Source organism: Xylocopa sonorina, chromosome 12 (genome assembly GCF_050948175.1).
Source record: "Xylocopa sonorina isolate GNS202 chromosome 12, iyXylSono1_principal, whole genome shotgun sequence".
Taxonomy (NCBI): Eukaryota; Metazoa; Arthropoda; class Insecta; order Hymenoptera; family Apidae; genus Xylocopa; species Xylocopa sonorina.
Window position 1 is genome coordinate 10,453,337 of NC_135204.1, and position 70,936 is coordinate 10,524,272.

General features: G+C 54.8%; 2 protein-coding genes across 4 annotated transcripts; both read right to left on the reverse strand.

Moving 5' to 3' along the window:
- Positions 1–215: 215 nt before the first annotated feature.
- On the reverse strand, positions 216–2,504 carry LOC143429962 (uncharacterized). The gene has a single exon (XM_076905854.1). The coding sequence runs from the start codon at positions 2,457–2,459 to the stop codon at positions 2,196–2,198; it is 264 nt and encodes an 87-aa protein (XP_076761969.1). The 5' UTR covers positions 2,460–2,504; the 3' UTR covers positions 216–2,195.
- Positions 2,505–2,683: 179 nt separating this feature from the next.
- LOC143429948 (uncharacterized) lies at positions 2,684–49,388 on the reverse strand. 3 transcript variants are annotated; one of them, XM_076905829.1, is made up of 9 exons: positions 48,433–49,388; positions 19,529–19,604; positions 7,238–7,340; positions 6,418–6,590; positions 5,990–6,193; positions 4,788–4,920; positions 3,634–3,758; positions 3,161–3,403; positions 2,684–2,822 (listed from the first exon to the last, which is right to left on the reverse strand). In XM_076905829.1, exons 1-9 carry the CDS (start codon positions 49,296–49,298, stop codon positions 2,721–2,723), a joined length of 2,025 nt encoding a protein of 674 aa, XP_076761944.1. In that variant the 5' UTR covers positions 49,299–49,388; the 3' UTR covers positions 2,684–2,720. The 3 variants fall into 3 exon arrangements, with proteins under 3 accessions (XP_076761944.1, XP_076761943.1, XP_076761942.1); XM_076905828.1 differs by having other exon boundaries at positions 4,797–4,920; positions 19,529–19,622; XM_076905827.1 differs by having other exon boundaries at positions 19,529–19,622.
- Positions 49,389–70,936: the final 21,548 nt, after the last annotated feature.

Here is a 70,936-nt window from a genome sequence, read left to right on the forward strand (position 1 = left end):
AGGGACCGAGAGCAGCGGCGAACCTCGAGGGGGCGAACGTGGATCGCGAGGGCGAAGCTCGTACCAACGTCACGGTCCAGTGGAAAACGAAAGATACATGAGACAGAGAAGGAAACTAATAAATACAGTTGGTTACGAGTCGCGATGTTCCTTTCTTACGATTAACCGTGCCGTTCAGCGACGAACGCGCCAAGTTATTTTCTTTTCAATCTATCCTTTTTCTGCTCTCCATCCGCGTATATCCGTGTTTGAACGCTACGAGATGATCGGGACGGGGTAAGAAAGCTGTCGCGTGAATGGGTCCGCTCGCCAAGAGCAGCTGAAAAGGAGAATGAAAGGAGAAAGAGAGAGAGAGAAAGAGAGAGAAATCGTTGAAAAAAGTTGAATCGTGCTGAGAAAAAGGAGATATCGTCGATATAATGCCCCGTTATGCTTGACTCGAGCTTAACAGCGAAGGAAGAGAACACAACGAACCACGAAGATTAATACAAAAATAGGAACAAACGTATAAGCATATAATGAGGAACATATATATCATGTACAAACGTAACGCGCAAGGAACTTTATACTAGAATGATTCATGGTGTACGCAAATCGTTTGCCGTGCAGACGCCTCGCTCCTCTATTCCTCTGTTCGATGGTGCGTACCGGGTAGCCGCGCGGCGATTAAGTAACGATTGTTCTCGCGGGGTTCCCTGAAAAAACGCCGCGACGCAACGAACCGAGAAACATTCGTCTCTGAACGCACGTTGCGCCGCTCTCCGTCGGAGAAGGCGCGTACGATCGGACGTGGGTACGCGCTGTGCCGACGCGTGCCTGATGCGAGAGCACGGATCGCGAGACAACGGACAGCTACGAAATACGATCGTCCGTTCGTTTCGTTCGCCGTGGGCCCTCGAACTGGTCCTCTCGTCCGCGATATCGGTGATCGGCCAAGATGAACGAAGGGGGATGAAACGCGTTCGGAATCGGTCGCGCGCGCGCGTACGCAGGGTGAAATGGGGTCGGGGATCGGGGCGATCAGGGCCTGTGCGTTGGCGTTCGATCGGGCTGCTCCGCGCTTAAAAATCGTCTTGAGTCTCTGAAGAGATGTATACCCCGGGTCTCTCTCTTCCAACACACCCGCGTCCTCTCTCATCCTCCGCGATTCTTATATATCACACCACGCTCTCTCCTGTCTCGCATACGCTTGCACAATTACGTACTTACGATATACCTCTTACAATATTTTTTTTTTTTATATTCATTTATTCTATTAATTATATCAATACTGTTGACGGATAGAGATTCATTCACAGCTCGCACCAGAGCGAACGATCGTCTCTGCCGTGCGCGGCGTAACCGTTTCTTTAATTTGCTTTTTTATTTCGTTCAACTTAATCGGTTCTTGTTCTGTTCTGTTTGTTTTTTATTTTTTACTTTTTTACTTCATTCTCGTCGTCCTCTTCTGCTGCTGCTTCTTCTGCTTCTTCTTTCTCATCGTCATCATCATCATCTTCTTCTTCTTCCCCTCTTCTATCTTCTTCTTCCGCTTCTGCTTCTCCTTCTGCTGCGTTCTTCGTCGTTTCACCGACAGTCGAATCGACGGTTCCATTTCGTTTTTATTAATTATACATTGTTTCGTTTGACATACGTAATGTTCTATCACACGCTAAGCGGCCGGCCCCTAGTCCCGAGAGGCCGTCGCGCGATTCTCTGAACGGCGTTTCGGACCGTTCTCACATGTTAAACGCGATTCATCGGTTGCCTCCTCAATAACTCGACGAACTATGGAAGCAACCGTGCGCCTCCCCAATCTCCGTTCGAGGATCGAACAACGCGCCGTGTCTCGGATGTGTCGATACGTATGTGTATGTATGTCTGTATGTACGTACGTATATGTATGCGTGTATGTATGTATATACCCGTGTATCTGTGCGTGCGCGCGTGTACAGATGGGAGAAACCTCGAACAGAAACGCTTGTCCATCCTCGGCCCCGAACAACAGCGTATCTCTCAACGGGTTGATCGCACAAGACATCGTCGTAGGGAGGGAACGTGAAAACGCGACCACTTTATTCAATTAATCATCTTTTTAATTTCCTCTCTCTCGTACCGAGTCTCTCGAGTTCTCAGAAGGTCGCCGCGCCCGTTGCCCCGACGAGCCTTCGCGACGACGCGATGACACAACGATGGGGGGGGGGGGACGATCGTCATCACTTGTGGCCACGCTGAGCGAGAAAGTACTCGATCTGCTGCAGGCAGATCAGCTGTTGCATCAGGCTCTGCAGCGGGTCCTGGCCCTGGACTTGCGGTTGCTGCGGTTGCTGGAGCGGCTGCGTCAAGCCTCCACCAGTAGACTGAGGAGCCGGCGGCGGCAGCATCGTGCCCGGGCCCGACTGCTCGGCGAGCAGTTGCCGTTGTAGCTGCTGCGCCTGGTAGTGGGCGACCGCGACCAGCTCCGAGGATTCCATCCCCATCGAGGCTGCCGCCGCGGCCGCCGCCGCTGCGTGGCCAAGCTGCACCTGCTGCTCCGTGTGATGATGCCCGGACAGGCCAGCCGCCGCCGCTTGGTGGCAGGCCAGCGGGTGGACGCCGACGTGCGACAGCCTGCCGGGCGCGCAGCCGGCCGAGGCCAAGTAGGCGCTGGGGAGGTTCGGGTTCTCGCCCCGCTAGGGAGCCATGTTCTTGGGCCTGCGCCCCCGTCGCCCCCTGGTGGGGGGGCGCGGGGACTCCTGGCCTCACTGGCTCACCGCGGGGCTCTTCTTGTCTTGTTGCTGCTGACTGGCGTCCTGCGATCCCTGTACACCCGCCGACGCGCCTCCTTGTCCGCCTTGCACTCCCTGTAACCCATCGCGGACCGCGCCGCGTTTCTTACACTATCTCGACACAGAGAGAGAGAGGGGGGGAGTCTTCGGTCAGTCACGAGACAGTCTCTACGTACACTTCTCACATTTGACATACTAAAAGAGAAAAAAAAAAACAAAAAAACAAAAAAGAAAAGAACACGGATGCTTGCTTTTTCCTCGCCTCGTTGTAAAAAAAACACACGCACGCGCACACGCACACGGTGGAGAAAAATCTGAACGGGTGTACTATGTATGTGGATCATCTTTCGTGACTGACCGTATACATGCTCGCGGATCGTAGGGGAGAGCGATGAGAAGCGAGAGACAGTTACCTGACTGCCGGGTCCACCTTGTGGCGGGCCAGGGCCACGGTCTGGGGGCCAGGAGTTGCCCGGGGTCGGTTCCGAATGGAATTGGTGAGGATGCGGTGGTGGTCCGCCGGGCGTGTCGTGACTGTGCGGGTCCAGGCTGTTCGTCGCGTCGTACTGCGTGTTCTCCAACCTCGTGATCAACCGTTCGTCCTCCTCGCCGAAGTCGCCGCCCATCAGCGACGGTTCACCCACAACCATCACGTCCTGGATCGACAGGAAAGCAGGGGAACGTTAAACGGTCCGATCGTAGCTGTCCTGCGTCGTTAAACGGACAGCCTTACCGGTTACGATTAGAATAGCAGCGTTTCGTCGCCGTTTAGAGGCGAAAGTTACACTACTAGAGAACGTGGTCTCTGGCCACGGGCAAAAGGGAAACGCGCGCACGCTTCGATAGTTAAGAACGAACCAGTTAAGAACTGGGGTGGCACGCTCACCTGCGACGCTAGAGAAAAATTAGGCCCGGGCGATCTCTTTTTGCTGGGCGCTGGAGGCGCGTTGTTCCCAGGACCCGAGGTGCTGCCCTTCCGCTTTCTTCGCTTGCTGATCGGCCTCTGGGACTCTGTAAGAACGTTCGAGGGGTAACGTCGGGGGTTCGAAGAGGCGCGGAGGACGCTAGCCATGTAGCAGCGCGCTAAGAAACTTCAGACCGCTACCCAGCTGTGGACCTTTCTTCGGTAATCAAAGGTCTCTGACACACAGAAGCATGCATGCATCGGTGGACAGACAGACAGACAGACAGATGATCGGCAGATCGCGTCTCTATTGTCTTTCTCCATCATCGAAAGAGAAGCTACGTAGAAAATGTTTGCCACTCACGTAGAATTGTACATCTTTACAGAGAAACACGCATCGTCTCGAAGGGAAAAGAGATCCGACGTGCAACTTACGGCTGTCTTAAACGCGCGCTCGGTTCCACGATTTCGTCGACCTTGAACACAGGGGCTGCGGGAGGGTGGATGTCGGCGGGTAATTGACAAGACGGCGAAGAGGGTAAGGGAGGGAGGGAGGGAGGGAGGGACAGGAAACGCGGTGCAGCGCGTACACGCATGATAAAAACGGTCGATAAGCACGGGGAAAGGAGAAGCAGCGCCTGGATCGCTCCGAGACGCACGCAACCGGCCACCGCCGGATCGGAGAGGAATCAACCACCCATCGTTATCCGCGGGGATATCGCGCCATTCCGCGCGTAGCGCCATGGCGTTTCGCACCCGGAACGACGACTCGCCTCGAGACTACTGTTCCTTCCTCTCCACGCGTTCATCGCACGGACTCGAGTTTATTTTACGCCCGATAGGAATTTGCAACGATCAGACTCGAGGTTATTTTCCAGAACTTCCGAATCGTACGCAACGATCGAGAAAACGTAATCGATTGGCGTATATAGACAAGGGACCGGAACTTGGAACGGAGTAGGAGAGCGCTACTGGTCGTTGAAAAGCTCGGCTGGAACCGAGAGGTACCTAACGCGGCAACAAGTCGACGTGAAATTTCCGTCGTTGATCGATCGAAAAACAAATCCTGCGGTAGACTGGTCGGCCGTTTGGCTCCACTGGCTGGTGGTTCTCATGTAAAGCAACTGTTCGTCTACCTCTCTTACCCGGCGGGCCAACCATCCTCTGCCATTTCTGGAACAAGGTCGTCTTCAAGCAGTCCCGCGGTGACGACGCGTACACCTTGTGCTTCGACATCAACTCCTGCATCGGCTCCAAGATCACGCATAACTGAAACAACCAATCGAGAGACGCGTTCTGTGAGACTGTTAGGTGGTGTAACAGCCGCAGGCTGAGCGGTGGAACGCGTTCCACGCGAGACGGTCGTCGAACGGCCGCGTTCCACAAATAAATGTCCCGTGTTACCGGCGGTATCGAACTGCGCACCGGTGCATTCGCGCTTGGTGGCGAAAAATCGGCAAACGCGGCGATGGTCCGGCGTCGGAAACGCGGGCAAAAATAGCCGGGCGCGGCGGCAGTGAAACAAAATAAATGTGACTGTTATTTAATCCGACGCGACTTCGACAGGGAACTTACGCCCGGCTATTAATATGAAAATTATCGTATACGGCGTGTACCGGTTGAAAATAAACTTCCTAAAATATATTCGCGCGGTGTGCGTAACGAGCGCGAGTGCGCGCGCGGCGGTGTCCGCGCCTGCGACGGAAGCGCAGCGAATTAAATTTGGTTTATGTTTGCCGTAATAAAACTGAAATTCATTTTACATTATTATCGTAAGCACGTAATTTCCCGGCAGCCTTTATATTATAATGATGACAATTAAAATAATCGATAGCGCCGGATTGCATAGAGGCGAGACAGCCTGGACTCGCCACACATAGAGTGAGAGAGAGAGAGAGAGAGAGAAGGAGGAAAGGGTCGAAATTTTGCGAAACTTTAACTTGATTTTAATTAATATTCGCATTAATATGGTTTCCGATCGATCCGCGCGCTCGTTCGAAACGTGCCGTCGCGTTTTTCCCTTTCCCTTCCCCCTGTTTTCCCTCGCGCGCTCGTCGTTCAATTATAATGGACCGTGGATGTAATGGTATTAAATTGAATAATGAATTTTTCTCGCCTAGAATTCGTCGCTCGAACAGAGCCGCGATCCTCGACAGCTTTCGATTAACAACACGGCAGCGATACGCGCGAGTGAAAGCGTTCCCGAGCGTGCAAAAGAAGGCGGATGATCGTAACCCGGATACCCGGACGACGACACTTTCGCGAGCCGATCGTACAACAAGTGTTCCCGGCTCGACTTGCCGCCTCTTCCTTTCAAAGGGTCGACGTGTATACATACCCTAAGGTAGTTCAGGGTGGAATTGGTGATGCCCTGCCTGGTGATGTTCTTGCTAAGCTGCTCGAGCATCGTCGGGTCCTGTTGCATACCGACGACAGTCCTAGGCACGAGCTCCTTGTGCGCCCTCACCGACATGTGCCACGACTTTATCCTCATAAGATCGTCGAACGTGAATTCCAATATTAATCTACCCTCCGTGCATACCTGCGAAGCAAACACAGCCGGTTTTAGTCGGGCGTCGGTGCTCGAACGAGGAAAGTATCGTGGGGGCGGAAAAAAAAAAAAGAAGGTAAAGGAAACGACGGACATGGTTTAAGAACCGTGCTATTCGAACCATGATTCCTTTCGTTTACACTGTTAAACCGCGATGAATCGATAACGCGGTGGACGATAACAACAGTCTCGATCGACCGTACTCTCCCTCTTACCTTCGTGAACATCGGCTTCCCGTGATGCGTGACCATAACGCAGTTATCACAGTCGAGGGTTATGCTGGTATTGTGAAATGACTCCTTCGGGTGCTTCAAATTGTAGTAAAGTTCCGTCACTCCGCCCTCGAATATTGAACGGAAGTACCTAGGTATTAACGTCCTGCCTATCGCTGCAAGCATAAGCGAGGCGAATCGTTGGTACTCGATCGTTATCGTCGTTGTTGCTGTTATTCATTTATCGAGCAGGTTTACTCGAATCGCGAACCGAGCAGTGCGTGACCGAACGTAGAAGTAATAGATTCCGAGCGCGCCCTTTGCTCTCGATTACGTCGCGCCGCGCGCGTCGACAACGGGTGCAGAGGGGGCAGAAAATTCTAAGGGAGGGCGCGCTCCGTTGCATCTTATTGCATCTGTAACGCGCGTCGTCGGGGCTGTCGTTCGCGCCACGACGACGAGGACGCGACGTGACGTGTAATCACGTTGTTACCCGTGCACACGGCGAGGATCGTAGGGGCGGAGGAAGACATTAAAACCTACCGGCTGCGAAATCGCTCCGCGGTGGCGCATAATTATTTGGAGCGTGTGCGCGACGCGTGAACGCGTCTCGTCTGCCCGTGCGTGCCGCGACTCGGACCGCTGCCGGGGACAATGGGCCGTGAAGAAGAACGCGCGCGCCGCGGCGACGTCCCCGAAGAAAAATGGCGGTCGCTGGCGAACGGTTCGCGTCCTCGCCACGGATTTTTCACGGCTGCGTAGCTCGGATCGCGAAGACGGAAAATCGAGCGGAAAGTGTTCGCGACAAACCGGCACCACTTACTGTATCTCTTGGGACCGTCCTCCAGGCAGAACGTCAGAGTTAAGGTCGCGTCGTCCTCGAAGAATTCAGTCGCGAACGCGTCCCACCAGAGATTGTCGCTCTCCTGTAACACACACAACAAGTATATAACAGATAGCTGGTAATTTCGTCCGCTTCCGGGCAAATCGCGCGCAACCAACGAGCCGACTCTCGTCGCGGAGGGGTCTGGGGTGCTCCTCCTGGCGAGAGCCAGGCATCGAGCCTCGATACTGCATCGTCGCATCTGCCGACGGCGCGAAACGGAATCTGTAACGCGAGTACCACGCGATACAGAGGAACGATCCGTAAATAACGGAAGAGAGAATACAAGCGCGTCTATCTTCCAGCAGCCTTCGACGAGGCCTCCGTGGTGAAACGCGCGTCTCGCATCCAGCCTCCTACGGGAGTTTACGCTGCTGCCGGTGTGCAGCTACTCGTAACTTTCGCCGCGAGCGTTCCACGCCAGCGTGCAGAATTTTCCGTGACGGCGAGGCTGCTCGTAACGAGAGGTCGCGATGCTCGTGTCTGAATTACATACCTAATCTGTAATTGTACCGCGTCGTGATCGTTCGCGACGAGGTTACAAGGGGCCTGGAGAATCGCACGGTGTCGGCGATCGCCGATGTAACGCGCAACTTTTCCACACGCCCCCCTCATCCCTCTCCCGCTGGTACTACAACTATGTCCCGTTTCGACGTTATTCCTGTTACTCTACATATATATTGGCGTTTCGTCGTCGCATGAATATTTATAGGCGGCGATACGGGGCCGGGTGAAAAATTTTTACGTCGTAACCGTAGCTCGTCACCTCGTGAAAAACCGATCGACTATGGAACACACGCGGCGCGGGCCTTTGAATTATTACACCGGCGCCAATAAACACGCGTAAATACGTCACAACAGGGACGGCTGCTCGAGGAGAGCGAGTTTATAGGCCCGCGGCCACCGTAGGACGTTTTCGGAACACGTGTAAAGTCGTGTAGCTCGTCGCGGGTAAGAATCGCCGCCGCTGACTCGCGGAGTAGCGAAGTGCGCTCTGCTACCCCGGAGAACGCCGCCTGCTTCTCGTTCGTACAAACCTCCATGAATATAAAGACGAGAAACTGAGAAGAATCTTACCGGAAACTCTTTTCCCTTTCTCTCGCGTTTTTTTTTTCCCCTTCTTTTTCCATCTTTTCTTTTCCAAACAACACCAGGTTAGGTTGGGCTAGGTTAGTTCGTCGCTAGTTCCGCTCTGTCGCCGGGTTTCGAGCCGCGGAGAACGAGAAAAGGCAGCGCGTCGGAGCGAGGCCACGCGCGGGAAAATAATAATAACAGCGAAGGGGTAGATGGTGCGGCGTGGGTGAAGCTGGATGCATAATTGAATGAAAGAGCGGCGAACAAGCGCGTCCAGAGCCAAGGGGTAGTTCCTGCGAGTGAGATGGGGCGAAATGCTATAATTTCAAGCCAGACAGTCATGCGTTATTCAGCGACGAGTATAGGCCGCCTCTGTCTTCGCCTCGTCCTTTCCTCGACCCTCTCTCTGCCTCTCCTATACCAGTTTCATTCCGATTCCCCATACTTCCGCGTCTTCAAACCGTACGCGCGGCCATCCCAACGACGCGGCCAGAAATTATCCGGATTTTCGAACGTTCCACGCCGAACTATGCGCAGCTTCCTTAAAAGACCGACGCATCGCGAGGAGGAGGACGTGGCGTTGGATTTTCACGGTGGTCCACGTTCGTCTGAGTAACGAGACTACTAACAAACTACGTAAATGAGTGAAAATCACGGTGCAATGACGAGTCGATCGAAAAAACGAGACGAGCGGTCGACGCGTCGGATCGAAGCTCAGGACGACGGACGAATGCCAAGCGCGAAGAACGCGCTTCGAGCGCGGATGTTGTCGGAACTTGTCGAAGTTTCTACGTTTTGGTATTAACCAGTGTCTAATAACCCGTGGTAAACGATAACGTAGCCGAGATTCGTACGTTTCCGACCGACACCGCAACGAATCGCAACCCTTCCATTATACGCGATACGATTATTCGGAATAGAACGAGCGAGGTATCATTACTATCGCCAGAAATTCCTACCCTCGCCGCTGGTAATTTGGTATTAGCGGTATTTTAAGTGCCGCATTGGTACACCGCGCCAAGTGTAAGTAGCAAGCGATCTGCATAATTCGGCTAGTAATGGCTCCAGTTTTTTTTTTTTCTCCCTTTCGGGAAAGATCGGAGATCTTATTAGTATGCGGGCACCGATAGTTTCTAGAGCTCCGTATCGTTCCAGGCGAACTTTGTATCGTTCTCTATCGGCATAAAAATAAAACGAGTAAAGGAGCAACAAGAGCCGCGAGACTTTGCTACGTAACTTTCGAAACTTTTAATCAAAGTGGCGCGCCTCTAAGACACGCTTCCACGCGGCGGCAGCGGCGGCGGCGGCGGCGGCAGCGGCTAGATCGATACGTAACGCGAGCCTGCTCGTGCCCGCCGCGAATCACCGAAAACAACGCACGACCGTCGAACAACCGATCCTTGCCAAGGAATCCCCGACGAGGCGAGTTTCGAATTCTCGTGCCTATCCGCACGCGGAACCGACCAGCGAAAGAATCCGCGGGAACCCGAACGATCCGCGGGCAAAACTTGCAAAACTTCCCGCACCGGGACTTTAGACGGAGTTATTCCCTGGGAAGTAACGGAACGATACGCGAAACGCTGCACGGAGAGAACCCAGTCGTCGGCTGACGACGTGCAATTTACTCGACGGTCGCCTCTCTCCGCGGGCGGAATCGATCGCCGCGCGTTTAAGAATCGACCCTGCTTAGAGCCTAATTCTACCTTTCCCACGCCTGCAGCACGTGAACCTTCTGCCGTCTTTAAAAAAAAAAAAAAAAAACGGAGGAAAAAGAGACACAGCCACACAGAACGGAGCGCGAGTTTGTATCAGATGCATCCATCCCTCTAACCAACCTGCGCGTGCACTCTTTCACGTCTCCGTGATCCATTCGCGCGTGATGCAACTCTCATCGGATTCGAGCGAAATCTACGAGCCGCGGTGAGCAAAAGAAAAAAAACCGGGGAACGGTCCTTCGAGGGAGATTCGAAACACGGCTAGGATCGCACGCGTACGGCAAAAAATCGCAGTGCTAGCCGGGAGGAAAGCGCGACAACGCGCAAGAAATTCAATCTCGATCTCTCTGGCCGGCCGCGAAAAAAGGAGGAAAACCCTTGGTGGCGCCGGAGACACACAAATCATCGCTGATTTCCACGATGTGCCCCGGACAAAGCGGGGAAATACGCGCTCTTTCGGCCGGCGTATTAGCCGGAGTTAAATTCAATTTGTCCAGGCTGAACTAGTCCCGGCGCAGCGAGACAGAAAGAGAGAGGATGGAAGGCGGACAGAGAAAAAAAAAATGGCAGAAAAACGCGAAAATCCGGGACGCCGTTGCATCGTAATAACCGGGCAGAGAGACGAACCGGGGAAAAAACCCTGGCAACCCGAAAATTCAAATCAAACAGAAATTACGTTAGGTTTTACAAACTCTGCCTGAACTCGCCTATTATGCCGCGTAACGCGCGAGACTTTGCTATCTAGAGAGAGAGGGAGAGAGAGAGAGAAAAAAGGAAAAATTGCGAAGCGATTATAAATGGCTCGAAAAATCTAGGAAAAGTCGATCGAATCGCTGGAATCTATCTAAAGACTGATCGATAGTCGTGCACAGTCTTCGAAACGCACACGTATTGGACGGTGTTACAAAAATAACGGTGTATCGTTCACAACGTAGTGAGCGACTACTTTTAGATAATCCAGACCTTAGAGAAAAGCCGAAGTTGTAGCGAAAATAAAAGGTAACCGATATTTATACCCAGCCTCTCTCTCTCCCTCTCTCTCTACGAATCAGCGAAGTTTCAAAAGAATCAGAATTTTCAAAGACCTCGCTGCGCACGGTGTTCGGGGGTGGGCAGGAAGAACTAAGGGAGAGAAGAAATAAAAGAGAAACAGAAGAAACACCCTCGCTGGAGGAGGATCGTCATCGTCGTCGCCTCTCTCCTTCGGTCTCCCCAATTCCGGTTCGAATCCAGGAGAAAACGAGAAAGAATCCAGCATAATTCCAGCGTTAGCAGGTACCAGCGTCCCCTGTTGTAAAACTGCCATTCGCGACGAATAAATACTTCTTCCATCGTCGATTCGTCTCTGTTCTCTTAATTCCTCCTCCGCGCCGCGGCTGTTCCCGTCGATTCTCAAAAATACCTTGGCGAACAACAGCGAAGAAAGAAAAAAAAAAGAAACGAGTCGAGTGGAAAGCAGAGAAAGACAAAGAAACAGCCTGCACCTTGTAGCATCCGAAATGTTCCCGGGTCCTCGCACGGCCCAGAAACGATTCACCGCCAATAATTTCTCCCTTTCTCTCTTTCTCTCTCTCTCTCACCCCGGGGTGCATTTTTTCCCTTCCATTTTTCGGCTGGCAGGGCGTCGGTCTTTGTGCAGCCTGTACTGCGCCGGGGTTGCCGTCGGGTTTTCACCCGGACTGTACCACCCTACTGTTGTTAGGGGGGTGTGGGGAGACTAGGGGTGGTATATGATCGTGTATATACGCCGGCGGGAAAGTATTGTCGGCGCGCTCCACCTCTCGATTTTCTTTCGAAAATCGTTTTCGCCAGGAAGACGCGGCCGCACCCCATCGACGGGTATATCGAAAATTCGGGAAAATTCCGGGGCGCATGGTCATCATTTTTGAAAAATTTCGCGCAACCCCCTGACACCGGGATAGACGGTAGGAGATTTCTCTCTGGACAGTCTTGCTGGGACAAAACTCTTCCGGCCGATCGGAGTATATACGGCCAGGGGCGGCGGCGTGAGGGGCGAGCCTGGGAGGAAGAGCCAGGGAATGGGGGGTACAATATGGGTTATCGAGGGGGCCCCACCCCCGGGGGAGAGCAGGGGCCCTCATTTTATTACCCAGGCTCCCATAGAGGTTCTCAACCTTCCCACCCGGCCTAGAGCCGGGCTCTCGCCCGCTCTCGCAGCTCCGCTCCGCTCCGTTTCCTCTCGCTTCTCTCTAGACCCGCGTCGTTCCTCCTCGCCTCTCTATCTCGCCCGTGTCCCGCGCCCTCTTGTCTTCTCGGCTCCTCCCGGCTGATCGATCCCGAATATTTCGACCGGGATAATATTTTTCCCGAAACGAACGTTGTTGCGCGGGACAACCGGCGGATGCGTCGATGAATAATTCCATGAATTTCTCCGCGCGTTATTTTCGCCCCGGCAACTCCTCGCTGCGGAACGAAAGCAAACGGGATCGCTGTTCCGCGATTGAAAATTTCGTCTTCCCGGGGAAATGATATCGGGGAACCGGCGAGAGAGCCAGTTTCGTTTCTTCCTCTCTGACCGCGCCGCGTTTAATGGAACCCCCTTATGCCCGATATAATTCCATTAACCGTGCGATTATGGACGCGAACGAACTCGCGCCGAATCGATGGACTACTACTACTACTCGCCTGGCTCTCGAGATTTCGAGTTACCCGTTGATAAAGAAAAACAAAAAAAAAGAAGAAACACGCGAAAAACCCTCCCCGACATTGTTGCCAAGTAATTTCTCAACTCTCCGAGTCGGAGGGAAAAAATTTGCGAAGCGTTCACACAGGCCTGACCCTATCCTCGCCCCGTTTTCTTATTCTTCGTTCTTCCGCGTCCCTCCGCCCCCCGCGGCCGCGCGTTATAGTGGGAAAAGTTTTACGTAAACATCGGGACCGCCCTTTACTTACACGTGTACACCTCCTACCTGACGATCTCGAGCCAACGAGGAGCATCGTCCCCGATAGGATACGTCGAGGAAGAACAACCGGGATAATGTTCGCCTCCGTTTCCCTGCCCTTGTCTTCCTTTTGGACACGGGGGACACGCAATTGAATCCGCGATTAGACGAACGAGAAACCGTGGCCCTTCGCCCACCCCGCGCCGCCTCCGTTCGAAAGCAGCTTGTAAGACTCGTTTCTTACAGGGGGATAGATCGATCGTTGTTTCGAACGCTGCGCGCGTTTGTCTCGCTCGTTGCTTCGTCCCGATCAACACGGAAATCAACTCGAAACGCCCTCTTTATTTCTGGGAACACCAATTAGTCAACGAGAACGAATAACTGGAATCCTCTGATCGCTAATATTCCAGTTGTTCCGTGGAAATTGTCTTTCGTTCCGCGCGAAGCCGACGTTTCTTCAACCCCCTCGTTACAACAGGCTTCCTTCCGATTTGCGTACGCGATAACGCGGAGCAGGAGGGCTTGTTAATTTAATTACACCGCGAGGTTAACTCCATCCTTGGCTCGCGTATCTGTCCGTGTCCTCGGAAAAAGGAAAAAAGGGGAGGAAATGTTTGGAAACGTTCGACGGACGGTTGTCTTGAAACCGAGGGGCGCGACGCGTACGCTCGAGAGAGTGCATTTCGCGAAACGAGTGGTCGTCGGGCATGGAATTTCTCATCAGCGCTTTATTATCGGGGATTTACGTGATTTCGACTGTTTCGATGCGATGTGCCGGGGGTGGACGAGGGCGGAGGAGAGGACGGAGACAGAGCGGCGGGCGAGGGCGCGGGCGCGGTAAAGGTAGAAAAATTGCAGCCCTGTGCAATATAGATTTTCGCGATGAATACCGGCGTCCGTGATATTCAGTCGCCGTACGAATGCTCGCAACGGCCGAGCTTGTTTTCAAATTAGAAGTTTCGAGCCACAACTTGGACGTTATTAAAAATTTCGCCCCGCTTTTCTCGATATTACAACGCGTGTTTTTGCGCTCGCGGGGGAAAAAATTACGAAGAAGCATCGCGAAAAAAAAAAGAAGAAGAGAGAAGAAAAACGAAAAGAAAGGAAGAGATACCGTAAAATATTTCGCGTCCCCGCTGGCCACATTTTCGCCGTTTTACGGGCGCGCGAGAATACCGCTCAACATTTACGTCGTTAACAGACGTATTCGTTCAACAAAAGACTGGAGAGACGGAAGGGGGAGGAAAGAAACAGGGCGGAGGGTTGCGCTATTTTTTTCTTTTCTGTTCCGCGATAAAATGTCGCGGTTAAAACACCGCGAAGGACGAAGGCGGAGTAATTCTTATTAGGGAACAGGCGAAATAATATTTCTCTCGAGGCGGACAGGTCTTGAGGGATCACGGGGATCCTGGCGAAATACGATTATTTTCGGGCGGGAGAAAAATATGGGAAAGTGGAGCGACTTCCGTGTATGAAACACGCGGAGGTAAATGAGATGTCATACGTCACGGTGAAAAAAACGTCGTGTCCTACGTCAGATAGTGTGTTTCGCATTCGTCAAAGTGCGCCGATGAAAATGGATGTCCCTGCCTCGACTATAAGTCACTGAATCGCGAAACGCGAGCCCGGATTTCGGGTGGTACCCGCCGCCGTTCCGCTCGTATCCCGGTAACATTACGAGCCGCCGCGCGAATATTGTTTGTACATGGAAAAATCACCGGCCGCGGCGATTTGCCGCGACAAATATCACGGTTTTCGTCAAGTCGAAGCAATTGCCGGACGATGAATAACTGCGGGACACGCGCGGGCATTAGTCGCGCCGCCGGGAACCCACCGATGAATTTTGTTCGCAAACAATTAACCGATCAATCGGCACGCAACGACTTGCTTGTGGATTGAAAAACAAAAAAAAAAAAAGGCACGCATATATACAGATAGAGGCGTCGTAGAACTGGTCCGCGGATTTCAATTTAATTACAGTTTCAATTTGCTACTCGCTCCAACTGCGTGCCTGACGTTTATTGAATTCAACTTTATTTCCTTCGACGCGCGCGATTTTCTATTAGAAAAAATCTCGACTAACGCGCGCTTTTACCGGCGATTAAAACTTTCCAGCTTCGCTAAGAGGTGCGTCGTCGTCGTCGTCGAGACGGGTAGGCTCGATAAAAAACGATGAAGAGCGATTATTCGGCAAGACTGGAGCTGTCCGATCGCGAAGTAAGGCCGCGCGAATTCAGCTCGGCGAAAAAGATAACGCGTCGAGAAAGTATCGAGAGGTGAAAGCACGTGGAACTTCCGGTCGCTTCGAGACGCCGAGCGACGTACGCCGTTAGAAATCGTTTCTTTACAATCGACACTACTTCTTTGTTAATCTCGTTCCATGCTCATTACGATTGTCTGCTATTCCCCTTGTTCGCGGCAAAACAGTTTTCTGCATAATTTGAAACGGTTCGCGCACCACATTCTAAACTACTGCAACACTGTCTCCTTCTTTTTCTTTCTCTCTTTTTTCTTTTTATTTTAGTAGTTTCGAAGGAAAATTCGGAATTTTCGTTTACGAGGGGCAAGGGAAACGTATTATCTTCGACGTCGCTAACGAAGAGAAAAGGCTTCGATGCATTTTATTCCGTGGAACGTGACGAAGCTCGGTCGAAAGAAACGCGGCGCAGTTTCGGCTCGATGAAGCGGAACGGCTGCAATATTTCTTTATATGTTGAGATTAGAACCTCCGCGTGCTCGCGTCGCCTAGACGGAAGGGGGCACGGGGCAAGAGAAAAAAAAAAAGTGTGGCAAAAATCGGGGGGTGGGGGAAATCGGCCGTCTGAACCTCGGGCAGATTACGGGAGATTTGGAACGGTCGCGCTCTCGCAGCGTTTCGCGGGGACTCGACGAGCGCTAATTAGAAATTCGGCGGAGCCGGATGCGATTTATTGCGCGGCTTTTCAAATTAAGGCTGCTTCGCGGCCATAGAGAGCACGCGGAACGCGCGATCGAGTAATTGCAAACGAATAATATCTCGCGCGCGCTACACCAGATCGAAGCGGAATTCGGTGGACGGTGCGCAACGGTGTTCGCCGTCTATTCACACGGACGTAACGTTTCAATTGAAAAAAACCTTCGAGCCGAGCGAATTATGCCGCAAGGTTGCCAAGATCCCCGCCTCGTTACTCAATCTCCATTCGTCGCGATTTTTTCCTTAATAAAGTAATTACAAACCGATAATTGGACGCGCTAGTCCGCCTAGCTCGGCGCGACTCGCGCCGGTTAAATCGATCTCCAAATCTATTGTTTCGGATCGTCGGAACATAAGCTTGAAAGAAGCTTAGAACGGAATCGGATGGAACGCGGCGTCGATGGAAGCGCGCGGCTGGCAGCGTTTCGAGGCGTTTGAATCAGGAATTACCGCGAAGGGGATGATAATGCCGAGTAACGATGATCGAATACCTTTTTCCTGCCCGTCGAAGCGTCCGCGGAACCGAAAATACTCTCCTCGGGGACATCGAAATGGTCGGCGAGCCGTGCAAAGCGGCTGAAATTAAAACAAAAACGAGGAAATAACAGAGTCAGCGTGGACGGCTGATTTTAATTCGCCTCGCGGACTCCCTCGACGCCCCTTGCCCGCGTTTCAACCCCCGCGCCAGGCACACCCTCGACCAGAACGTAACCCCAACGTAGGCAGAACTACGGGAAACTTCGTACCGACGTGCACGTACAGATGCTCAGGCGTCTCTCGCGGCCGCAACCTAAAGATCCGCCACCCGAATGCTGACACCCCGCGCCGATCGTTAATAATCCTCTCGCCCCTAGTTTCGCCTCGCGAATCCTCCGCTGTTATTCCACGTATTATCGAATATTAATCCCCGCTAATAAGCTTACCGAATAGTTCGTTCTGGCATCGTATCGGTTTAGACGAGAGGGGTAGGCAGGTAGCCTGTGCGTGTACCTGGCGGTTAATTATCCGACGAGATACTCCGTGGTTAGACGAACGAATAAATGAGCAACGAAACAATGAAATAAGGCGTGGAAACAGGTGTTTGGAATCAGTGCGCGATTTTGCGGCTCGATCGGTCGATCCCAAGGGAACCGTGTCCGAGTGACGAACGCGTGGACGGGCTTCTCGTCTCTCAGGGAAACCCAGAACGGTTTCCCTGTCGAGACGCGGTACACACGTAGGGCGGCAACCCCGCGTTCGCACGGGGCCTGACGGAAGTTAGCGAAGAAAGAGGCGGTGAACCGTGCACACGCACGCTGACAACGCTCCCGAGATCCGACGATAGCGCGAGGAAAGATGATTTATGAGCGAGGGACACGCCACGTCGTTTTCTCGAGTTCGCGAATGAGCGACCGAGAGTGAACACGACCGGTCGGTGCGAGGGGACGCGAGGAGGGTTCGAGAGGAACGAGCGATGAGAATAAAAGCAATCGAGCGGCGTGGCAGCCGTATGTGGGCCAGAGCCGAGCGAAATTATCCGCGAGGCTTAATAAATGACAGATAAACGCTCGAGTAGCCTCGACGCGCGGTAAGCTAATAACGATCGAGCTTTCGAGTGACTAATGACTTCGCTCGATCCGATCATCGTCCGCTGATGCCCTCGACGGAGCGCATCGGGGCGATGCTTTATTCGGGACCAGTTGGTCAAGGCCGCGAACGCGATCGGAGAAGAAATTCGGTTCCGCGTGGATGAGAACTAAGCTTGGGGAGGAGATCGAACGGCTGCGTCCTATTCTAGAAACGGCACACTTGACGTAACGCGTCGATACGTGGCGGGACGCGTACGCTCGTGGCGCACACGCTCGTTGCATTCGCAAACGCAGGCCACACCGCATCGCCGCCGCGTGACCCCGCGGCCGCGCTGCAGATATTTATTAGATTCGTTTCAAGGATTTATAATGCACGATCGTATTAAATAATCCGCGTTATCACCGTCGATTTTTTCCCCCTCGACTGACTCTCTGGCTGCGGCGGCGATGCTCGCGGTCTCTTAAAAACCGAACCACGCATGCCCTCCGCGAACAGGCTGCCGGTTTATCGGAACCTATCAGAGTTCAACGCGTCCTTGGACCGAGATAGAAAAGTAACTCGAAGAGCTCGGCTTTGTTCGAGACTCGCTTTCAACGCCTATCGATCGTGGAACGGATCGGTGTATCAATTAGCGGGCGATCGTTATCGAGCGTTTTCACGCGCGCGCACCGTCGAAAAACGGGACGGGACGGGACGGGGCTCGGATCCACCGAAGGGGTTAATCGCGGTCAACTTTTTTCTGCTGATCACCGCGACGCGTGACAAATGTAAACCAGCGCGAGTGAGCAGATAATATCGGCGTCTCGAACGAGAGGGACCGGTTGTCCATCTGGTCCTACGAGATAGATTAACGAGGACGCACTGCTTAGACATCGGAGGCTCGTTAAGACGCATTAACCCCGGCCCTCCTTTCCTTCCTTTTTATTTCTCCTCCTCGCGCCACCTCGCGCCCTAATGGCGGCGCATTGATCACTGTTGCCCAGAGAAAAACGAGCTGCTGGGTCCGCGGCGAGAAACTAGAGGAATGTTCTTAATTCTAAGCGGCGATGCTCGCGATCTACCCGCCGCTTTATACGTTTCTGGTGATCTCTCGGGACTCGGGCAGGCACGAGTCACGTTCACGGAAACGCAATAAACGGACGATTTCCGTGGGCCATCGCGTCCTCCGTCTTCGACGCGAGGTGCTCGCGGCACGAAATCGAGCATCTATCCAGCCACAAAGGATCCATTAATCCGGCTCGTCTGAAATCGACGGAAAACCCAATAATCCGGGAACGAAGCGACATGTGCGCCAAAACGATGATATCTGCTCGCGAGGATTGTATCTTATCAACGCGTTATCAGGAATCTCTTTGAAAGAAGAGCAAGTTTATCTGACCGCGGCGTAGATAATTTTATAATCCACGAGATCGCACGAGCGCCGTTCGAGGATCTCTATGACCTCCGATTCATTTATAGACTCTGGCAGGGAATATCGAGCCACCGGAAAGAAACGCGTCGCTTTGTTTCCTCTCGTTGTTTACCGGCTAACGCGACGGTGTGGGAGGAGGGGCGGGCGACGGTGGAAAAGTTAAAGAACACATCGATCGGACGCGATAGATCTATCATCGTGTCAGCTTCCAAAAGGAAACCAGGCTCGAGGCTGTAACGCCGTATATTCCGCCGGTTCGTAATTCAATCTGATCAGAAACAGGGTTGCACAAACGGATAGCAATTAATCATCGGCACAGTTTTCCCGTCCGCTAATACCTAGTCATCTGTCTAATCGGCTATGCTATCTGCTAATGAACTTCCTTCACCTTTCGAGCGACTCTTCGCACCGGCGTCTGCTAAAGCAGACACGCGCTGTGATAGCTCGGATGCGAATCCTCGTCGCAACCTAGATCTCCGCCTGGTGGGTTACACCATTTTCTAACAGCTGATAATCGCCGATCGAGATCGCGCGAGAACGTCGCGAACGTGTCGAGGCTGTAAAGGTAATAAGATTAGAAGGAAATAGCGGAAAACTTGTACTCACCTCTGTACGCTGTTGTAACCTCTTATTCAGCTCGTAGAGCCTGTAGTCCGGCTGGCCAAAATACGGAGTATGCCTCCTGGGGACAGGCAACGATCTGTCAGATCAGACCGATCGGTCATGTTAGGTGTGCTGTGTACAGTGTGTTCTCTAGTGTGGGTCGCGTGTCGCATGCATGTAGATCGAAGGGACGAGGGGGGGAACGGGGGGGGTTTCGGCATGCACCCGTCGGACTTTCGTAAGCCGCCTCGAGCGACCGAATGGAACGACGAAACGCGGCGAACGTGGCACAGATTCGCGGCACACGAAACTCGCGACTTTCACCGGAGGGAACGACGATCGCGGACAGACGCACGCGCGTTCTATTTCGCGGCCAAGCTCCGACCGGGAGACGTCTCGAAATCCTCTCTCGACCGTTCGGTTTCGACGAAGCTTCGAACAGTTGAAAATGGCGCGCGCGCGCGTATTACAGCGAGCGAACGTCTCGTTTGTTACTTCGCCACCGCGAGCGAACGCTTACGCACCCGCGTTAATTGGCTCGTCGGGATTACAACGTATCCGAGGCGGAAGATTTACACGGCCATTGATGCTCGATCGCGATCGTTCGCTCGATCGTTCCCGCTAATCTCCCGTCCTGACTGTAGCGGAGTAAATCACGTTTAATAAGTAAGTTGGAGCGTGTCTTTCGGCTGTTCCGATCCGGCACGCGTATCGAACACCTGTTACAGTCGTGATCGCGCCGAACGCGAGATTGAAATCTCGAAACGAGCACGCGCTGCCTGTATCGCTAAGTAAGGAGGCTCTCCCTCCTTGGAAAAAGTTCGATTACTCTTGGTAGCCGAGAGATAATTAGGAGGGAAGAACCGCGGCGCGTAATCGATGGCGCCGTGGAAACAAACTCGAAGACCGCCATTCTGAATTCTTCGCGAGGCGCTTCTATGGTACTTCGTTTCTTCGCGTGATTAGCATAAAATCCGCAACGAGGGATTCGCGTCCGTGTTACGCCTAAATCCGATACGTCTCGCCCTCCGATCGCATCTGCCGGGAACCGTGGGCGAATTACACGAAAAGGAGGCGACAACGCGCGCTACGACGCCACTTTACAATTACTCTTGTCAAGACGCGGAAGACAGGAAGACACCGACACGCGTATCTTCGCTGGTAATCATTTTTCCACCGACTGATGAAATTTGCGGAAGAGAATCGTATCACGCGCGTGATTTCGCTTTCTTTCGATGCATTCGAAGCTTCGTTAAATCGAATTACGGACGGAGATGCGTATAGTTCTTGTAAGGAAGAATTCTCGCGTCTTGTATTCTGGATGCTCGTTCGAAATAGTAATTACGTTCTGTAAAAGACGAAGGAACACGTGCGCGTGTACATTAACGCAAAACGTACCAGCGTATCGCTCGCAAAGTTCTAATCAAATGTAGATGTTGATTGTACAAAGGAGAGACCGTTGCACCGTGGCAGCGATAACCAGTGTGTTTCGAGGGTCACGAATCGACTGGCTGCGCTGACATCGATCGCAATCGCGCTCGCGCGAACGCTTTCTGCGTTGCGTCTTGTCGCTCGTGACTGGTCGAAACTACGGCCGCGAACCACCCTTCGAACGATTCTTCCACGCGCTGATTGTTGCCACCGGCAAGGTCTCGCACTTGTACGCCAGCTACGTCTCTCCATACGTGGCCACCGTTGTCTTTCACAAAGTCTTTACCTTGACTAGCATCGAGATCTACACGGTGACGAGATATACGTGACTACTTGAGCGTTCCTCTAACCGCAAGATCTATGCGTCTCATTCGTTCTGTCGAAGCAGGGATGAACGCTCGCGATGGAAGAAGATCGCAACAGCGTCCCAAAGGGAGGCCACGCCGCGGAACGCGTGGATTAATTCTTGGAAATTGAATTCACGCTGTGTAATGCGGACAATTGATCGGTGGCATCAAAATATTAGCGTCCGACTGACTGACGGGCCACCGGAACTGGTATCGATTTTAATATCGACACAGTTCCATTAACAGGTTTTCCGCGCTCGCGGAAGTAACACGCGCTGCGATCGTGGCACACGTCTGCCTGCAATTTGGTGACCCGATTTCGCAGCGGCTCCTCGACTTGGCTGCACCCGAGAAGCTCCAACTTCGCTCTCGAACTTCGCCACTGGCAACCGGAACGTAAATAACTGATGCGCACCATGGATCGAGAGTCATCGTTCTCGGGGGTGCTCTACCGAATTCGAGGCTTGACATTGACCTGGCTAGTGGCCGCTACCGCGACGTCAAGGGGCTTGATACTGCCCCTTTACGATCGATGCCTATGGCTGCGAATTCATACACCGAGACGTACACTCCCGTGCAAAAATATGGGGACGCTCGCTTAATCCCTGCAGATATTCTCTGTAAAGTATCGGGGAGATCAGTGTAAATCCATCCGAATTGCGGACACTTTTCTGTTACCCCTCTGTCCAAGGATCGTAAATACACTGGGGACGTTGTAAGAGAAACTAGGCCACATGAATCAATTCCTCGCAACGACGGTGCGATAAACAGACGTTTGCCTGCGTAATTTCCTTTTTTTTTTCTTCTTTTTCCTCTCTCTTTCGACGATGAATAAACGGATAGCGCGAAGCGTGAACGCGAGCGATAAATATCCAAAATCGAGCGGAAGGGTGGCAGAGAGGCGCGAGATTCCAGAGGCAGGAACACGATACACAAGGACGCTGAATGTCACCGGCGAAGATCGATCGTGCCAGAAAGAACTTGGCCTTTCCAGTCTCCGGAGAATCGCCGCCGTGGGACCTGACGACACGTCACTACCCCTTGGTACGCGCGTGTGTGTTCACGTGTACACACCAGCGGGGTGAATTTATCAGGGAAGGGTCGAGGCTCAAGGGTTGCAAGGGTAACCTACTGTCGTGCACGGTTCACCAGGGACGCGCTCGACAAATTTCTCCTCCCATTCGCGTTCTGATTCATCTAGAACATCGCGTACGAACGCGAGACCGTATCGCCGCTGTTCTTCCCCTCCTCGTCCCTCTTTCTCGTCGCACGAAATTGTTCGACGAGCAAAACCACGAACATCGAAGTCGACGAATTTAACAGATCGAATCGATCTCGAATCGAGGCGTCGTAAAGGTTAACACACGCTCACCTATAATTAACGAGCTTTTTTTAGCGCGCATACACGTCCACCCGTGCAGGTATTAAAAAATGTTAGGTCATCTATTTACTTCTAAATAAACAAGCACGGGATTAATAATAAACCGCCTATAGTTAGCGATAAATCGAAGCGCCATCGGCGTGGTACTTTTTTGTATCAGCCTCCGAACGAAACGATCGATCGATCCTCGATCAGGCCCCGGATGGACTCGCTGCTCGAACGAGCTACCACCGCCAGGAACGGAGAGGACGCGAACGGATTCCTGAAACGGCAGAAGAAACGGAGCGGCGCGCAGAAGAAAAGCGTGGCTCGTTGACGAGCAAAACGGAATCGAAACGCGGTAATTTAGCCGGGAACGTAATTTCACGTGAGGCACGTACGCGCGGCGTAGCTGCGTGCAATAATCCGAAACCGGCTCGCGTGGAGCGCGCACCAGTTCTCTCCCATTCAAGACGTGCCCGCCGCGATCGAACTAATTAATTCGTCGCACGGCGCGGCGGCTCGCTCCGTCCGCTCGGCCGGCCCGCAATTTTTTCCCTCCCTCCACCTCTCTATCCACGGATCGAATACGGAACTAATCAGCGGAACGTGTCGCGCGCGGTTTACAGGGACCCTCGTAAAAGAGCCGCGAAACCGCGGTGGAGTCGCGAACGCGCCGCGATTCGGAGTGTCATCGCTCCGTTTACCCGGGCTGTTGCGCGTCCGATAATTGCAAGTCAGCGGGCTGGAGCCTGCGTATCCGTCTCTGACTGCAATAAGTAGAACGATCAGTCGGGCGACAGGTCAAGGCGGCCTCCGGTTTTTTGCCAGCCGTGTCGATTGAACGATTTTCCACGCGCGCACCGCGAATCGATTCCAGGTGAATATCCAATGAATGGGGCAGAGTCCAAAAGGCGAGCGAGCGCGCGCGATCGCGCCGCGGAGTCGAGAGGTTCGAAAAATCGACGCGGGAAGCGCGGCGAGGCGCGAAACGGACGGTGTCGCGGGATTTTCGAGGGAGTTGCGGCGGGGCACGGTCGTTATCGGGTCGTGAGAGTTAATAGGTTTAGTTGGCGCGGCTAATGGCCGTCCCGGCAGGCCGGCAGGAATCAGCTGACCGGCCAGCTGGCCGTGGGACCAGCCAGGAACGAGCGGTGGTACCGCCGGTTGAGAGCCGTCGGCTGCACGGCTCTCAGATTGGGTTAGCAAAGGGCGCAGTTCAGACCGAGGGTGGCTGCCGAGGGTGAGTCTGCCACGGAGGGAGGAAGAGGGTGTTATTAGGGGTTGCTCATGGGGTGGCACTGCGATCAATGCTGGGGAGTCATGCTAGCCCCCCTTTCGAACTCTATATATAGAAGAATCGCGCGCGCACACGTTGCACACGCGTGGACGCACGTCGACTCGACGACTCTGCCGATGCCCATTCGAATATTCCTTGTCTCCTCCTGTTTCCAGCCGATTTACCCGCGCGGACAGGTTCCACTCGCGGCGAATGTTACTCGAATCGAAGGAACGAGAGAGCCAGCGGACACGCGTACATTTGTTGGTACCGTGATGCGAGGAATTTTTCTCCTATTCGATTCGACGCAAGCAGACGAGTAAAGATACGCGGAGATCTTCGCTCTTCGAGGGAGTTTTAGGCAGTTCGATCGAAGGAGTTGCGACGAGCGAAGCTCTTGGCGTGAATAAGCGCATCCAGGGGTGAGAGCTCCTCTCATATGGCAGGAACTGCAGGGGAGTGGATCAACGAAAGGCGACGAGCGCGTGTAAACTTCGCAGCCTGGATTGAGATTTTTCCTCGTCCAAGTTCGCGATATTCCGGACTCGTTTAGGCTCGTCGAGAGCAACGATCGAAGGATCGTTGAAGAACGAATGGACAACCGGATGGAGTTAAAAAAAAAAGCGAGACTCTTACAGGCTTTTGTTTCGCGTCTGAACGACGACGAACCGGAGTCTGAAACGGAGAGAGGAAACACGAGGCAAGGAATGTCTCCATAAAAACGAAAGAAAGCTCGTTGCCGCGGGATTTATCGACTCGTTGCTTTCACTGGGCAGAGGCGGGCGATCGCACGCACAGGGGTAGGAAAAAGGCGGTTCAAACGTGGCAAAACCGTCGCTTACTCGCGAGCAGACTAACGGAAATTGAACGGCAATTTATCCGCGGCTGATTGTCAACGTTTTACGACGCAAAATTTGCGTTGCTCGAACGTCTAATCTTCTTTATTTACCGTGCGAGATAGTGACTCGTAAAAATTTTACTACAAGACGCACTCTACCTACCGACTCGTACCACGAGTGACGCGCGAATAATACACGATACAATAAATATTTCCAGCCGTCCCCCCGTTCCAATCGGTGCTCGTCTTTTATTCGACCGCTTCGCACTCTTCGCGGAACCGGAGACGCACGGAAAACGCGAGGCTTATCACGGATCCATCCAACGGTTACGTAACGGTAAAGCCTGATAAGGGCGTAGATAGTGGTATTTATCGATCCCTGACACGAGCGGAGTAATCGCGTCGATAATTGAAACTACAATTTCATTGAACGGGACCAAAAATAAAAGCGAAGGGCGTGGCGAGAGTTTCGGCGATAATTGACTTTCTTGATCATCCTCTCGCCCAGATTCGTATCTGGGCGACTGGTCTTCGGTCGCGTCAAGCCGAGAGGACGAAGCGCCGAAAGTCGAACGCGCGCGCGCGCGCAAAATCCAGATTTCGCGCGAACATATCGTTCGGAAGTGTCTCCCGATACGTTCGAGCAGCCTCGATAAGTTAAGTGGACGAGTAAGAGGAAGATAGCTGAACAAACTTTCGAACAAATTCCAGATAAAGTCATAAACACGTACTCCCGAGCAGCGTTTAACGTCGAGAGCGTGTGTTAACCGGTGCCGTCCATATATTGCCGATGCCGATCTTCGAGGTATTCCTTCGCGATGCCTCGATAAATCCCGTCGTGGCGACGGGAGAGGAGAGCGCCGGAGAAGATCAGGTGCCGTCTGACCCGAAACAAAACTCCACGAGTCGTACCGAAGTTGATTACAAGCAGAAAACCCGTTCTAGAATGAAGTAACAGCCGAGTCAGCGGCTGGCAGCGATCCCTTATACTTTCGTCGCTGGCGCAGCAGTAATCGCGCCGTCACCCCGGCGATTTATCGCTGCCCGCGACCCGCGATACCTTATCGCCGATATCCTTTTCCTGGTCGACCTTTGCCAGCAGGCCGCCTCCGGATCCCGAGGATCTATCCTCCTGTCGCGAGGTCCGTCGATCCCCGTCCGACAGCCTTGATCGAGATTCCTCGCGGAGGGCCGTGAACGAGTCCGCGGTCCGCGTCGTCCGAAGTTCACCCGTGGGAACGGAAAGCGCGCGCGCGATGTGTGCCAACCATAAAAGAGCAATAATCGCCGCGGCGGGGCACGCGGTTCGCGTTCGACTCGGCCAGTGGCCATTGCTGGAAAAGTGAACGGTGCGCCTCCCTGATTCCCCGAGTCTGACGAAACGACGCGCACCGTCGTTCAGGAAACGCGGAGTTTAAAGGCTACCGTGTTCCATCTCGCGTCGTTAGAGAGAGAGAGAGAGAGAGAGAGAGTTTGAACGTCGAGCGTAGTTTCGGGTATGCGTTCGAACGCGGGAACGAGAGCGGAGTAGAGGCCCGCAGCAGACCGCGATCGATTTATTTGTTCGCAGAAAACGCGAATCGTTCCGCGAGGAGTGTGTGTATCGAGGAGGCTAGCATGTGGCGTTTCACCGCTCTCTATGACGAAATCGCCAGGCCAGGCGAAACGGCGTCGAGAATAGAAAAGAAAAGATTCTCATTTCGCCATCGATACGGAACGAACGTTCCGTTCGCGGCCCGCTTTTGTATTAGGAACGCGCGCGCGCGCGCGCGAGCGGGCCGCAGCGCTGCTGCTTTCACCGTGCGATCGCGCGCCACGGCTTTGGAAATCGACGAGCAACAACCGAACGGAATAAAGGGCGTTTGTTCGTCAGCCGTTTTTTCCGCCGCGGCGATTTATTATTAGGCGTTTCGTCATTGTGACGCAAGGACGACGATCGGAGACGCTGCGTCGAATCTCCGGCTATTTATCAAGCGAGCGCGCGCCTGCACCGCCGTTGCGGACTGGTCGTCGTTTTCTAAACCGCGCGCGGCATTCGGATTTTCAGCGAAGAGGAGTAGAATCGTCGAAAGTTCGCTCTGTTCGGTGACTGGATCGTTCCGCCTGACCTCTGACCCCTAATGATTACGGGTATCAATTAGCGGTGCATGCCTCCTGGTAATGAGAGTCCAAAAGGCGCATCACGAAACTGATAATTAACACCAGACGATAACGAAACGACGAGCGACCTCGGCGAAAAACCTCGGGACGAGAACGCCGCGTCCACGTTTTCTTCCTGCCGCGCGACACCATTTTCGCGTTTCGACCGTTGTGCAAAGATCGTCTAGTCTAAGGACGGAATATTACAAAACGATGACACATCTGTTCCACCCAAATTGCCGTGGGATTACCGGACTCGAGGATGTTACACGGACCCTGGGAACCGGTTTCGACGAGTACCAAACACGAGAAAAAGGAAACCCGCGAGGAGTCCAGCGAGTCTCGATCATTTACCCCCTTTCGTGTCATCCGTTCTCCGTTTTCTGATTCTTTACCGTTTCCTCTATTCCCTCGACCTTCGCTCGCCTCGTTCTCTCTCCCTCTCTCTCTCTCTCTCTCTCTCTCCTTCTCTCTCTGCCCGGCCAATACAACGCCGCGCGACGTTTTACGCGAGATCATTCTTGTCACCGCGTGTCCAATAATTTGTACTTCTCCCTTCTTTTCTTTCGTTTCTCTTCCTCTTCCCCTCCCCTCGCTCGTTCCCTATTTTGAAACGACGGAGGCGAGGAGAAGTCGGAGACGCGACGAGCTAGACAGCTATCTGTCGAGCGAGGAAGATGAGTTATCTTGTCGCTCGAAAGATCTTTTGTAACTGGAATGACGCCAGACTTTAATAGTTACACTCGCTCGAACAACATTACACGGGACGTCTTGGACGTTTTTTGCGCTAGGAAAAACTTGTTCCTCTATCGTTATCCATCTCGAACTCCCACGTACGTAACCCGTTCACCGAACGCGTTCTCGCCGTTCAATTTATCGCGCTGTTTACGCGCGCACCTGCGATAAAAAATCATTCAGACGAAGGATCATCATCGCGGCCGGGCGATTCCGACTATTCCGATGGAAATGACGGTACCGATAAATCCGTAGGTGGCACGGTCCATCGTTGTCCACGGGGCTGGAACGCTTACACCGGTTTACGAGCCGGGTCTGAAAGCCAGAATTCCCCCCCAACACCTACTCCGAATGGGTTTATTCAGCGTCGCACGGTGATTTAGGGAGACCCGATCGATCTACCCGCGAAGCCATTCCCAATTTGTACTTTCCCCTCGATCTCTCGAGCGGGCCGCCGCGCCACTCCGTTCCAAACCATGGAACGGAATATCGCTGAATATTATCGACGAATGCCTCGCGGGATCTTGCGAGATGTCGCGAATAGACCCGCGTCGAATCGCGTATTTCAATCGTGGAAATAACAATACGGAAAACGCGAGAATCGGGAGCAGAGTTTATTGAACGCGGAAGAGCGAGGAGGAGCCGCGACAGAAGAGTCGAACCGCGACGTACGCGTGACTTTTTCATAGGAACCGAGGATGCCGCGCGAAAACGCAGCTAACCGTAGGAGCCGCGAGGCGCGTTGCCTCGTGGGTCCGCGTGGGAGGTCGCTAATTTATTGCGCATTAACGTCACTTGCGTCTGACCGCGTACAAGACAGCCGGTACCGATCCTCCGCGCATTGTCGCACAGTGTCACCACCGTTCAACTTTCCACCTTCTCTCTCTCTCTGGACTCTCTGGACACCGTGTCGGTCTGATTCACAGAGCGCGAAGAATTGGCAGAATTTTTGACGAAGCGAGGGATCGTCGCGACGAAGGTGACGCGGAGCTTCCGCGCGCGCGACACGGCGCGAGGAATCCTCGGCTTCCTCGCTCGTTCGTCCTTAATTGGGTTCATGCCACCGCGTTAATAAATACGGCCAGGCAAGTGCATTCTGCGCATTGCGAAGTCCGGCCACGCGTACCCCAGGCCCTTATAAAGGCTCAATCAGCCTGATCCCGATTGAGTCATTAATTGCCTTAAAGAGGGCAAGGCCTTGTCTACGCTGCTGAAATGCAAAGCTGCCGCGCGCGCGAGCGCGGCGGCCGTCCGCGCGAGCCAGCCGTGTTTCATTCAAGAAACCGGACGAATTTCCAACGGCCGATTCCTCATTAGAATTCTCCGCGCCGCGTCAAAACCGACCGCCGTTGTCTATATATTGCGGCCGTTCGACAGGTTTTTCCGCGTATCCCTCTTTCCCTCTATTTTAGACGATTTCAAGATGCTTCCTGTTCACGCGGAGATCAAACCTGGCGTTCGACATCGCCGGTGCGAAACCTCTCCTCGGTGTGCGCACCTTTTTACCTGGCCCAGGTATTTTACTTTCCGTCGCGTAATAATACGAAGACAAGGAATGTCGTTTGCGAGGAGGACGACGCGGCAGACGCCACAGGCAGCGCGCGCTGAAGGCGCCTCGCTCCTGCCTTCCTCGTGCATTATGAGGAAGGATGCATTTCCTTCCACTTTCGCCATTCCATTTTTACACGACGCGCCTCAGATATTCCAACGACCCTCCTCTCGCCATCTCTCTCTCTCTCTACCTCTCTATCTGTCTCCTCTTTCTTAATGCAACCACTTGTCATTTAATAACCCCCGTCGTAAAACGGCTGGAATGAATCATCCCGAGCGAGCCGAACGTGTCCTTTTTCCGGCTAATTCCGGCACCAAGGTGTTCCCTCTCGTCAACCGTGTCGTAAACCCTGATCGAGATAATCCGAACGGGACTATTAACGCGGGGACAAGCTTTTAAGCTTCTGGCGAGGTTTCGATCGGTTTTTGGAAGAATTTCGCCGGCTTCCAGGAACCGTTCAGTACTACCCCCCAAAGAGAAGGTAAACGTATTCGTTTTTCGCAGGCGTTGTTGTCTCTTCTCGGATCGAGGATCGAACTCCCCGTGACTCGAAGGATTCTCGCGTGCGCGCGCGAGAGGAGTCACGATTCGAGGACGGAGGATGTCGTTACGCGAGCACACCGAGAGACGCAGGCTTCGTTTCATGCATTATGAGAAAGGAAGCACTTCCCTCTACCAGCATCCCCTATTCTCGGGCCAGCGCGGCCCCAGGCGCTTCCATAACTTCGTTCCTGCCTACTCCCATCGCCCTCCCGAAACCCCACGTGCCTACCCTATCCCTCTAACCCTGTACATCTCCCCGTCGCGCGTTCAGTTTCCCTCTTTTCCCGGTCTTCTCGCCTTCGCCCGCTTCGCGTCTTTCCTCCTCACCGTCGATCGGAACTTTCGACGCGCCCGCTACAAACCAGCCGTGGACCGCAACGCGAAAAGAAACGCGTCGAACCGTCGAGCGTTTAAGCGTAATATTTCGAGCGTCTGTCTGGTCCGTCTCGTCAGCGGACGCAGCCGCGTTTCTTCCTGTTGCTTTTACCCCTTCTCGACAGCCTGTTCTCTCCCCTTCGTCCCCTTTTTTGGCACCGCGTGCCAACCCGGTGTTTTTAACGGGCTGCCTCGAAAGTTCGCGCGGCCCCCCCTGCCCGTCGCGTTCAATGAAACTCGTGAATCGTTTTTTCGAGCGGCGAGCGCCGCTGCCGTTCGATTTCAGACGCTCGCCGCTCGTTCCACGGTGAACTTGACTCGACGAAACCGTAACGCACGCGTCTCGTACGCGCGGTTTTGACTCATACCTCTCGCGCTCGTTTACGTCTCGAACGATCCTCGCGGTCGACGGGCGGCTGTCCCAGAAGCGACACGCTTCGTTTCGAGAGCACCGATCCAACCGATGGTGGTGGCCAGTATTTCTGCAATTGCAGCCTTTAACGGATCAATGTCGCAACGACGGGTCTCCTGCCACTCCGAAATACCATTCGGAAGATCAGCCGCGGCGTGTGCAGCCTCTAAATAAACCCTGCGCGCTATAAAACACAACGTCCAAGCCGGCACACAACCGACCAGCGAGCATTCATTCGTCCCGTGCCAAGTCTCCCATTGCCAGAAAGAAACAATAGCGAAATTGAAGACTCGCTGCTCGATCCGCCCGATCCCAATCGTGTCCACGGCTTTGAGACTGTTAACCCCGTCCAGCCGAAAATTTCAGCTTCGATTCCACACTCTCCCCCGTCGCCCAAAACGATGGAAAACGAAGACGCGAGACCAAAGATCGCGGTGTGTACGAGCAGCGAATCCGACGCGTTACGACATCGCGAGCCGCCGCGAGAGAGCCGAGGGCCGCGCGTTCAAGGCACAATGCGTGAATTTTTGGATCGCACGCGCGCTCCGCTCGTTGCGTAAGCGCAAGAACACCGCCGCTAGCGTTTGCACGCACGTGCGACGACGGAATTAGCCAAAGACCTCGTCTATACCCCGTCCGTTGTCCCTACGGTCGAGGCTTCCTGACCGACCACCTCCGTCCACGGGCCCTTCACGTCCTTTTCCCGCCTCGGATCGTGACCCGTGGAACCAACCACTCTGGAAATGTGTTGCGCAGCCTGAGCCAATTTTAGAGAATGCACGTGGCAATGCTGCGAGGGTTTTATTAGTCTCTATTGGTAGCACGTAGAAGGACCTTTTTCTTCGCGTCGTGGGTCGCGCGCGGAGACAGCCAGAATTTATGACACCCTTCGCGGTGGTGTCCATCGTCGAGCGGCAATATGGCCGCGCTTCGACACTGGCATCGAAGCGGAATTCGAATACGCAGAGAGTCCAGTTTCTCGACTGGGTGAGTCGAATTTGTTCGCGATGCGACGTTCTCGCGGTCGACGAGGATCGTCAGGATGGTGCCAAGGTGCCAATGCACACCTGCTATACACGTGTTCGCGAGAGAGGCACGTGCCACTCTCGTCGTAGCCGTCGCATTCTTCGTCTCGTGTTCCGGCGCGTCTTATCGTTACCAGATCAAGCTCGAATTAATTGCGAAACGTATCTTAATTACCCTGGCCGTGCGTGGGATCACGGGCCACTCAGGTGGCTACGGTTCCCTGGCTTGGCTGGCGCCAAAGGGATCTTAACGGAGCAATTACCCTTTGACACAATTTCGGAGTAATTGCGTTAACGTCCGCGCGCCGCCTTTCGATCGAACTCGGTGCTTCCGCGTCTCGACGACGGGGCCAGAGGCGAGGGAAACGCAGCGGCGGCCACTGAAAAACGTGGGATCATCCGGCGGGGTCTGCTTTACATTATCCGCGGTTAAGCGTGCCGTGGCACGACAAGCGTGAAGAAGCGCGATCCGTTAAGGTGAGACAAGGTGTCGTCTCTCGCCAGGGAAGCCGAGACGAACTCGTCGCGTAGCACTATACAGAGATACTGTATCGCCCCTGGCACGTGGCTAAGCAAAATCCCAGCGCGTCGTCGCGTGCGACTTTTCCCCATGGTTTCCCGCGAGAACGCGATCGAGTTTAAGAGAGGAGAGGTCGACCGCGAGGGGCAATTCCGCGACGGCAAAGGGCAGTGGCCTTCGATCAATTTATTTCCGCCGCGCAGAGGTGGTCCATAACGCGGGGGGAGCGGGCAAAGTTATGATTTAGCGAGGAATAATCGCTCGGTCGGTCGAGCGGATCTAAAAATAATCGGTACGCGGTTTGATCTACTCGGAGAGCTGGCGCGAGCCCGATGCCAAGATAGGCTCGCTCGTCCCATTGCTTCGTACGCGGCTGCTGCCCAGGCTGACTGTGATGAATGTCTAGAAATTTTCCCGTCTACCAACCGGTTGGTCCCGCCGCGATCTTCGGGCCACTCTACTTTCACGTTCCCGCGGAAATCGAGCCGGTCTGAAAGCGCGAGGATCGCAGCGTTCACCAGACACTATCGCCCCGTGTTCTCCGGTTCGTACGGACGCTTTGCATAATACACTCGAAATTTAGAGGCATAATTCCGCCCCCGGGGCCGAGCGAGGGCCGAGATTTATCGACATTTCTGGACTATGAAGCGTGCCTTGTTAGCGGAGAGCGGTACACTCAGCGGATCCATTAATCTTTGTATACCCAAGGAAAGTACACGTGTACCTCGTGACGGCCGCCTGCCTCTTCCTTGCCCGCGTATTTTGTTTACGTGTGCCCGTGGATGCGCGACGGAGAGGTTCGAAATCGATCGCGCGGCTCGAAGACGCTCGTCTCGCGGAAAAATGACATTCGCTCGCTCGCTCGCTCGCTCGTTTGCGTAATCCACGGTGGCCAGAGATCGCCGCGCGTAATTGCGCACCTGCGCGAAACCTCCGGTTCGCGGTTCTCCGTTCCACGGAGCCAGCCTCTGATCGGGAATCGCGGCCTCCGATCGCGGGCTCTCGAGCGATAGTCTATAAAATACGCGAGCTATATTTCAAAGTCACTTAACCCGGACTGCTGGCTGTGACAACCTATCGAAAGGATTGAATTTCTTCGAGAGGCGAAGCCTTGTGGGAAGTCTTTCTGATAGCTCACTACGAGTCGCGGTAACGGAACGCGAACGCCTCTATAAATTATGGGCAATGCCTTTGTGGTAATTACACGACAGCGCGGGCGAACAGGTGCGAATGAAAATTATAGACGGACAGGCTCGTACGTATCGCTGACGGACGCATAAATATCGTTTTCCAATCACCACCGTCAACCGTTTCCAACGTTCCACCAAGCTTTTCCTTCGCGAGCGAAGGCTCGCAGCGCGGTGATAAACCTAACGTGGAAAGTAATACCGAGTCACGTACGATCTCCAAAAATAGTCCCACCACCCCAGGAAGTCGTGGTTCGAGAGCGTGCACGTACGCGCGCACACGCGCGAGCCCAGCCTCCGAAACCAGATTCCGCTCGGTCCAACAACGCGGCTTTGTAACCAGCCGGAGGGATTCGAGGATTCTCCGTGGAAGAAAAAACCTCGAGAAATGGGAATCGAAAACGGACAACGGCGCGCGCGCGCGTGCCTAGCTCGGAAGCGACTGGATTGCAAGATGTCGTGCAACGTTAGAAACGACACACGCTCCAGCGTGCACGCGATCCGCGTCGAATATCCGTGGCAGCTCGACGGGCTGCCGCGAATTTATGCGTCGAACGAGGCCACTGCATCCACACGCGTCCTCTCGTCGCGCGAGGCACAGAATTCGAGAACGTACGAGACGCATAAATTGAGCGTCCCTCTAATTTCGCTCATGAATATTCCTTCGTTATATCAATTAAAATCGCCGCGGCGCCTGAATATTTATCACGGCCACATAAATTTATTAGAAACTGCATAATGAAGGCCCGGGGAAGCGGCGATCGGCCGTGGCAGCCACGTCTCCGCCTTTATTTGCCATTATTATCGCGTTATGAAAAATCCTTTGAAGATGCGATATTTTTCCTTTCCTTCTCTGCCTTCTTCCTTCGTTTCTTTTTCTTTTTTTTTTGACCCCCACCGTCAAATCGCGAACCGCGTTTCAAATTATCGCGCACGACGCGTGGCCCCCTTTACTCTTCGCGTTTTCACGCGATTTTTAAACGCGACTTTTTACCGCTGCTCGCGTACAGCTCGCAGATTAGATACTGGCTCGAGCGTTCTAAAAATACTGGCCACTTTTGTAACGCGCTCTAGAGATCGCGACGTTTCCTCACCCGCCAAGTACAAAGGTGCGACACCGCTCGATTCTCGACGGACGCGTCTCGCGAACAGCGTGGATCGCGCGCGGTTACCGGTGGGAGCCGCGTAAATCGCGGAAAAGGGCAAATGGGGTTCGAGCGAGCCCTCGAGTTCGAACGGAACAACGCGGCGAGGCGTTTCGAAACAGGCGTCCCAGGGGAATAATCGAAAAATCGCGACTAATCTCGCAGTCCGCGAGAAATTCTGCGCGCGATCTTGTCTACGTGGTAGACGTGGCCTGCGCGAGAAACGTAACTCGTTAGATGCCTCCCCCACTACCGTGCGCAACACCTAACTCAACCTCGGCTAATTACGCAACCGTTCACCTGCGCTACCTGCCACGACGAATTCCCATTTTTCTTTTTATTTTTTTCTCCTATCTTTTTTTTTTTTGCCCCTACCACCTAGCGCACCGTCCGAGAGACGAGCGCCTTATCTGCGCCGCAAGATCGCCGCGATACTTAATAATAGAACTTTTGACTGACAGCGATAGCTCGCAATCACCGTAACCCGTTCTACTTGAGGCAAAATTGCTAAACAGCCACACAGGTCTAATTCGGGATGACGCTCGTTCGCTTCTCGCGGTCTGTCGGTACTTCGAATATAATGCAGCCCCCGCTGCGAAGTTTCGAGGAGGAGGAGGAGGTGGAGAAGCAGGGGCTCGTTGCGTACGCGGATCGAATCGCTGGAAAGACGAGCGGGGCGGCAACCCCCGCGATCGTCCCTAGCCAAAGTGGTCCCTGGGAATAACCGGGTAAACGGAAGCGTGTCCGATTCCACGGAACGCGAATTACCTTAATTCCCTCTAAGCGTGTACGTCAGGGATCAGGTGTAATAAAGCGAGCCGGTGGCAAACGGGCGAGGATCGGTACGGGTTTCGCCGATTTAACGCGAATTCCGTGTGCCAGATTCACGTGGAGCGTGACTAAAGCGTGCGAGGTTCTATGAAAAACCGTGTCGCTGGTCTGCTCGCGTCCCCCGGCGTCATTATCGCGCTGTTGTTGTCGCTAGAGTCTTTGTCATCGTTATCATTGCGCAACGAAGACCACCGAGGACGAGCACACGCGCATAATCGCGCCTCGTCGGACATCGAGGAACGTCCAGTCGCAGTTACGCGCTGTTCGTGTCTCTCTCCCTCTCTCTATCTCTATCTCTCTCTCCGGCTGGCGACTACCTGTCGCGAGAGGCATGCGAGATTTTCAACTGGATCGCGAGCGCGAGAGGACGGCCGCGAAAAAAGAAAATGGGAACGCGGCGAGGAGGCCGTGGCCAGGCCAGACTGAATGGCCGTTGACATTGACGAGCCGACGACGTTTGACGCGAACAGCTTTGACAGCGATTTTGACGGTGACACGACGGTGTCTTACTGCCGGACACGCGCTAGTTTAACGAACCGTTTATCGCGCCTCGCCGTTCAACACTTTATCCGTAGGCGACGTCGCGATCGATAGGTTCGTACCCCGCGTCGATGAACCGTCAGCGGACACCTAGGCGGCGATAAAGAATGTTTCTGCTTAAGAACCACCGGCGTAATCGAGCCGCCGTCCAAGATGGCGGTGGGAATAACAAGAGCGCACGCATCGAGTGACATTGAGTTATCAGGAAATGAAACGCTTCGATATTCGAGCGTTACATCAGAGCTCGGTCTTAATTGATAAGAGCCGCGCGCGCGAGAGAGAGAGAGAGCCGAGGGATAAAGCCGAGCATTGTTCGAACGCGTGCATCGCGGTGGAAGAAAAATTGTCCAACGACCCACATCCGGTGGTAAAAATATGGTAAAGCGAGGCAGGCCGTAATCGTTGCCCCTGATAATGGTCGGCGTCGTACAAAGGAACGACGATGATCGGCCGCGACGATCACCTGATAAGATACACACGTCACGCGGCGATAACCGCGTGACAGAATTAGCGTAAGAATAATCTGGAACGCCGGTAATGGCAAAGGAACACCACCGTTGGATTCAATTAGAGACGATCGGTGTTGAACGCCGGCTAGCAGCCGCGCCGTACACCCAAAGCATTTGGCGTCTTTTGTCGCGGGGACACCGATTTGTATCCGGAATTTACGAGCTCCGCGAGCCGAGCCAAGAGGACTCGGACCGTTTGGTCGCCGTTGGTATAAATTCGAGTCGGGAGACGGACTAGGGGGAGTCGACCGACGGATACCCCAAGATCTCGCCTATCCGGGAACTAAAATAGCCGTCGATCGTTCCAGATTTCCGTCCACGAGAATCCAATCTCTGGCAAGCCAGACTGCGAATCTCGACGCGCGAATCAGTCCAGAATTTTTCGCGCCTCGCCCAAAATCGGCACGGTCCATCGAGAGCGCGCGGATTTGATAATTCGTCGTCGTCGTCGTCGTCGTCGTCTCTCGATAGAGCGGGCGAGGAGTCGATTCGCGTGGCGGATTCGCAGAGGGAGTCGGAGTTGGTAGAAGTTTAAATCGGGAATGGCGGGCCAGGAGGCCGTCATGCGGGAGGCGCGATGGTATTTTTATCGGGCTAAATATAGGTAAACCTCCTATACGGAACGCCATAGCGGCGGTGGAGGAACCGCAGAGGGTCGGTCCGTAACTACTCGTTAACCACGTACCCCGGGGGGTGTCCCGCAACCGCAAAAGAGCTTCCGCGAAAAAAAGGAAAAGGGAGAAAAAAGAGAAAAGAAGAAGCAGGGGAGAAGCACGGACCGCCCCCGAGGCTCGATTAATTTTTAATCGAGGGACACGCGAGCGGCGTCGCGAAGCTCGTTCGCGCTCGTTCACGCTGCGTCATCGCCGCTAGCCGCGGCGTCCATCGGATTTCTCTCGATCGTCCGCTTATCGCGGCTTGCCTCGCGCGATTACGCGGTGTTAATTTCGATCGAAACGCTCGAACAGTGACGCGAAGGAAGGCTCGCGAGCGACCAGCGAGGGGGTGGCGAACGCGTCGTTCGCAGCGCATTATCCAACCCCTACACAACTGGCGGTTCTCGTTCTTGTCGTTCGCGTTTCGCCCCCGCGGTCGCGATTTTTGGAAACGGGATAGAGGCGACCGTAAACGGGCCGTGCTGTGTAATCGCACCGCCATAGGGTGGTGTCCCGCGACCGCAGAAGAGCCTCCACAAAGGGTGGACGTGTAATTCGAGCCTCAATTCGAGCGTCGCGTGGCCACGTGGCGCCACGCAGCCATTGAAACTGCAATTTCTCTTTTTCCCTTCTTGTATCCTATATATTTTTTTTTTTTTCGTCTATGCGTACGCCAGTGATTTTTTTCTCTCCTCTCTTTTACTTTTTTTTTTTTTTTGTTTTGTTTTTTCGCTACTCGGTTCGACCACGCGGGCATTTTATTTTTCAGCTGGTTCGCGGCGATATTGACACGAGTGTCCGCGATAAAAATTGATCGACACCGCGTCCACTTCTGCCGATGATTGATAGCAAGGTGTCCCGCGTTTGTTTTCCGTTTTCTGTGCGCGGTGATTCGCCAATTCGAACTACGCGCGGCGCGTAATTCATTAAAACTCGAATCAGTTTGACTAGAAACCCGTCGACTAGGGAACGAGAAGAAAGAGAACCCACGGGGAGGAGAACTTTAACCCTACGGAAACGTCCGGTTGAGCAATCCTCTAATTGCGTAGGCGTGTAGATGGTGGAAAAACGACGAGAAAGAGGCACTTTCTCCTGTCAGGGGAGGGCTGGGTGGCCCAGGTGTTTCTCGAGTAGCGACAACGCTATCGTGTCGCGGCTGGCCAGGTTAATCGGCTGACAAAAGGTTATGTCACTCCGCGTTGCCTGCATGCACGCACTCGGTGCACGCGTGACTTCCTGGTTTCGCGGTTACCCGCACGCTCGCGTCTCGTTCGCGATCGGGATCGTCTCTGCGCCGACTCTGAATTGAAGTATTCGATGCGTTCCGCAGGAATGGAGAGCGTCTCGAATTAAGGGCGTAGACGACGACGACGACGACAACGACGAAGACGACGATGCAACGATGGAAACTTTCACCGTGCCGGCCACGCGACCGTCCGATATCTCGTCGCGAAGATCGGTCGCGTTTTCCGCGAACGCAAAAAGAGAAGAAGAAAAAAGTGCAACAGGTCCTGGGGAACGATCTCGATGTTCGCGGTACCCGGTGACCGTTCGCGAACACGAACGCCTTGTCACGTCGTTGGTAAGGAAAGGTACGATCTACTAGGCAGGCTAGCGTTGAAAGTATCTCGACTTTCGATCGCGTTGACGAGTGGCTGGCGAGGCGCACTTTCCAAAAGTAAAAGTCGCCGGTTTCTGCTCGAATTTCTACTCTCGAACGCGCGACGCCTCGAATTCGTCGCGGACGCGTTTTTCCATGGCTGCTCGCCGCGCTAGGAAAAGTCGCTACAACGAAACGTAGCGTTTCGAGGAAGAGCGCGTCGCGTCGTCATCGAATTTCCGGTTGCACCGCGGTTTGCGATACGCGCGTAGACCTTCGCGAACATAGAAAGAGAGAGAGGGAGAGAGAGAGCGCACTGCGCGTAGAAAATTAGCAGAAACCGATTCGCGTGTTCGAAAGCGATCGATGAAACGACGCGATAGGAATTCGAGAGCGACGCGGGTCACGTAGACCGTCGCTGAAGACTCAATCCGAGCCGGCTGTCAGGCGAACGCAGCGCCGGTTGTTTTTCGCTAGAAAACGGGCAGAAAATCGTGGCCTGCTCGAGGAAGCCAAATACGGAACTGGGTTAGCCGAGTGTCTCGCCATTCTTGGTTCCCCTGGGTCCTCGAGGCCTGCGCGGGTCCCCGCCGCTTCGATTACTCTCCCCCCGTAGCCCGCCGCCGGCGATCGTAGGCCGAATATCAAATAGAATAAAATCGTACCGTGGGCGTTGATAGCGCGCGAGAGCCGCGTCGATTCGCTCCACTTTTCTTCGTGTTCGAGAATCGAGCATCCTCGCGGTTGGCCGCGATATCGAGAGAAATCATTTGCGGCCGGGAAACGGATCTCGACTGACGCGATCGCCGATACACGGTGACTCACGGAGTTATTCGAACGAGCGTTCGCTACCGCGGACGCTGCTGGTAACTCTTGGAAAAAATACGAGAGAATGAAAATATATTCCGGCTATTTATCCGAGCTCGTCGTGGATCGGACACCGCTCATCGCGGTGTACGTTCGCCACCCGTTTCGAGCACCTTCGCGTCGTTTCGAGACTCCCATCGTAACCTAGCTCGCGACACGACCCAGTTACGTCCCGAACGAGCGAAACGGGCACGCTTCGCAGAAACGTCCTAGCACGAGCCAACGTTCCTTCTCTTTCTCGACGTGACGACGACGACGACGATGGTGGCGGCGTAAAAACGCGGCCTTGCCCGGCACGCGGTACATGCGAACTCGCTCATCTGAGAGCCGCTGATTCATTCCAAGGCGTTAGAACAGATTGGATAGCGACAAAGACGAGCGACGCGAACAGAGAACCAGAAAAGAGGGGGTGGGTGGTGTGGTAGGCGGAAAAAAACGCGAGGCACCGCGACGCAAGGTGGTAACGCGAACTGAGAAGGCATGCGCGGCGTTGGAGAACACCGCGCGAGGGAAAAACGCGACTTTTACCAGAAGATCTCGTCCGTACGAAGAGGAAAGAGAAAGAAGCGGCTGCGGTGGGAGAAGCGACCGATAATAAGTCGTGACGAAACGCTTAAGAAGGAAGAGGCGCGGAAACGAAAGGAAGGGTGGACCGACGCGTATCGTTGCGTACCGCAGAAGCTGTTCGCTCGCGGTGATCCCACGTGGGTTACCAGCGAACGGCGAGGCTGAACAGGAAGACGCGTCGCTGGTACCGCGGGACGAGGGTACCTGGCCGTGCTATGGCGATGGAAACAGTGGCGTCGCTGCCTACGGAGCGTCGTCTTTCGTCGACGAGTCGCGACTGCGCCGTTATAACTGCGGCTTGCGGTCGGAAACACGTGGGAACCTGCGGGAGAGGAGCCTCTTCCCTTCGACTGTGTCGGCGTGGGCTTCCTAGTGTGAGACAGAGGAACGGAGCTAGCGATGGCTGCCCTCGACAGAAGCTTTCGAACAACTTCGACCGTCGAGTCGAGTCGTGAACGCGACGCGAAGGAGCTTGGAGCGATCTCTGACGAAGAATTCGACGGGAGCCGTTCGAATTACGCGGGTAACTACAGCAGCAGGATTTCAGCCGCGCTTGGAACGACTCGAAAGTTTGGTCGTACGGTGGACGCGTTCGAGCCATCGCTAGGACAAGCCAGCCGTGAGACAACGTTGTGTGCGCAACGTCCCGTGGGAATCCATACTCGACCACACCGAGCGCGACACAAAGGCGATCCTCCCGCCTGCACGAGGCTGCCCTACGAATCCCTTTCCGTGTTTTTCCACCCCCCCAGACCACGGTATTCCTGATTCTACGTGGAATCGGAGAAATCCTGTCCCCGTTTACTACCACTGCGACATATGGCATCGACGGAAGTCTTGCTCGATTTAGAATGCCACACGATCCTACATCTTTCTCTCCGTTTCGAGTGGCCGGCACTCGAAAACTGTCCGACATTCTTTATATTTTTTTTCCTCCTTCCACGAAGGAACTCGGTTTCGTTCGTTAGAATTTCATCGAGTTCAGAGTTCCGAGAGGAGAGCGTGATTTTCGGAAGATTCCGAGAACGGAGAGTGTTTGACTTGCGTAACGCCATCGGAGCGGAGAAAGTTTTTGTCCTTGCAACACTTTGTTCGCTTGGAAACGGTGCGTGGCCAGTCGAGACTAGAATTTACCCGTTCTACGCGGTGTCGAATAAATCTGCCTTCGAAGATCTCGATTGATTGAACGGGGCGCGCGATTCGTCGTACACCGCTGCTGAGCGCAGGTGCGAGAGAAAAATGATCGTTGAACGAACAGACGTGGGAGTGAACGGAGTCGTTCCACCGTGATCTCGAGCGCGTTACCGGGATTAGTCCCTCTCGGTAGGTGATCGCGGCGAGACGCGACGAGACGATCCGTGCCGCGTGTGGACCGCTCGGAACTGGTTCCGAAAATGGCCCAAAAGGTGTTCCACACGCGGGACACACGCGTACAGTCGAAGACAAAACGTCCCGCGGAAGCGCGCCGACTCGATTCTTCGAGGGTCTAACCCCACCTCGATTCCGGTAACCACTCTCGTTCACGTGACTGGGTTACGGTAGCCTGTCTACGTAGCTCGCGATCATTCCGCGGATAAAAGACCCCGAATAAATCCGGATTAAGCAGCGAACCGCGCGCACCCTCCTGACGAGGATCAGTCGACGAATTTGGGGGGGGGGGCTTGGCACGTGGAGCGATATTAAACAGATCTCTCTCTCTCTCTCTCTCTCTTTCTCTCTTGTAGTTTATTTTTTCTATTTCGACGAGCTTTGATCCGCTGGTTTCTCCTCCCCCTCGTTCTTTATTCTCCTTTCCGTTGTATTAAAAAGATGTCGCGTCTCGAGAGGAATCCTTCCGTCAAGCGACGGGAAGTTGGGACACCATTACATTTCTGACAGAAAACAGTTTCCGGTGACGCAACGGTCGCGCGGCGATCTTACGTCAATCGGAATTCAAACTTCGAGGCTGAACAGAGATCGATGCACGCGTCGATCCTCTTATCGCGAGGATACGAGAGCGCGAGCGTTTCCAGAAAATCGCCTCCGCGAGAGGCTTCGATCCGCGGCAGAGGATTTTTCGAGACGGCTTTTCGAAGTTTCCTGCGACTCGAAGGGCTTGTTCGAGAACTGCTTGACGACGAGCCACGCGACGTACCTTTCAAGGTGAGCGGGATTCGTCTTTCGAAAAAAAACCTCCGGGAATAAAGTGGAGGTGCTCTTTCTCCTTCTCTCGTTCCCACTCTTCCCCGTGCATATTCCGATCGCGGTCTGCGTGTATGCGTATCTGCGTGTCGTCGCTTCGAAGCGCGGGAAAATTCCCTGGCCAAACCGAAAACTTCCGTTCCGTACGGGGAGCCGAACGAGACCCGCGAACGACGTGCAGAATTCGCGGTCGATCGCTCGACGCGACCATAACCTTCCCCATCGGCGGCGCAGACCGCGGACCCGAAGGGACGTCGCAAAAAGAAGAAGGGCCGCGGCGAAGGGGCTGAAAACCGGACCAAAAGATCGCGGAGAGTCGAGCGACGCGGCGCGGAACTGGTCAAGCGACATTTCCCGCGTCTCTCGCAAGGTGCCGACAATTTCTCCGGGACCCGCGAGCTTTCCTCCAACCGCGGCGCGGGGTTCGAAAGTTTGCACGCGCTGCGAGTCGTTCCCGACGACGAAGAGGACGCGACGCGGCCTACGGAGGGGCCGCGATCGAGAGAAAGGGGTAGGCGAGGCGAGGCGATGCGGGGGGAGCGCGTGCTCGCGCGCGCACACGCGGAGAATGAACGAGAGGAAGGAGTCGGCAGCTCGAGGTAAGACGCCTGCCTCCGGGTGCGCGGGACGAAAGAGGCGAGCTGCGGCGGGAAGGGAGGCAGAAAAGTTGGAGGCGGTGCGGGAGGAGGACGGGTGACGGCGGCGGAGAGGAGAGCGAGGTTTCGAGGAGGCGGCCTTGAGAACGCGGAGAGAGCAGAGCGCGAGTCTAAGAAGAAGAAGAAGAAGAAGAAGAAGATGAAGAAGAAGAAGTAGTAGAAGAAGAAGAAGAAGAAGTAGCAGAAGAAGAGGAGGGAAAGAGTGAGAGAGAGAGAGAGAGGAATGGAGAGACGAACCGAGCCAACTCCAACGCCAACGAACTGCTTCACTGGCAAATCACTCGCGGTTCTCATCCCAGCGTTCGATTCTTCATCCCGTGAATTAATGAACCGAGGACACGTAGCAGTGCCGCTCTCCGGAGGCGCGGCACGTTGCACGCTCCGAACCAGTCCTGGTACGCGCCACGGGCAACCTCGAAACCAGTGGCCCGCGCGATCTCCGCTCGGCGTCGATCGATCACGGGGCCCGCGAGAGATCGATCGTCGCCAGCCGAAATTCGAAAATCCTGCCCCCTCGCGCTCGACGCTACCCGATGTTTTGCTGCAGCACGCGCCGCAGATGCGAGCCGCATTATGCAACTACGACGATGATGTAAGAGTCGGCGAGACGCAGAACCAGGGGACCGAAAGGCGCGTCCCATCTCTCGCTCCAGAGTTCGTTGAGGACTGGATGCACTGGACTACGCCGGAAACTCGTGAAACTCGCGCAAAATTCTCGAGACAATCTGTCGATGATCCTCGATCGACAGAACAAATGGAACGAAACGTGGATCCTGGCGACCGCGTGGTTCGAGAGACACCGCTTTACGTAACGAATCAGGAAATATTTGAAAAAAAAAAAACACATTTCCCTCGGTTACGAGACTCTTAATGATCCATTATTCGCGATAATACTCTGCGCGCGGGTTCTAATGGGATACCGGAACCACAAGGATACACGGAAAGCGCGGGCAACGGCGGAAGAAACGCGCAGGAAAACGAAGGATGAAACGCGCGTGGATGCCGCTCGAAAAATCGTCCGATCGCGAAAGTACGCGTGGGCGTGCAAATACTTTCCGGAGGCATTGTAAACGACGGAGAGAGAGAGAGAGAGAGAGAGAGAGGGCTCGGCTATTCGCTCGTTTGAAATTCCTCGCGGAAACCCGGTGAAAAGAGGCTGTGCTGGCGAGAAGAAGGAAGGGGGCAGGTTGAACACCACTGGGCCGTGAGTGCGCGCGGCGCAGGTAGGTCGGTTGAACCCACGGCTCTCTACGGAATATACAGACACTTGGCGAGATTCGCGAGGTCACGTGCCGCATTTGAACAGGCAGCGCTAATTTCATTATTTATAGCCGAAGCTTTCGATTTGCCGATCGGCCATTATTTCCCCGGCGGTAACGCGGAACGGGGCGCATCGGTAGCCGCGGCCCCCGTAGCCGTTCACGAGCTGGTTCCGCGCTCCCCGTTTCCGACCTCTCCCGTCGAGACGCGGATTTCGCCGCCGCGCATCGGCTGAAATAGACGGTCCGCGGTAAAAATAAAATACCCGAACGATCCCCACGTGGAACCAACGCACGCAGCCTCCTCGCGCGTTACGAGTGATCGTAAACCTTCGATTTCGCCGGCTAGTCGCTGGCCAGACCGCGGCGGAGGATCGGAAATTTCCGAATCGGAGCTTCTCGAACAACGCCCGCGGAAAACGTGTATCGTTCGAAACACCGTGGCGGGGGTTGTCGCGTCGAGGCGGAGCGGTTGCCTCCCGCGAACCCGCGCGACTATGAATTGTTCGCGGCACAGGTGATGTTTCATACGAGAATCGCGCAAGTTTCTTCTTATCGTTGTTTTCAAGAGCAGCAGGTGCTCGAGAGCTAAACATCGGCGTTAAAAGTTTCACCGGCAGTTACGCGGAGTTCGCGTCCCGGAAGGAGAGTAACACCGGTTCCGTTCCGGTATCGTTGAATTATTATTAGAGGCCGCAGCGCGGATCGATCGTTTCCGATCTCCATCGAACGGCGATGCGAGCAGACGACGAGCTCGCTGCTCGTTTATCAGACCGCGATGATCCTTATCGTCGTTACCAGCTGTTAACACCTCGAGCACGACGCGGTGTCTGCGGCTCTCTCTACCTTGTGCGAGTGGATACGCGACGAGCGAACGAACCCGGCTTCAATTAAGACCAACAACGACGCCGATCGGTAATCCGGTGAACGATGCTCTCTTCGACGCGAACGAACGAGGGAAACAGAGGGAATCGAGCGGATATCTTCGGATCTCCGCGCTAGTTTTGCGTCGAGGCGGGATAACGCCGCTCGTTTATCGGACTATGAAATTGTTATCGCCCCGATCGTCGACCAAGATAATCGATTTCAGGCTGTCGTCGAACCTGCTCACCGCGATATCCACCGCAGGCTTCGTAGGAAACGTCCTCCTCGACTATGCGCGTTTCAACGTTTCAAGAAACCGAAGAACGACAGCTAATTGGGGTGAAACGGACGAGCAAAGGGAGAGAGGCACGGTTGGACGGGCTAGATAATCGCGATTGGGACGGCTCAACAGCGTGGACCGGGATTTGCCAAATTGCACCTGTCCGCTCGGACACCTGTATCGACGTTCCTAGGTAAACCGTGACTACTCGGCGAGGCCTTTCTCGTGCTCGTTGTCACCTCGTCGACGCCGCTCGCGTTCCTGTTCAACGCCCCTTTCCTCGCCCCGCTAGCGAGACCCCCGTCGAACAACCGCTTGGTCCCTCGCCAGCGTACCCACCGCTATTCTCTTTGCCGTCTGGAAGCTGAACCGGAGAGCTGGAGAGCTCTCTCGGACACGTATATACCTGCAACCGGGGATTAGGTTTATCTGCTTCCTGGGCCGGCTCTCCGCGGCTTTGAAAGTAATTGGAAGGGACGGAAGACGCTACCGCGTGAATGATCGACCGCGGCGGGGTTAATCGAGTGCGTGGAAAAGCTCGACGCGTTTGATAGCCTGCCGTGAGACCGTGGAGGGGCGGCCAGACACGGGGAATTAGATCGGATCTGAGCGTTCGCGGTCTGATAAACTTTGTTCGTTTAGGGACGACCGATCCGATCCGACTCGACAAACTACCTCCTCTCTCTCTCTCCCTCTTCGTCTCTCTATGGTCTCGTTCCACGCGAAATCGAAACGAACGCCTGCGACTTCTTTCCTCGCGCCCTTTAAGCAGAGAAAGCGATCTCGACGACGCGTTGGCAGAGAGAACCACCCGCCTGAATCGTCGTCGTCCGCTCTGTCGACGAGACACAACAGATGGCCGGGTCCGTGCTCCCCCCCGTTCAGATTCGCAAAGTGTTTCGCGTAGGTAGAGACGCACGTGCATTCCACTTTTCAGGCTTGCCTTGAACCTGCCCGATTGCACGAACGGTTTCACATGAAACTGGAACCGACCGACGATACGGCTTGATACGCTACCTGCACACGGCTTTATGCATCTCCTCGCGTGCCTCGCCGGTGAAACAAGCCTTTCCTCTTTCTACGCTCCTCTACCACCCCTCGCCCCGTCCTCCCTCGATTTACTCGAGCCGCGATGTTGCTGCCTGCGAACCTCGGAAACCTCGATAATCGTTCGTTTCATCCTTCCAACTATTTCGAAGCGCAAGTATTTCGCGCTTCGATCGGTGCGAGAGACTCGAGGATCCTCCTAGACGGTTCCGTCCGACTCTCTCGAATCCCTCGCGCATACATTTTTTTGAACGTTCGACCAAGTTTAGCCTCTTTTTTTCTCGCCAAACGCGAACGCGTGCGGAAATCGGCCAACAGCGAAGCTGCCAATTGAGTATGTCGCGAGGCGATCAAGGTCCTTCTTATCCTACCGCGAGAGGCCGCGATAAGATAAACCCACTGACGGCATTCGACTTCCCGATCGTTCGCCTACTACTACCACCACGAACCGCTCTACTATACTACCACATATCCACCGCTGCCTCCTCCCACTTTCCTCGTTTCCGCCCGCGGAACTCGTATTCGAACCGAGGGGATCGACTTTCGTAATTTTCCACCTCCTAAAAACCGCGGGAACGTGTCTCTGAACAAGGACGAACCACTCGCGGGTGCACCTCCGCGCGATGCGCGGCCGAATTCGAAGGCGAGCACCGACAAAAGAAGGAAGCCCGTGCGGAGATCGTTCGGGAAGATCGAAACGCAGACGAAAATGGTCGCGGTTGTTGAACGAAGTGGCTCGACGATTCGTGCGAATGTACCAGGGTGGAACGCTTATGTTAATGAGCCCTTGCGATTACCAGACGGGGCCAGCGAACAGGGAGATGACGTCGAGCCGATAGAGACGTCCAGACCGGATACAAGGAAGGTCGAAGAAGAAGAACCGGATAATCGTCACCACCGTGGTAGCCACGCACCGGGTCTCTATCGCTATCGGTTCTGCGCGGACCCTCGACGTTCTCCGGACGAGGAAGGAAGTCGCGTTTCGCTCGTACACCTGCGCGGCAAAAGGGACGCGCCTCCCACCTGCGGGACACCTGAACCTGCGGAACCGAGAGAGCCAGCGTCCCGGACGCTTTCGTGGACACCTGACTCGCGAACATCGTCCGCTCGTCGTCCACGATAATTGCCCGATGCGGCATCGATCTGGTCGCATTCGGATTCCGAGCGAAGATTCGCCTGCCTGCCCGTGGAAACACGGTTCGAACCGAAGCGGTGGTTACCAATGCAGAAGCGGCGAGCTCGAGACCAGGGGCGACACGATTATTTAATTATCGAACGGTTCTGTTCCGCGCGAAAGGCGCTACGATTTCGTTTGGCGAGCGAAACGATTGGAAACGGGGAGACGACAGTCGAGCGGATCAGATTAACACAGGACGTTTCGATGTTCCGCGTCGAGCATATTTACTCGCGGCTACGTTTCGAGACACGTTCGACCGCGCAACGGTCACCAGGAAGATCCTGGTCGAGCTATGATAACGGATTCTCCGGGTATACTGTTACTACGCCCGAGAGAGCGTACTAGCGAGAGACTGCCGAACGATTGGCATGGAACGAAGTACCGAGCCGTAAAAGAATCGTCCGAGGACAGACTGGAACGATCGAATGCTCGATCCGGCTGTTATTGTATTCTCTGCTATTTGAAAATGAACGTCTCTTCCGCTACGTTTCGCACGCCTACGAGTCGGTGGATCGCAACAGCTGTCCAGCAGCTATAGACAGCGGAGCAAACGTTGCGTTTCGCACGGGATTTTCCTTCGGCCACGCGATGCCACCCCGTTCGGAATAGGTTCGCGTGACCCGTTCCTCGAAGGTGAGCGCGGCGTCGCCGACACGCCGCGCGCGGCGCAACGAGATCGCGCGATCGGCGCGCTCGAGCGGTGTTTCGCGTGACGAAAAATAGTTACGATCGATGTAACGACAGATTATTTAGCTCCATCGCTACGCCTCGGTCTCTTAATCGCGGGAAGATTGATTCGGGTCAGCCCTTCCGGGCGTTTCGTTCAAGAGAGAAGGCCGTGGTGGCCGTGTCCGATGTAAATTCATCACGGGCCTTCTCTTCCGGTCGGTTCCGATTCGAGCTCGATGGGCCACGAACCAGAGGGGACGACGGGAGCGTTCCATTCTCTCCATTGCAACGCGATGTAAAATTTCATGCGATTTACCTGAAGTAATGGGATCCAAAGGGCGAGCAGTAAAAGGGATCGTTGTGTATGTGCGGCTGTCCGGGTACTCCGGGTCCTTGGGGGTGAGCGTGCGGGCCCATCGGGCCTGTAGGCCCCGGGCCGCACATCCCGGGCGCTGGTTGCGGCTGCATGCCAGCCGGGCCCATCATGCCCGCGGCTGGGCCCATCGGATGGGGGCCAGGATGGTGCGGCGATCCGACCATGTGGGGTCCCGGATGGTGAGGATGAGGCGAGGGCCCACCGCCGCCCATGTGGGGATGAGGCGCGTGAGGCGAGCCGCTCATCATTCCGTGAGGCGGCATAGAATGAGGGCTCGGCGAGGCTCCGTTCAGATGGGGCCCGCCCGTGACACCGGCGTGCGGCGTCGGCGGACCCCCATGGGTCGGCGTGGTAGCCGGCTGGGGCGGCGGTAGACTAGGCGGTCCGGTCGGTCCTTGGGCCCCTAGCGGCGGCAGCGGGCCATTCGCCATGTTGTTCAGCTGTGTCAGCGAGGCCGCCGCCGACGCCATCGCCTGCAAGGGATTCGTGGCGCCGCTCGTCGTGTTGTTCACGCCTAGACCGGTGTTACCGTTGTTGCTGTTCCCGGTGTTGCTGTTGCTGTTCCCGTTGTTACCGTTGCTGGATCCGTTGCTGCTGGCGACGCCAACGGCGCTGTTCGCGTTGCTCACACCGCCGCCGAGCGATTGCAAGGAGGGCGGCAGCGGTGGCGAGCCGGCGGGGGGCGCTGCCGGGCCCCCGAGGCACCGGCCCGACGGACCGGGGGCGGTTACGCTGCTGGGCGCTACTGGCACGCCGGCGTGCAGTGGTATTCCACCTGGGGGGCGCTGTGCCACCCTTACCGGCATCACTCCCCCCTCCACGACGCCCTTCACCCTCTCCTCGAACTACCGCCGGCCTGATGACTGGGGTACGACCGCGCGCGGGAATATACACCTCTCTCTCTTTCTCTCGCTCTCTCTATCTACTCTTTGACGACTTTTCAACTCTCTACCCAACCGTGGTAGGACGACGACGACGACGACACCTTGGTCCCAATGTTAGGGGCGCGCGCGCGCGCTTTACGTATCCACAGCCGCGGCCTCGACACGATTCGCGTGCCGGTGGGGTTAGGAACTCGGGTCCGCGCCTCGGATCGGATCCCACTTAGAAGCTCATCGATCACACGGTGAGTAATCACTTGCGAGCGGGGTTCACCGTGGCCCGAAGAAGGGATCACTGCACACTTCACACGGTGTATACAACACTCTTCTTGCCAGGCGGTAGACTCGAGCAACCACGTGCCCTCGGTGCACGCGCGTCGGACGGAAGGGACGGACGGCACGCCTCGACGGTGTGCAGTGTCGACCGGTTCAAATTTCGACGAGTACCGCACCGGGAGCTTCTCGCGCGATCAACATCCCGCGTGAACCACCGCGCGCGGGTTCGACCACCCCCTTCGAACCTTGCCGGCTCGCGCGTCTCTCTGTTTATCGATATCGAGGCTCTTCTCGACTTCTTCGATTACCAATCGAACGACGATACCACCGCCGTGCCACCTGTTCGCGTCTGTCGCACCACTCGACGACTCCGAATTAGAATCGACCAGAGAGGACGACACTCCGAGATCGGAAGGCACCAAAACAAGATCCTCGAGATACAACACGGTTACACTCTTTCGATGCAAGAATCGTGAATATCACACTTTATACTCCGTTATTATTATTATTATTATTACCATAGGGGAAGCACACACTCGGCTGGCTAACCTGTCGTTGTTTCTGTATCACACGGCGTAGAGGGGAACGTTTCACTCGACCAGCTCGTAACTAGTAACCGGAGGAACGCGGGGCGTAGCGAAACGACACTGAAGCTAGTTTAGTTAGTGGCAGCAGCCAGCGAGGCATCCGCGGGGGCACGTGGCCGTCACGTCGTCGGCGTCGCGGTGCGCACCTACGTCGCGGACCAGCAGCACACCTCGTCTCCCGCCCATCCTGCCGCCCTTCGTCGCCTCCTTCTTCTTTGACCGATACTCGCCGCAGACTACCGCGGGAACCTTTACCATCTCGCGCCGCGGACTCAGTCGCCGCCAGGCGACCCAAACGTTAGGCCCGCGCGGCCACGTTGTTTCCCGACTGGCTGGCCGCGTTTCGGCATAGTCCGCGTACACGCACTTCCGATCTCGACTCCTCTACGCTCCGCTCCGCAAGGCTGGCTCGCGCGCGCCACACGATACTACCGACTCTCGCGTCGTCCGACAACTCTCTATCCGGCTTCGATCCTTCGACTACTTCGATGCGGACGACCGGAAAGAGAAAGAGAGAGAGGAGAGGGAGAGATAGATAGAGAGAGAGAGAGAGAGAAAGAGAGAGAGAGAGAGAGGGAGAAGGAGAATCCACGGGCTCGATCGACCACCGAACTGCCGAGAAGCGAGAGACGATCACTGTGATACACACTCGAGTCACCGTGCGCGCGATCGACGCCGCCGACAGGAACAGAGAAAGAGGCGAGAGAGGGAGAGAGACGAGGCAAACGGGGTGGACGAATGAGGCAGAGGGGAACAAAGACAGAGAAACACGGACGCGGGACAACGCGCGCTGCGTGTCACGGAGGAACGGAGGAACACTGTCCGTAGCGAACGGGTAGTATACTCGACGAGAGCGATCGCGTTACTGCGGAGCGGCAGGCGTGGCGGCGCTACCGTCGCGTTCGAGCTTCGAGGACAGAGCGGAGAGCGACGCGGGTGGGGGAGAGCCACGCGAGGACACGTAGTGGGGGATAGCTGAACCGAAGCCACAGCGAAAGGAGCGACGGGAGGGAGCAGGCTCACGCACGGACGCGGAAGGTGGGGAGCCACGTGAGCGCCCGATGCTCGGTGTCCAACGCAACCGACGTGGGACTCGCCTTACCTTGCGCGTTACCTTGCCTTTGCCACCCCTGCTTGCTCCGGAGAACCCTTTGCCTTTTCATTCTTCGCGTTTACCCCCCCCTTTCTATCCGTCTAACATCCTACACACATTTTCTGTTCGTATGTTCGTCGAGAAGGCGAGAAGTCGATTCGTTTTATTGGCTGAACGAAGATCGAGGAGTTTGGGAGAACGATTAGCTCCGGAAGCGTCCTCGCGGAGAACACGCGGGGAGGTCGGTGCGTCTCTTTCCGCGCGAGCCAAGTCGTAGGTGGTCGCCGGAAACCCGAGGCGGAATTGATTCGGTAAAGATCGCGGATGGCTGAGAATACGATTTATCGCGTTCGAGGTCAAGTTGAACGCATTTGTACGCCGCGACGAAGAGGAACGATCTTGCTCTTCGACGCGGGGCGCGCGCGAAAACGTCCGTCGCTCGTGCGCCGGACGTGGACTCGCCTTTCGTTTCTTTTTTGCACCCTCGTCCCCTGTAACGCAATTATCGCGCGATCCCTCGTGAGTGAAAATTCGAGGTCTCGAGGGTAGGACGCAGGGGCGCGCTTTCCACGTTAAATCCAGCCATCGAAGAGCCTCTTGGAACCTGCTTGTGTTTGGTAACATTCGGAGAAAAGAGATTCGTGGGCTCCGTTTTCACCTGCGAGGGCATCGACTGTCCCGCCAGGCTGCGCCTACGGGCTGGGAGCAATCGAAAATTCTTTTGATCGCGGCCAAAGAGGCTACTCCAGATCGTGGAGAGCGCGCGGAACAGGTTCGAAACGGTACAAAGCTAATAACGAGGCCCTAACCGCGACCTAAGGTGCAGGACGGAGACTCAGGTAACGCGGTGGTACTTGCCACGCAGGTAGAGTTTGAGACAAGAGGTATCATTGTCCGAGTGCCAGGCGGCCGCAAGCCGACCGTTTACAAAGCGTCGGAAATTCCAGGTACCCTCTGCCCGTTTAACGGAAAATAACAAACTTTTCCTCGACCCTGTGTCCCCAGCACCCTCCCCCGGTTATCGAGAGGCCAACGCGGTCGTCTTGCGCTTTCCTCCGCGTCTCTCTCTCTCTCTCTCTCTCTCTCCACTGTCGCCCAACCCCCGCGTTCGTGTAATACAGTTTTCCAGAGCGGTTGACGAACAACGATTCGCTTCGTCCTCCTTTCAATTCGACCCAGATCCCAAAGCGAAGGTGACAAATTTCGCGGCGACGGAGCTCGGCTCGGCTCGGCTCGCTTTCCTCCGCGCGGAGAGAAGAAACAGGCGAGAAGTTTTAGCGCGCGGTCTATCAATTCCTGGGGTACCGTTAGCCAGGCAACATTCTGAGGAACAGCGTGGCTCCGTCGAGCGTGGAGGACGCGCGATGAAACGTCCACCGGAGCGAAGCTAGAACAGTCACGGCTGCGTGTCCGTTCGACCGGGCGCATTCTTCACGGGCTTCCAATGAAATTTTCGGTACGTGGGTGGTTGCGTTCCTGGTCTACGGCCTTCTGCCGTCGCTGGGGGAGCAGGGTCGCGCAGGGCCGCGCAGGGGAAGAGGGTTGTCGGGCAGGACAGAGGAGTCCGGACCCCGGATAGACTACCAGGAATTCCCCGGGGCCATTAATCTGCCCTCTGCGACACCCGGGGCCCCGTTTCCCTCCCCCTTTTTCCCGTCAACCAGCCCTCTCCTTTCGGGCAGGTAAGCGTGGCTGGGTCGAGCCATTGTCCGAGACGGCGTTGGTGAAACGAGCCGGGTTGTTGCACCGATCAGAAACCACTATCGCGGCCGGAAACGGGCCGCGATCTTTTCACCGGGACGGGGGAGGGGGCTAATTGCCCGAGGGGGATGCGGTGATTGTCACGAGCCGGACGGGAACGAGTTATTGGCGAGGCAAATTCTTCCTCGAGGCGAAGACAAAAAAGTCCCGATGGAATTCCCACTTTTTTCCCCGTCCTTTTTCGCCACCTTGAAAACGGTAGGGTTGCGCGCGAGCCGTCGCGCAGGTTGCGACGCTCGGGATTGTTCGGAATTGGGGTTGGTTTTGTCTCGTCGCTACCTACTCGAGTTGGCCCGACGATAGGCTAATTCCTCGACGGTTCCCTTCTCGGAAGGCTCCGACGCGGAGGAAGAGCGAAGCTCGGAGATCCGCTGCTGCGTTCGCGGGGACACGCGCTCAGGTGACTCGTCGAAAGTTCGTCAGGGAGGGCCTCCTGAGGTCGTCGGGCGGACGGACGAGCGGACAGGCGGGCGCAGGCAGGCATGCGAGCAGACCGACGGGCGTCGCGCAAGAAGGAACAATTAGAGGCCAAATAAAGACGAAGAAGCGAGTCACAGTCGAGCGGGTTCGCAACGAGCGTGTGTGTGATTTCGGTCACGCCGCGCGCCTGTACGTTGACCCCCGGAGAAAGAGAGAGAGAGGAGAGGAGAGGAGAGGAGAGCCAGGAGAACGGGAAAAAACGAAGAAACACGGGGGCAGGCAGCTGAAAAAGGGAGGGAAAAAGACCGTCCGTACGGCGCGGGGGGGAGCGGGAAAGGCGAACGGGGGAGGGAGGAGGGAGCGCGGCGGCGAACGAGGAGAGCATTTGCTCACCGTTCGTTCGTTCGTTCTTTCTTTCTTCCTTCCTCCGCTCGGAGAGGGTTCCTCGGCTCGCCTCACGGTTCGAACTCGCTCGTTGCCACCGTGGCGAGAGATAGATAGAGAGAGAAAGAGAGAGAGAGAGACGGGAACAGACAGAACTGAACGGGCTCCGAGGGGGCACGGCCGCGTGCAACCAACGAAGACCGTAGCCCGCGAAGAAGAAGCGGTAGGAAGAGAGAGTCAGAGCCGAAGAAACGTCCAGGAGGCTGAGAACTCACTCCAAGAGACAGAGCGCGATCGACGCGCACACAGGTTCGCCCCGTGAGTTAATCGCGACCATCTTTCGATGACGCTCGCCTGGTCACCGCCGCTAAAAACCACGCTAGCTGGCACCCCTTTGCTCGCCTCGCCCTCGCGGCCGACGACGCGGAAGATACTCGTCCCCGAGGACGCGAGGAACAGGTGTAGGCGCGCTTTCTCTCGGAACGATCGAGACGAGCGTTTGATAATCGTGGGCCCAGCCGTTGAACGCATCGAAGCCAGCCACCGCGAGAGGGAGGAGCAGGAGTGGCTTCTTTAAAGTAGAGTATCCTGTCGCGGCCGATAAGTAATCTTGTACCGGAACACTGGAGGCGTGGATACGAGCCCTTTAAGAGCGGTTCATGTGTATTTCGACATGCGTATTACGCGTGCTACCCCGGGATTTGTCACGCGTCGGCTAAAGCCGCTTTCACGATACGAGCGCGAGTTCCAGTTCACGAAAACCTGTCCACCGTGCGACGGGACCAGCTTAGACGAAATAAAGTCCGATGACAACTCGTTGCTAAATGGATCGCCGGACCCGTGGACGGCGCGCGATTGTCCGGGCCCCCGTTTAATCCCCCAAGAGTTCCGACTTCTTAGCTGCGCGAGGCACTCGCTCGAGGTTCCCTCGTCGCCCCCGCCTACGACGCGAATCCGTCGTTCGCACGAACGCGTCGAGAGGCGAGTTCGAAACGGCTTCAAAAACCCAATTAATCTGGCAAGGACAGGGGTGGAGGGTGCGGAGGAACAAACCGGGTGAGTAACGAAGCCAGTCACCTGTGGATCCGTAAACACCTCGGTAGCCCAGCGTGATCGAGCAAACAAGCATCGCGCCCTTGTACCGAAGTACTCTAAGCTCGATATACTTAGCGGTTACCCAATCAGCCTCAATCTAACCCGCAGCTATCTGGTAACTCCTTGGTGACATCGCCGCGCCAAGGCTACGGGGATTCGACTCAACTTTGGAATCTCCGTGTCCGTGGTGTGCACACGCTCGAGCTCGTTACCGATCGTTCGAAATCGTTCCGCCGTCTAACGCCGTCTCGCGGATTTCCGATTTCCTCGTCGCATCCGGATTCGAAAGGGGACTGCTGCCGCGCACCTTTCGTTTCGAGAAACCAGCGGTGAAAGAGAAAGTGAACGCGCAACGCGGGGTGATTATTTACAGGCGAATATCGAGGGGGAAACGCTTCGTCGCAGAGAATTAAGGGGCAATCTTTAGGGGTCATCTAATTATGCGGTAAAACAACGTTAATTCGCGGTTAATTTCTTAACGAGATAACTCGCTGGCAAGGCGAAGGGTGGCGCGGTCGCGTTAGAGCCTCTAATGGCTCCGCGTGGCTACGTCCGACTAAATAAGAAGAAAAAAAAAAAAAAAAAGAAGACCGACCAACGCTATGGTGGGGATCGGCGGTAGGGGGCGAGAGGAAGAGGGTAAGAAGAAAGGAGAGAAAGGGACGAGGCGTGGGACAGGGGGGAGGATGAAAAAAGAAACGGCCGGAGCTCCGCGTGTTAATTAATTGGCGCGTAATTAAAAGCCGCAGCGATACACCGTAGTTGGGCTGTCCCCCGAGTCGATACACTTCAAAGAGTCCGTGACGCTGAAAGATATCGGTTTAGCAGGCGCTACCCTGCGACGAGTAGACTTTTCTCGCGACACAGAGCGCGAAACCGAGCGCCTGCGAAATCAGAGTAATTAAAAGCGAGGTCGAGCCAAGTGGCGTGGTGGGGATGATCGAGTGGACGGATCAAAGGATAAGCGGATCCTCGAAAGATTCGGCTTCCGACCAGAGACACTCGACATTTTTCCCGTTTCGCGAACGGTTCTCCTTCCGTTGTCCAAAAATGTATCGAAGTCCGGGAAAAAATTCGCTTCTCGACTTGGTCGGCGTACGCGAGAGGAGTCGAAGGGAGAAAGGGAAGCAGAAGCGCGCGGAACGTCGCAGGTTTCGACGCGTTTCGCGAGAGCTTGTAACGATCGAGTGTCGGCCTCTCTATTACCTCGCGATATTTCATAATCAAAAGTGCTATTGAAAATTCGATAAGCCAGATTAATTGAAATCCATGCACTCGACATCCCTCTCGTTTCGTTCGTACGTACGTTAGCAGCAATTTAATCTTGCAAAATCAATAAAATGAGAAGTCCCGCGTTCCTTTACCTCGGCTGTTGCTTTCCGATCGGTCGTGAACGCGAACGCGAACGCGATTCTTCTATTAACGCGGTGATTTCAGGCGTCGATTATTCGCGACGGGTACGTGGGGAGGGTGGGCCCCGGATGGACTTTTTCTCAAACAGCATCCGGCGTTGTTCCTTCCACTTGGACGCCCGTCGAAATAATCGATGCGCGAGCCCTCGCGACAAAGCGGGAAACCGCGTCGAGCGTACAAAATCAAAATAATTAAATGTCGCGATGATGTTACCACCGTCGTTCAGCCGGTCCTCGAGACGATACTCCGCGTACCGCTCTTCCTCCCGGAGATCATTAAAAGGACTGGCTCGACGAAGACCACTCAACGGGGGGCACAGGTGAGGAATTTTTTATCATAAATATACCAGAAATCCGTCCCACGCTCCCGTTCGAGGTCGCGGAGGAATTAATAAATGGCGAACGCCCGATTACCGTCGCGTCGGGAGAGTGATCGCGAAACAAAAACGCTTCTCCTCCTGTACGGAGGAGCACGCGAAAGTGAATGCGAAACAGTGACTGGGGAAAACGGAAAATTTCAAGGTTTCCCGACTTATCTCCGAGGCACCCGGGGCACGGAAATCGTGACCAGTCGTTCAGCGATTTACGCGATTCCAAGGGCCGGCATTAAAAATGGCCTACAAAACGTGAGATCCGAAACTGATCGCGTTCAACGTTTATCGCGGCCGCTTATTAATTTCTTTTTCCCTTTTTCGCGTCTCCCCTCCCCCTTCGCTTTCCCTTTCCTCGCCTCGGACCGTTTTAACGATATACCCCACGCCCGTCGCGTCCCTTCGCGACACAGAGAATGAAAATAAATTTCATAGATAGCATCTTGAATTATTCCGTGGCACGAGAGAGGCCGGAGTTTTACATTGTTGCTCAACCACCGTGCATAAATCTCCGCGATATTATTAAAACGCGAGGTTGTCGATTTTTTTCCCTCCGATCGCTTGGAAGTTGCATCGAGATGCGGCCCAGGGGCGAGCGGCCGGGTGTTTCCGAGGCGTGGATCGTGCCAGAATTTGGCCGCCGTTTGATCGACAAGCAACTAGCCGAAACGTAATTAAAAGCCGGTGTAATTAGAAAACATCATGGTCAGAGGCTATCAAAGGGGAGAGGACTCGTCGCGGTGGCTCGTAAAAACTTTAGCCACTTCCGAACTCGGCCGGGAATAATCTCGGGGGCCAAAAGTGGAGCGAAAAGCAAAGGAGAAACTTTCCGCGGTGGAATCTTCGATACCGCGTGTTTCGCGTCGTTTTTTCTCTTCCTTCGTCGACGAGCATTCCGGCGGAATCGTAAAACCGATAGTCGCGTTATGAATCTTATTTACAATGCATGCTCGCAACTTCGGACCGTGGCTCGAGCGTTCGCGAGCCATGCCCGCGAAAGCGTGACTAATTCTTCTTAAAATCGCGCGAACGTACGAAATGCTTTCTTTACCCTCGTACAGTTTGATACGCGCGTAGACATAGCGTTGAAAATCATCCGACAAACAGGGGGGGAGGCAATCAACTAGTAAATCTCTCGGATTTCCCTTCAAAAGTCGTGGATACCACGGGATCGTTTCGTGATATTCACGTCGTTAACGCGGTTCGAAAGCGAGATTCGTTTGCGAGAGAGGCGCATCGAACGTGAACCGTTTGAGGGAATTGGTTGAAATTTTGTGCCTTCGTTTGATCGCTGCGCACCGTTCCGCCGATGAGGTTATTAACGGGCAGGATTCGAACCCCTCCGGTTACGTCAAAACGCATACTTTTCTTCCCTCCCCGCCAGGAACAAATCTTTCCGGGCACGCTCGAACATTTCTACAGGATCCGTCGATCGATGCCCGAAATACTGTTTAACGATAACGCGTCCCAATTCGTTTCGTTCAATTTCGCGCGATTAGAGGAACGAGAAAACGAAAAGAAGAGAGAAAAAAAAAAAGATATACCGCGTGCCGAGTGGCTCTAAATCTTCTCGTATTGAACGCTGTTTTGCATACGATACGAGCCTCGCGAGGACGTTCAAATAATTCGTCTCGCACGCGAAAGAGAACCCCTCGTCGGTTCGAATTCGGCATTGAGAACCACTGGCTACGCTCGGTCGAGTCTAGCGAGGGGGTGAGGAAGAAAGGAAGGTGTGGGTAGGGGAGGGTAGACCAAGAGGGCAAGAGAAAGAGAAAAGGGGGAGCAGAGCGAGAGCGAGAGAGAGACAGAGAGAGAGAGAGAGCGAGGGTGCCGTGGGGGGTTGGATGGAGCAAGAGGGAGATGGGGGAGGGGGCAGAGGTTGGTGCCAGGGTAGGTTTTGATCAATATCTCGCCCCCACCCCACACCACCACCCTTCGTGACGGTACACCATGCCCCCACCAGAACCCCATCACCCGACCACCATGAATAACCAAGACCATATAGCGGCCTGCAGATTAAATACATCGTGGTACCATACGATCAAACCATCCTCAACCAAACCCACCCCCAACGTGCCCACCGCCTTCACCGCGCCGCTACGACGACCACCGCCGCCGACGCTGCCGCCGCTGCCACCCTCCTCGCCCTTTTCCCTCTCGCCGTCCAGCCACCCACCGAACCGCCCCCTCCCCGTCGCCGCAGCCTTGCGACCCTCCTCTTTAACAGCTACCACCGCTTTCAACATCGTCGACCATCGTGTTCCTGTAAGAACGACTGATTTGCCGCACCACCGAGCCGAAAGGGGTGGCCGCGGAGCGACGCGAGGAGCCAGGGTGTGGTGGCCGCACGTACGGCTAACCTACGTGCGCGCGGCTGCCTGCGAATACTCCCGTTTCCCTACGCGCTACCGATCTCTCGCGTTTTCCCACGGGACTTTGCCTCGTGTAAACGTACGCGGGCGCAAGGACAACGTCCCCTGCAACCGCCCCGGGGGACCGTTTCGCGACACCGTCGTTGTACAGAAAAAAGAAAAACAGAAAGGGCACCAGAACCACCTGACCCGCGATGTGCTCCTCGAACGCGCGCCTCGTCTTCTGGCCAACCTGAACGACACCGCGAAGCTCTCTCTCTCTCTCTCTCTCTCTCTCTGTCCGCGTTGGGAATACGCTTCCCTCCTTGGATTTCTACTACTGCTCGCGAGTGTTTCGTCGCCGTGCGGAAATCCGTGTTGCTTTATCGGATTTGCCGCGATTACCCGAGCCGATGGTACAGAACGGGAGGACCGGCGCATGGAATATCGTAGATACCGGAGAATTAAATGGCCGCGAGTTAAACAAATCGCACGACTCGAACCGTCCCGTTTCATCCGTGTTCGAAGTCGAACGGTGAAAGTTAGCGAAGCGATGGTTAAAAATAATTGTCCGTATTCGAAAACGATCGAGGGTACGCGGACGGGGAGCCAGCCTCGGCGGTTTGCTATTAGGCGCTAATTTAGTTGTAAGCTGTAGGGTTGTCAGGAATGAAAGGGGTCCTCGGGGACGATGCTCATCCCGGTGGAAGGAGCGCTCCTGCGCTTTCTTCAAGGAACGTATCAAGAAGGGGTGAAACGAGGGACGAGATCTAGTGGTGGAAAATTTTCTCAGATTTTTCACAGTTTTTCTTTTTTTGAAGACGACCGGACGGTAATCGGTTCGCAGAGGTGTTCGAAAACCTGTAGAGCTCTCTCTAATGACACAATGGGTGACGGTGGGTGCCGGTGGCGCCCGCGCGGCAATGCTCGCGTATAAATCAACGATAAACAATGCGTGCTAAGTATTAGCATTTCAATGAGCGGCACGAGCTGCAGTAACATTAATTACCGGACGACGATATGCTTTTTACTATAACGCGTTTCGCTATCGAGTCACGTGGTGTTTCCGCGTTCCTGCGCTACGTCGATGCCGCCACTTGTGATACGCGCACTCGTTCATTATCCGCACGGCCGTGCGTTAAGTGATAACGCCGTTTATTATCATCTTCGTAACTAATGCTCTGCAGTTAACCGTCTAATCTGTGCGCCGGAATATCGCGCCATTAGAGGACATTTCGCGATGCCCGCGCCATCTGTCACGTGTCTTTTCGACGCTACATCGTTATCAATGATTGCACACGAGCAGGTAAATAACGATACACATAAAACGGCACGTGTGAAACGGCCGTGAAAACGCGTGTTTCGTTTTCCTTCGCCTTCCCATCGTTTATTTTTTTCTCCTCCGCCCCCCCTCGCCCCCGTTCGACCACCGCCAGAGATTCTAATCTGAGCGTATGGCATCGACGTCACGGTTTCGCACGCAGAATTCTGATGGGACCCTGTGAAGTTGCCACTAATTTCTGATGGAAACTCACGGTGTCGAAACTTAACCAATTACGTGTTAATCGGATCAGCGGACTTTATCGCGCGTAAAACTTTTCTCAGCCGTAGGTGGGGGTAATCAACGGTATCGTCGGCTGGGACGATCGCTCTTGGATAGTTCTACGGACCCGCCGTGACGATAACGCTGGACGCGGTGAAACAATCGCGATTTTATCCCAGCCAATTTACCCGCGACAAAGAACTCTCGAAGCCAACGCATCGATTCGCCGTGCGTCGATCGTACCCTCCCCACCCCCCAAAAAGCCCCCGCAGGACCAAGGAGATCCATGGACTCCAGTTATCGAAATACTTGCCAGGTATCCTCCTCACTACCCGCGCAAGTATTTCGCGAGCCAACGAATAATTCGGCTAGAGATGGACCCTTAACCCACATGGTCCTGGCCGGTTAACCTTTGAAAAATCGATCGAACCGGAGGCTGGTCGATTACGAGAACGAGTAGGAGGCCGAAGAGAGCCCTGGTGAAACTTCAAACGCGGCCGTTTGTTGTTAGTTGCAGATTAGCAAACAGGTTTCTCCACGGACGGAGCGTCGTACGGCCCCGGGATCTCTGTTTATACGGAGAGCACCGTGGCGCGCAAGAAAGGAATTACCCGGGATTCAATCGAACAACTTGCTACGTTTTGATCGATTAGTCCAAGACACGCCAGTGGAATCTCTCTTCCACGGGCCTCTTCTGCTCCTTCCCCCTTTCTCTCGCTCGAAGCAATCACGAAGTTTCGCGGTATCGCTTCCACCGCCGCGTCCAGGAAGCGGTCATTTGTATAAACAGCCACGTCATCGTGATGCCGGGTTCAGGCAACCAGCGTCGATGCTTCGAAAGTATCACCGTGCACGAGAGTAGATTCTACCGGTTGTCTTCCCGTAGGTAAGCGCCGGTCCGCGTCGTTCGAGTTTGGAAAACGAGAACCGCCGAGTATTCTTACGAAGGCGGAATACCTCCGCCGGAACTCCTTGATGTTCGTGTCTCCGTTTTTGGGTCTAGTTTAGAGACAGCGTTGCCAGCTCTTTGCATACGCGTGTCCTCGTCGACCGAGATAGAGAGAGAGAAAGAGAGAAAGAGAAAACGGAGAAGCTTGGGGAAATTCAAAATTGAAGCCAGCAGAAGGTGAGATTCCTCTGCGACGAAACTCTTTGCCCCGAAGGTGGAATGCGATCGTCAAAGGACTCGATTCCCTAGCGAGCAACGTTCCTACGCCAATTGCGCGCGAGCAGGCGCGACAAAAAAAATCCCTAGATGATTCAACCCCTATCGAGCAGCATTGGCACGCAAAAGTTCTCGCGGAACCACAACCACTTGGGGACCATCGCCAGCTGGAATCTACGCGGCTACTTTTGGGAAGCGAGAAGCCTGGGTGGGCGCACTCGCGGCTAGTCGACACCGTTTCGATTCGTTTCGACTAGGATAACGCGCGGGTCGTGCGTTCTTCGAGCCCCAAAAGCAAGGGGTTGGAGGAAAGCGTTCTCCGGGTAGCATTTGGTAGCGACTAGAGGCCACGGCTCGTCGTCGTCGTCGTCGTCGTCGTCGTCGTCGGTGACTGGAGACCAGAAGTGATCCATCGCTTTAAGGTTGTGCCCAGGTTCGTTGGTTCGCGGCTACGCCGTTGCTACTCAGGATTCCAGTTCTACCCCTCCCTCGCCCCGACCCTCGGTCGTTCCAGCTCGGATCCCCGCACCCTCCGGCAACCCAACCCAACGCGCCGGGAACCTGTTCCGCCCTTCCACTCTCTCGTCGTTGTCTTGCTCTGTCCCTCGCCTCTTTCACCGTTCTTTCCTCCTCTACAACATCACCGAACCTCTCGTTCTCTCGCTCCCTCGCGCCGTCTCTCCCTCTCCCACTGGTAACCCTTCCGCGCGCGCTCTCGTTCGCGTTCTCCGTTGCTCGTGCGCGGCTCTAGCGTCGGGCTGCTGCACGTCTACAACCGTAGATATTACTGTTGCGTGTGGGACGAAGGGAGCGACAGAGAGAGAGAGAGAGAGAGAGAGGTAAAGTTCCGTGGACGTGCGTGCGTAAAAGAGGGAGAGAAACGAGGGTCGTGGATGAAGAAAGAGGTCGGACTAGAGGCGAACAGAAGAGAAAGAAACTCCGTGCACGCGCTGCCATTGTTTGCAGCGTGTGTCTCTCTAGCATTTCCCCTCTGCCTCTTTTCCCGTTCCTCTGCTCTCCTCGCCGCCGCGTTGCGTTCGTTCGTTCTTTCTGCTTTTTCTGTTCCCGGTCTCTCGCTCTTTTTGCTTTTTCTTTTTTCCCCTCCTTCATTTTTTTTTCTTCCCTTTTCTTTTTCTTTTTTTTCTCTTTTTTTTTTGCTTCTTTTACCCCTTTTCGTTCGCTCTTGTGTTCCCTTTTGCTCTTGTTCCCTCTCGCGGCTCGAGTCTCCGCCGCCGCCGCCGCCGCCGCTGCAGGTCCTTTTTTCAGGTTGCTACAATTTTTGCCTATCGCGGGGCACGCCGCGGACAGCGCGGCGTTCGTCTCGCGCGCGGCATGAAAAAAGAAATGAAAAAAAAAGGAAGAGAGAACGAAGGGAGGAAGGAAAGGGACAGCGTAGCGCGGAGGGGTGGAGGTGGAAAAGTCGACGGAGGCGCGCAGCAAGGTTACTCTGGAAGAAGGACGTAACTGGGCCGATGATCCTGGCCCGCGGAGAGGGAGAAAGAGAGTCACCTCGACCTTTCTTTTCAGACGCTGCGCTTTTTGTCCCGAACAAACGTGTCTCCTCTCTCCCATACCTTCGCTCCTGCCACCGTGCTTCGTTCTCCCTCGTTACCAGGACGATGATCCCCGCGAGTGACGCCGTTTCCGCGCGACCAGCGACGCACGGTTTCGGCGGGAAATTCGAACAGGCCGATCGTTTCCCGCGGTGGCGAGCTGAATCCACCCCGTGGTCTGTCAACTCGGGACGCGGCGGCGTCCAGGCGAGAATCGAACGGTTCGCCAGCGAAATACAATGATACCCGAACGCGCGCGTAACCCGCTCCTTCCCCGCTGGAGGCGCCCAGGAGGAGGAGAAACGTGGATCTCTTTCGAGCGTACGACTTCTAAACCAGTTTCCGCGCGTTCCGCTCGCCGCGCACGGTAGAAACGCTTCTTCTTTTCTAAGACAAGACCTTTTTGCGCGTCCAACGGGACGAAAAAGAAGAAGAAGCGGGAAGAGGAGAGGAGGGCTGCCGGGGGGATCGCGGTGGCGTCGAAGGTGAAGGAGGAGAAACACCGCAGACGATCCCGAAGACACTCGGACGCTCGTTTTTTTATGTCGCCTTTCAAACAGGTTTTACATTCGGCCAATATTGTCGTAGTAAAGTGTTCTTGTTTACCGTGTCGATAAGCTTGTCGCGTATCTTTTAAGCGGGTGCGCTTGTTGGGCGCCAATGGGCGCGGAGAACGCGCAGGGTGCCAGAGGGGGGACCAGGCGTACTCGGTCCAACCATCTCTCCTTCTCTCTCTCTCTCGCTCTTTACGTGTACGAGGGGAGGCGAGAGCGGGTTGTGCAGAGTCGAACGCGCTAGAGAGCCGCAGGGTGAGTCGCGGGCTGCAGACGAAGAACGGGGAGGAACGAACGAACGAAGAAGCGGAGGAAGACGCGAGGAGGTAAAGGAGGAACAAACGAGCGCGCAGGAAGAAAGGAAAGAAGAAAAGTGGCAGGCCTACATTTCAGACACTGCGGAGAGTCCTCCTTATTTTTTTCTACCACCTCACTCTCTCCCTCTCTCCAGTTCGAGTGCTTTCTTTTTCCGACCCGTTTCCATTTCTTCTCCTCTCCTTTCGTTGCCCGCATCGCTCCGCTCGTTGCTCCTTTGCTACCGTACCACGCTTTTTTTCTACCGATCCTCCTCGTACCCCCCCCCCCCCCCCACCGCCCTCCTCCTAGCCACCCACTCTAACCATCTCCTTTTTCTCCTTTTCATCCGGTCCGAGGAGCGTCGTTGCGTCACTCGTCAAGCGTGCCCGTTAACGGAACGAGTCACACACTTGTTAGTGTAACAACACGATTAATATGCAAACTCGGGCGCAAGCGAAATTGGCTGTCCGTAGAGGCTGGAACGGAGAACGGGAATAAAAATAGCGCGAGCCTGCATCTCGTAGGATAATCCGTTCCTTCGCAGCTAAACGTTCACGAATTTTCCTTCTCCCACCCGTTGGGACGTATTGCGCGACGCCGCGTCCCTTCGTTGGGCACCGTCAATCGTCATGGTCGGAACTGCGCGGCGGACCCGTGCGCTGGCCGCACGTTTAGCTGGATGGTAACTTGCGTACGCAAATAGATCGATAGATCGATGCAACGCGTGCGTAAACATGTGCACACTGGCGTAAGTTTAGCCGCAGCGGGCGAACAGAGATCGCTTTCTGCGCCGAATTCCCCCGTGAAACTCGACCACAGACATCGGAGGAATTGGAAACTCGTCAATGGCGTTCCAGCCGGGAATGCTACTTTCGTCAAAAGTGAAAGAATACAACCAGCCGCAGAGGGTGGGGAGCGGGGAAGAATTCCGTAGGCCCGCCAAGGGTTGGAGGCGGCGGACGCGGATCAACTGAAACGCTGCCGCCTATTATGAGAAGCTAATAACCGTTCGATGGTATCTTTAGGACTAATCGAAACGCGGATATCAGCGATTCTATACTTCGCACGGAGTCTATTCGAGGATGATTTACTCTCGATTCGACGGGGAGACTTCGCTTCTATCGCGTCGATGCGTGGCAGCGCGCTTCGTCGAACCGTAGGTGTTATCAAAGTAACCTTGACGAGGGGGCCAGGAAAAAAAAAGGCGTATATACGCACAGGCGGGAGGGTACTCGTAAACGTACACTTATTTATCTGCGATAAGATACCCACGGTCTGTCGATAGCACGCGGTCATTCTCGTCGATGCGTGAAAAATCGCGCGGAATCAACCGGCCGATCGATCGAAGTTGCGTGCAACGACCGCAACTGCGACGAGAACGGGATACACGTACGAGAAAGCGAGCCTCGTTAAGCTACGAGCGCGTCAGAAAATTGTATCAAACGAATATATTAAAAACGTCGTGGCAGGGGGGGAAGAGTAACGGGAACCGGGCGGACAGTAAGCGTAATGGTTAAACTTTGGGGTAGGTTAGGTCGGCTTAAAGGTGCAAGAACTTGCCGTTGTAAAAAAAGTAACCCTAACTTATTCAAGAACAAAAGAAATTAAAGCGCAGCAGGCTTTCCCTTAAAATTGAGCTCTAAAAGTTTATAAATCCTATCGTATGGAAGTTACGGGGAACTTTTCCCCTCCTAGCCTCGCGGGGGATCGATGTAAAAACGAAAAGGAGAACGGGAAAGTCAACGCGAAAGGGAGGACAGGACGGTTTTGCAACGAGAGGAGGTCGAAGCGCGAGGAAGACCACCGAAACGACGCCGGAACGATGTCAGCGGGGCAAGCACGTGAATTAAGCGACGTTGGAAATTAACCCCCTTAAGCCACCCTCTAGATTTACCCCAGGTGCTCGTCAGTGTCCGACCCTGAAACTGTGGGCGTCGTGTACCCGGCTCGCTCGTTCGTTTTACCGTCGTAAGAGGACTGCCCTCTGGAATCCCATGCGGTATTCGAACAGCAAGAATCGTGATTAAACATTAACAGGCTACCTTCTTAGGATTCTCTCTCTCCCTCTCTCTCTCTCTCTCTTTCCCACTGTGTCTGACTCTTCGCGTTCTGGAACCGTCATTAGCATCTGGAAGCTGTTCCCAGGAAAACTTTCTTCGCTCTAAACTCGGACGACTCTCGACCACCGTCTCTACGATTTATCAATTAGAGGGACGGTTAGAGCGAGGCTAGAGACTCCCCTGTTCAGATAACTATCTTGGTGGTTGGGATCGAAGAAAACCGAACGCGATTACACGCGAACGCGAAGCGCGAAGGATGTAATCCGGCAGAGATCGTCCAAAGTTGGCGGAAAGAACAGTGACTCGGCGGATCCGGTTGCAAACAACGGTGTAACCAGCTTGCAACTCTCTCGCGGCATAAAATTGGCTGAAAGAGACTTTGGCAAACAATGATCGTTGCTTTGGAGAACGTACGGCTGGAACGGGGAAAGAATGAAACCGACTATTTGTCGACTAAGTTCGTTGACCATGCTTTACCTCCTATTTGTTTTCTCCCAGCGTTGGCGCGGTCGTTCGGAATGTAAGTCCGAGCTGCGCGACGTACGACAAGATGCTGAAACGTTCCGCCCCGTTACCTGTTGCCAAAAGTAGCTGGGCCCTACCAACGTTATCTCTCCGCTGAGCCTATCCCTCGGCCAGGACCCGCGTACGACCAAAGATCCAAGCATCGAAGGTGAACTTTGGCCTAGATCGCGAAGCGTGGACAAAGCGTGAACGTCGATACGCGAAGGATCGCTTATGACCTCGACTTTTAAACAACCATTCGAGAGGCTCGTCGTAAGGATTCGAGGGGGTTGGTTCTTGGTCGGTGGTGTCAGGAGGCACGTGCAGAAGCGGAGGGCCGAACAGAACAGGACGAGGGAGGCAAGTAGTCGAGGAAGCGAGGGGGAGGCGGAGGCGAGGGGGTAGCGAAGGCGAAAAAGAAGGAGAGAAGGCAAAGCGGCTCTCGTGAAAATTACCGGGCCGACTATACGGCCCTGAAGAGCGCGTCATTCCCTTTAACCGGGGGATTGAATTTTTCCCCGACGTGGAGCTCCTGGCACAGGGTGCGCACGACTCCGCCGGCCTGAACCCACCCCAACTCGCCCACTCGTACCCTCCTCTCTAGCCCCTGACAGAGAAAGAGAAAAAGGGGTGGCAGAGGGAGAAAGAGAGGGAGGCCCATCCCCTTTTCGCGGACAATAATTCTCCAGTGGTCGCGGAGGGTTGCCCGTGGCAACTCTTCAGCACGTTGGAGACGAGCTGACGAGACGAGCGCGATGAAATTGTCTCCTGCTCTCGGCCCCAATCCCCCCCCATCCCCATCCCCTTCTGCATCACCGAAAGCCGCTTCTCTCTCTCTCTCTCTCTCTCTCTCTCTCTCTCTCTCTCTCTCTCTCTCTCTCTCTCTCCCCCTTTCTCTATACCGGTTGTACGTGGTTGTAGGAGGCAAAAAATGCAAGAGCAAGGAGGGTGGCGCGGGGACAGGCGGGTGAAAAAAATAGAGAGACGGTGAAGGAGGTGGAGGTGGCGGCAGGGAGGGCACGGGGGCGCAAAGTAACGTCGGGCGAGGAGGGCTGCCGGGATGGGGGATGGGTTCGTTGGGAATTTCGCGTATCTTCGACGCCGGGGGTGGCCCGCGTTTAATCCTCCGGGCTGTATGCGAGAAGAAAGAGTCCTGCGGGGGTTGCGATTAAGAATCGGCCCTACTTTGGCCAATGTTTTTTTAGTGCCGCCTTCAAAGCCAGGAATATCGGGGGATACGGTGATGCGAGACGACGACGACGACGACGACGACGGCGACCTGCCCGCGTCGAGGGGTAGGGAACCGCCGATTCCGCGGGGCTTGTTCCCTCTGATTCGAGCGAACATTTTTCCCAGATCAGACCGACGGTAAGTAATAACCGCGGCCAGGATTGACAACGATCGATCCATCGATCGAGAGCGATACAGCGAAAGTAAACAGATTCGATTCGAGTAATTTTTTTCTTAATCGTCGCGAGAAGCGACTGAGAGAAATAATTAGCGAGAACCAAATAGTAACAGCCTCGAGCGGGTAGTGGTAACCGCAAGTAGCGACAGTTTCGAGAAGATCGCATCTGACTAGAGACTTTGGACGCGTTCCATCAATGGATACGTCTTGATCGAGTGAAAAAAAAAAAAAAAGGAAAGACTCGAGACGCGAGTGGAACTGCAACGGTGTGCGTTTCGACGAAAAAAAAAAAAATAAACGAAAACGCGAAAAAGAAATCGGCGACTAGATGGAACAAAAACGTGGAAAAGGGGCGGATAAAAGGGAGGATCTTGAAAAGGTAGCCGATGTGCTCGCTTTGACGGATCCCCGTGTCGCCTCAACGGCCAAGCGGATTAGCGGCGGATCGTGCGCGTCTGTCCGTAACGAGGCGCCACGGTAGCCCAGCAAAGAAGCCTGGCCCCGGAGAAAACGGGTGCCGGGATTCGAATATCCGGTGTATATATAATTCGATCGGCGCGTGCCTAATCCAATGGAGTATTTTGACACCGCGGTTCACGGCTGAGCACGCGAGTAGAAGACGGATGAAAGGGAGAGCCCGACCAACACCTCCGTTTACGATGACGCGCCCCGTCGACGCTGGCTCGATTCTCCCTTCGAGCGACGCCCGCGCTCGATCCCGCCGCGAGTGGTTAATTACACCCACGGTTAATTAATGGCGCGAGAATCGAATTAATTCGGTGGAGAGAAAAAATAGTAAAGTCGGTACAGAGAGATCTGTGGCTCGATCCGCGAGGAGAAGCTTAACAGGGGAACTCGAAATTGACCCGAGCGCGGATAGAAACCGATTAACCAGCGCTCCTTAATTTACCCGCGAACGATTGCACCGAAGCGAGTCACCGTTGCGAGCCTCTTCCATATCCATTTTGTGTAAAGAGCTTAACAAGCGGATTACACAGGCGTACTATCGGATCGCGACAAAAGGGAGCCGCGTCGTCGATTTGATAGGAGACCGCCCGGAGGAGCAGCCAGCCAGCGTTCGAGCTCGCGTGCGTTACAACGCAACACCGTATCCTCGAAACGCTGCGTGTGCGCGCGTCGCGCGATGCACCGTTTCAGCGTGCACAGAGGTTGCGCTTTGGTCGAGGCTATCCGCGTTAATCACTATGGACGGGGAAAATCTGAACGGACACGCTATTCCGTTTCCAACGCTGTGCCGTAAAACGGAACACAGCTCTCTCTCGAGGATGTTCGATCTTGCGCTAAACGTGTTGACGGAAGCTACCCTCGGATCTCGCCGTACACGATGTCCGCAGCGCCATAAAGACTCGAAATAGCTGTCATTAAGTGTCGAGAATCGACAGGCAACGAACACGGTCCAGCTCCCTTTCGAAACGCCTCACCCTGTAGACGATCTTACATGCCCGCTATGTGCGCCAGGGGTGTCTACATATTTCTGCACACACGCGAGACCAACACGGACGGGTGCGCTGTGCGAGACTATGTACCGTACGTATGTACCTACATACGTATATACCTATGTACGTAGAGAATGAGAGAGAGTAAGAGAGAGAGAGAGTGAGAGAAAAGCAACGAACGGGAAGATATGGAAGCAGGAGAGAGGAGCGAGGGGGGGTGAGGGAGAGAAAAGGAGACAGAAGGACGGAAACACTTGGACAAAACGAGAGAACGAGAGAGAGAGAGAGAGAGAGAGGGAGAGAGAGCCAGGGTCGAATGATCAGCCATAAACTGAGTCAGCGGGGATAGTATTGTCCTCCGTCTCCCCTGTAGCAGCCTCTCTCGCTCTCCACGAGGTCTGAACCACCCCATGATTCCACCCCGTCCGCAGACGCGACTCGGGGTGCACGCGGAAAGGGGGAACGACGAAGAGAAAAGGAAGAAACGACGCCGTGAAACTATCGCGTTCAATCGTTAACAAAACTAGAAGATTCGTAGGCAAGGGTACGTTCGCGACGCGAGGAGGAGGCTCGAACGAATCTGTACGATCCCGAGATTCCGCGTGGACGTCGGACAGTGACTAGACGGCGGCGGCGACGGTGGTACGCGAACGGAATTTTCGATCGTTCGTACGCTTTCATCGAGCCTTCGTGCCCTCGGGCGGAGTTACGAAACCGTACTTTTCCTGGAAGAACGCGTGACCGACGATCAACGTTAATTTGCTTAATTCCACTGTGTCAACGACAGGTGTCCATCGCGCGTCTTCCCCGCACGCGATATTAAACCTTCGCCGTTTAAACAGCGCCGCGTCCATAATTCATGGATCGCGGTGGAAAATATCGCGGCGGCTTCAACCCTTTAAGGTCGCCGTAAACGTGGACGGAAAACCACCGACGGGCAGACAGACGCTCATGAATTATGGTCCACGGCCTCGCGTACGCGTCCTACCTAAATTTCACGATAATAAGACGGACCCGCGTCGATGGCCACTCGGTGGAGAGCCTCTTACCGTCGCTTAGAGGAAACGCGACGATCGGGAAAAGGAAGAAATCCATGCGTCGCGACGATGAAGTCGGGATTAAACGTGCTCGTAGGATCAGAGGATATTACGAAGCCCCGTTGGAAACGATCCGCGACAGGCGTTAACACCTTCCAAGTTCCCCGGGTGGACGTTCGACGGCGGAGCAAACGTGCGGACGCGGCTTAAATCGATCAGCGTGAGTCAGGAGCGG

Excerpts from the sequence above, each read along its gene's own strand:
- LOC143429962 (XM_076905854.1), bottom strand. The coding sequence starts at position 2,459 with ATGGGGATGGAATCCTCGGAGCTGGTCGCGGTCGCCCACTACCAGGCG.
- LOC143429948 (XM_076905827.1), bottom strand. The coding sequence starts at position 49,298 with ATGCCGGTAAGGGTGGCACAGCGCCCCCCAGGTGGAATACCACTGCAC. Across the intron at positions 6,591-7,237 it reads GGACGGTCCCAAGAGATACA|CGATAGGCAGGACGTTAATA; the intron begins GTAAGTGGTGCC and ends TTATGCTTGCAG. Across the intron at positions 2,823-3,160 it reads AAGGTGGACCCGGCAGTCAG|GGAGTGCAAGGCGGACAAGG; the intron begins GTAACTGTCTCT and ends GATGGGTTACAG.